At 38.2% G+C, this 72,089-nt stretch overlaps 1 protein-coding gene across 1 annotated transcript; it reads left to right on the top strand.

Annotated features, from left to right (window-relative positions):
- The first annotated feature begins 36,969 nt into the window (after positions 1-36,969).
- On the top strand, positions 36,970-62,649 carry SLC35B3 (solute carrier family 35 member B3). The gene is made up of 10 exons (XM_072330049.1): positions 36,970-37,125; positions 40,500-40,778; positions 42,318-42,439; positions 44,081-44,235; positions 45,397-45,504; positions 49,848-49,945; positions 53,401-53,493; positions 53,908-54,019; positions 58,635-58,704; positions 59,728-62,649. Exons 2-10 carry the CDS (start codon positions 40,578-40,580, stop codon positions 59,876-59,878), a joined length of 1,110 nt encoding a protein of 369 aa, XP_072186150.1. The 5' UTR covers positions 36,970-37,125; positions 40,500-40,577; the 3' UTR covers positions 59,879-62,649.
- Positions 62,650-72,089: the final 9,440 nt, after the last annotated feature.

The following is a 72,089-nucleotide window of genomic DNA, read 5'->3' as shown; positions in this document are numbered from 1 at the left end:
TACCCTTCTGAATATGCTGGAAAGCAAAGGGCCAGTCTATCAGCCTAAGTAAGTTAGTTCCAATAAAGGTGATGCACGCCTTTGAGGATATAACCGCTTAAAAAGAATTAAAACCATCCTTTGACTAAGGGAATAACATCATGTTAGTAAAATCTTTCCTTGCTTTGAAAGGACTGGAGTTATGACTAGCTCTCCTGCCAGATTTCTGCTTTGGGGTGGACTTTAGGCACACCACAAGGTCGTTTCAAGAGAACAGAAATAGAAAATCACTATACTCAAATTCTTTAGGAAGAAATTAGAAAGTTCTCAACAACTGAGAGGAGACACGCTATTTAACATATAATCAAACCTAAAGAATTTGCTATCTAGACAGCCTACAAGGTCCTACGTATGATATATTGTATTGATCAATTGAAAATATCTCAGATAATCATTTTAATTACTTTGAAATATGTTGATGGAAATTCTGGATAAGAATTGTCATATGGTCTTTAGTTAATTGAAGATTTACCTGATATGTGAAAGGAAGTATGCAAACAGTGCATTTATGTAATAGGAATGGTTAGCAATATAGCATTAGAGCACTCTAGGGCGTGTTTTATTGGTTCATTAAATCTTGCCTCAGGTGTGTTCTACCACTCGAGGCAAATATTAATGGACCAATAAAAAAGACCCTGGGGTGCCTTAATGCCATAATACTATGGCTGTCTACATTTAAATTAATTTTTAAAATAGCTTTTAAAAATAATTTTCCTTGGTATTTAATACATCCTTCTACCATTTAGAAGTCTGTAGTAGAAAGATAGGAAATGACTAGAAAACAAAAGACAGAAAAGCTCATTGTCTAATGAAAATAAGTAGTTTCTTAACAGTGAAAGCATTAACCTCTTCTACATCAAACATTTCCGTATTTTTTTCTTACTTTCTCTTGTATTCCAATTCACTCTCATATCCTGAAACCTCTGTGAAAGATAGTCATGGAGATCCATTTTGTCCTTATTTGAATGCATCAGAATCAAGTCGTCTTTCAAAGCAATTTGATTTGGCTTCAAGCTTGGCCTTACTTCCCTTGGCATCTTCTACGTGAATCAAGAATCTCCAGACTGACAAGCTGGTCATATGTTAAAAAAAAAAAAAAAAAGAATACAAAAATGCAAGACCAGTTCTAGCCAGCAGACACAGAACCAGAAAACACAGGTCACTGAGACGATCTATCTGGAGGAGAAAGGGAGAAAAGGAGGACAGGCTGCTGGGGATGTTCAGCCTGAAAAGAAGACTCCAAGGTGACCTCACATAGTGGCCTTCCAGTATCTAAAGGGAAGCTACAGGACAGAAGAGGACAGACTTTTTAACAGGGTCCCAAAATCTGCTTAACAGCAATTAAGATTTAATGTGCGTCCAGTTATAAGAAATGCTAGTTAAGGGTACTAAACCAGCGATCTCCACAGGGATACACAGCACCAAGGACATACTCTTCCACTTACTAAACAAGAATTTTCTCATCATTTTTGGACCAGATTGGGTCCTACAGGAGACCTTTATTTATTCCCTCAAATTAGGTATCAGTCTTCCCATGTAGGTGATTTGAATGGGTTAGCCAAGGAAAGAGCTAATAATGTGATATGTCCCTTCATTCTAATGACAATCAGTATGGTACATATTTAGCAACTTCCTCTCTTTTTCTAAAGTAGTCATGTTTTAACCATACACTGAATCACAAACGAGAGAATCCAATATATCCCAGAATTCTCCCATGTCAAACACAGTGCATGTGCTGTTTCCTAACAGTGAGAGAAAGCACTTCTTAACTAGGCATAAACAAGATGTACAGTCTGATGAGGACTGGCAGGTTGGCCAAAATCAATCCTGTGTCACTACTCTAGTTCATGAAAATTAACAGTTTCAGGACTGGCTGCACTTACAAGTTGATTTCTGTATCAAAAGCATAAATGTTTTCCAAATAATAACCAAGGAGCTTTCTGCAATTTATATGTAAATATATAGGCATTACAGATACATTGGAGTTACAACAGTAAGGCACTAGCATTGCTTGTTATACAGAAAGTCCTCCTGAATGAAACACAGAACTACAACTGCCTTTTTTTCTTCAGCTCTGCTGACAAAATCCATAAAGAGATCCCACCTATTTCAAGTATTTCGAGTGCAACCACTTGAATTCACATTAGATTTATCTCACCCTATAAAAGCACAATTCATTAAACAGACTGATAAAACTGGTCTGTTTAAACTAAGACAATTTTATCACAGTCATTTAAATTATTTAACACTGCTTTCTTAAATCAGTACTTAAAGCTTTCTTTTGACAAGTATTCTTTTAAACAAATGAGCTGTAATTTAAGCAATGAGAAAATAATGACCCAGAACAATATATACAATTAGGGTGATATTTTCCAAATATAAATGCTCACTATTTTTTTTATTTTCTTTTAAGTGATGCACAGTGTCTTAGGCAATGAACACTTAAACACTGAAGTGGCTTTCACAGCTGATAGTGGAATCTTTCAAAGAATATCTAACTAGAGAGTAACTCCTAATCCCAGATTCTGACAAAGTTTTATCACAGAGATTGCTAGGCAATTTAAGAAGGTCCAACTCAATCCATCCAATTGTGAGCATAGGACAAAACGTATGAGAACACTGCCATTAAGTTAATGTTACCTTTTAACAGGAAGTAAAATTGTTAAGAGCCTCTCTAACTTCTGTTGCTACTGTGATCTTCCACTAAATGTTTTCTAGTGTTTTATCCCTAATCAGAAAATATTTTTAAACAGATTATTTGCCCAAGGAATGCATCATTCCTTTTTGTTTTCAAGCACAAAACTTTACTTTTAAATCACTGAAAGAACAAAGCTGTGATCGGTTCATTTGTCTAATCAGTGAAGACCTCTACTCAGCTTTGAAATGACCTGATATCATTTGGTTGTACCACTTCAATATCACCTTTATTCCAACTTGTAACTCCACCTTATTGGAGTTTGAAACAGCTTCTAGATCTTCATAGCACAAAGCTCCATACCTAATTTGCCTAACAAATTCCACTTCATTGACAACAAAATGAAACATGTATTTTGGCTTTACGACTACTTGTAATAATGCCGGCCAGGCCAATTTTACTCACTCTTAACTGAAGCAGTTTCACATACTGAATTCACTATCAACGATATCCACTCTTAAATGTCAGACAAATTTTAACCATGAAGGAAAGACATTGCACCAACTCCATCCTAAATAAGTTCAGAGTTTTCAAAGAAATGTTTCAGATCAGGTACTTTCTTTAAGTTAACCCTGAATAGCTAAGCATTCAGCATGCTTTAACAAGTCAAATTTAAATATGGAATTTGATTTCATTGCTCAAAGGTAGAGAAACAGCCTTTATCCAGCCACAAGAACAGGAAATGGTTTTACAACACTGCCCCTCTGGACCAACTATTGAAGTTTTCCCATGTTGTCATCCTTATCAGAGGATAAGGATTCCTGTATTTGGGAAACTCTGCAAGCCATAATAAATAATGCATTATTACACTTCACATGTACACAGGAATCTCTTTTACTTTCCTCTGATTATACTCCATCACATATAACAATACTTGGCTTGAACTTGATCATCGTGCTTCAGCTTTGTCTAGAGTAACATTACACCCAATTCTGAAAGACAGTGAGCAATATTCAGCTACCGGAACACCACAGTAGATAAGACTCATACTTCATAATGTAAAACAAATCTTATCTGTAACAGCTCTGATTTTAAACCCAAATGTTTTAAAGCTTTCACGCAAGCAAGAGGGAAACTTCCTTGTGTCATATTGTTAAACAGTACAAACATTTTACCACCCCAGAATCTGAAATTAGGGGAGCTGCTCCTGCACTAACATACTGGTCAGCCTCAGTCAGACTGGCAGAATCTGATACTCACTGACACTCAGATCACTGTCACTATCACTGCTCAATATTAAAGAGGACTGCTCCTATCATCAGCTGTCTTTCTAAGCTTATAAGAAATAAAAACATTTAGTATAAATGAATTTCAGAACCTTCACACTTATGTGCGTTCAGAGCAACCAGAGATAAAATTCCTTCCCAAAACAGAAAGTTGGTGATGTTGACGAGAGATGTATCAGTAGTGCTGAGATTAAAGAGAAAGAATATTGTAGCTTACACATACCTTTCCTACTCCGTAAGTTGCTGACACATTTTTGAAAAATAATGAGATTTATTTAATTGCTACATGGACATCCTGTGCAGCATAAATACATATTCTAACTATAAAAACAGCACACAAAGAAAAATGTACATGCGCTAAGGATTAGTTATAGAGGAGCTAATGGAAAGACAATGCCTCCTGGCTTTACTGAGGAAATGTAATTTCTATAATGAATCTGCCTTTTTTCTCTTTTTTCTTTTTAATCCCTGATAGTTTAGATCCAGGCAATAGTGTAGATGTTCTAGTAAGAGAAAGTGGTACAGTGGCAATATTATGAAAGACAGAATGGAACCCAAACAAATGAGTATTGAATAGTCAGACATCAGAAGAAAGCAGAAAATTGTTGCTTTAGGAAGGGAAAAAAAGCCAGACCATTTTCAATAGTCATCAGTAGCCAAAAAAAACAACACAAAACCACCATTAGTGTTTGTTTATTGATGATAACAAGACATGCTTCTGTTAGTATTCCAAAGCCAGCCCCGCCATAGTAATGTTTATTATTACTATTTGTAGCTGTAGGCAGCTAGAGGCTCACTACGTCTATCCCTGTCTTATCATCTTAAAAGATTAATCTTCAAACAATGATCTGTTGATATCATTAATCTTAGTCTTGGACTTCTTTGTTGTTCTTGCCCAGTAATGAACAGTGCCACAAAATATGCCTTGCCTTCAGAAACAAAAAGGATCTGATTTGTTGGGACACTGCACTTTGAGTAATTTCTCACTACTGCACAATATAAATGTAAAAGCACAAACTATTCTCTACATCACTGCCCCATTTTCACACCAAGCCAGTTCTTTTTACATTCATACAATTATTGCTGCTCTAAGCATAGAAAACTAGTGGCAAAATTCTACGTGTGCTCCATGACACAAATAGTTGCATGAAGTGCAGGTCAATAGAATAGAACCATAGAAAATGCCAAGTCAGAAGGGATCCAAAAGGATAATTGAGTCCTATATCCACACAAGACCTGTCTGAAAATAGTACAGCAGTTGTCAGCTTTGTGTCACAGAAAAGAAAGGAGACAATCTTTCATTGACAAGGTGCACATTTCCCCCCCCCCCACAAACTAGAACTACACAAACAGCCAACTGCTCCCATATTTCACCCTCAGATAAAAACTCCAGAGCTCACCTTTCTCTGAGATTTCAGTCACTCCCACCCTTTCCCTTCTTGTGTGAAAATTATCTCTACTAGAAATAAGTATTCCTTGTTACACAAAAGTCATTTTTGTGTCTTCCAAAGGAAATACATATTTACATCAGAAATTCCAAACCTCTATAAACTGCTTTTGTTTTGTTTTGTTTTGTTTTCCCCTTTATTTAGCCCTTTTTAGGAAAAAATATTGAAATACAGGACACAATTTCCATGGAAATCAAAATTCACATTGAAATCTAGTTCTCCATATCTTAGTACTGTTCTAAACCGGTTATCTCAGTGGAGATAAAATAACTATACTGCTTCCCAAACTAAGCATTTTCCCTGAGCTTGTACAGTGCTGCTCTGAACTGATGGTTATACAGTATTAAGACATTTGAGCCAGTGTGTAGCAAGCCTATTAACTGTGTTTTTCCTCTACTCAGCATAGCTCAGCTCTGTAGAATTCCAGGTAATGGAGAACTGAATGTAATAATCCTGATGTCAGATAGGCACTAATTGTCCTCAGTATATTCAACACAACACAAACATAAGGGGTGAGGGAAGGGGAAAAGCTAAGTGACACTAAAGCAATGGAACTTTATCAGCAAAGAAGTTTCAAGACTTATGATTAGGAGAATGATTTCCATTTCTCCGTTCAATTTCATAACCTTTACAGATTTCTGATTAGACCCACTCTCACATTCAGAGTAATTTTCATACTGTGCCACTCACACAGACATTACACTCTTTCTCTAATGAGTGAGTACAACCCCAGTTATGTGCATGCAAATAGGCTATGACCTTTTCTCTCTCCTCACATGCAGCAACACACCCTCCACACGAAAGTGAAAAAAGCAACGTGCTCAGGTGAAAACAGAAGTGTCAGACTCTATTTTGCCTAAGTACTATATAGGAAAGGAAGTCTCCCACTTCACAGATTATTCAGACTGAATAAAATCCTGAAGCAAAATCTTCTCTTCATCATTTATTGCCTATTTAATCAATAAAACAAAGAGTTCACCAGAGTTATTAAAATCTCTACCAAACTTACCCCACAATCCCCATCCTGCAGAAAGCTACTTCTATACTGTATATTGAACTCTGAGACAAGCCAATGGATTACCATAAGCTCAGCTATGTGTACACTGAATAACACTACAAGAGTTTCTCATACTTTCTAAAATCATCTTATCCTGGAGGTAAGTATTGCTATGCTCAGCCTTTACCCAAAATTAAAATATTTTGATATTTGATCAAATTCCCTTATTTATGGGAAATTAAGATAAAACAAACACTCCAATGTGCTACAAGACAAAAATCTAACAATATATTTAGCCATAGCTAAAACAGTTGAGTTTGGAATGCTTAAACTTACTACAAAAAAAAAGTATAATTTACATATGCTTAGGTATTTCTACCTCAGTTACACCCATTTGCAAGCAACGAAAAGAACTCCAAGTCATAAGAAAGAGTGCAAATGAAAAACAAATAAAAATCAAGACTGCTCTAGTTAAATAATTGCATACAAATTCTGCATAGACAAAGAATAATAACTGGATCTTATTTTACTCCCATTAAATTCTACAGCAAAATTCCCAGTCACTTTAACAAGAGAGAGGAAGATGGGCATATGAAGAAAACACAGAACTCAGCCTCTCTAAATACAGACTCTGAAACAAGTTATCATTGCAATCTGTAAGTAGAAGACTCAGAACCCAATTCGGCCTGCAGGTGTACAATTCAGAGTTGAGGTTTGTAAGGAGTTCCCTCCCTTTCCATGTTCATACAAGGATCAGGAGGAAGAAGCTCAGTGGCAGAAGAAACAGAGACCCACACTCCCTGCAATCCCAGTGGACTCCCTGCAGTAACAGTGATTTCTCACATTCTTCCCAACTCCATTCATTTGAATATCTAACATAGCTGGATTTCCTGGTGCTCTTTCAACAACACAATGAGTTATCTGATCAAAATGAAGATAAACCCATGGGCAAAATAGGAATAGAACCACATAGCCTGTATCTTTCCTGTCATTATTTCCCATCTGTAAAGGAAAAGGATACTGAGTTACCTTGCAATTATCCTGCAATAGAGAAATTAAAATAATAATAATAATAATAAAATAATAATAATAATAATAATAAATCAAGCTTATCTGCAGATAAATGAAGTAATGGTCAAGTTCTGAAAACTTGACACAGAAAACATAATATGATGCAGAAGCAACAACTTTGCTGTTTCCTGCACATCCTATCCCTCTCTGTCTTCGTACTGCTCTGTAGAACAAGGTTATATTATCAGGTGATACCGTGTCACAGCACATCACATACAGGTCTTTGCTTCTTTTCTCCACCCACCCCAACTCTTTTAACATAATCATCTTTAATACCAGAATGCTTATGTTGTATATAATGAATATATAGCATATTGCATGAAAATCAAATCTCTTGAGATTTGTTTTTTAATCAAAATGTATCCAAATCTGAAAAATCTTGTATATGCATTTAAGTTCATATCATAAATTGTGATGAAGAGCGGTTTGGCCTCTTCTCCCAGGTAACAAACAGGACCCAAGGAAATGGCCACAAGTTGTACCAGGGGAGGTTTAGATTAGACATAAGGTAAAACTTTTTCTCTCAGAGAGTGGTCAGGCACTGGAATGGCTGCCCAGGGAGGTGATTCAGTCACTGTCTCTGGCAGTGTTCAAGAGGCTTCTGGATGAGGAGCTATGAGATATGGTTTAAAGGCTTGTGGTAGCAATGGTAATGGGAGGACTGTTGGACTAGATGATCTTGTAGGTCCTTTCCAATCTTGTGACTCTATGATCAGTGAAATTTCTTGCATGAATGTTGTCAGGCTTGCTGATGACTCTTCACAGCACACTGGCTGAGAAGAATTAAGATAAAAGACAAGAATAAACAAAAAGTTGGAGCATTTAAAAAGTGCAAATAAAGCAGAAAAACTCAGATGACAATGGAGGGGGAAAATAAAGTCAACCACTCCATTGCAGCAAAGGAGCTATCCAGCAAAATCCAGCCAAAAAAATCCTTGCTTTCAAATTTTGTTTATATTTTTAGTCCCTGTTAAAACATCCCTAAAATATGCAAGCAACGTCTTTGAAAAGCAGTAATTGTGATATTAAATTTTATTGAAATTTGCTGGGTACTGATTTGTGTACAGGCTCTTGTACTGAGTTCCCATGAAGCCATAAAACGTTTAAAATACTGTCTGTGCAAATGCAAAATTTATGAATTCACACATCTCTGCTTGATTTATGTGAAATAATAATGCACTATTTAATGCTTAAACATGGCTAGGAGCAATGCTAGGCTATCAAGATGTACAATGAAATAATAGATTTATAAGACGGATAACCTTCCTGCCTAGAGAAGCTTGTTTAAAGGTGTTGTACAGATATATTAAACTATATGTAATTTTATACTAACTTAATGCTGTAGGCCTATACTGCAAGCAGTAAAAGATTACTGCCACAGTATTTGCAATAATAAAATGATCTGGCTATTCAACATAAGGTATCAGAGGAGTGGAAAAAATACTTTATGATTTCAAACTTTTTACTCCTCTCTTTTGATTTAAGCGGTTAACAGCTCTCCTTGCTTTGTTACCACTCGCTGTCAACAACTGTCATCAAAATTGCTATTCTTCAGTTCTCTGGGGATGACATGTCTTTTTTGTTGTTTTTTTTTTTTTCCCTGACACTAAACAACAACAGATTTGATTACTTTCTGCACTGGAATAAAGGGGACTTTACCAGGTCCATGGCACTTCTTTCAAGATTAGACTTCTGCTGAAGCAGAAACTATCACTACAACCTTGTTATGAGTGGTAGTTTTCATCAGTTGCATATTCCTCACAAGATACATAAAAGTTGTACAATCTGGTCCTTAATTCAACAAGTAGCACATAACACTGCATAGGTATTCACATTACTGGCTGACATAAGCGGGACAATTTACAAAAGAATGTGAAAAACAGAAACTCAGCATCACATACTGGAGAACTTGTATCGTTAATTCAATTACAGGTAATCCTCTTACATACTAGAACATCCCCCACGTACTCCACATAAAATATTCCCCTATAGTAGAGTCTGTTCTTGTAACTGTTTCTGCAACCCTACAGGCCTGGGGAGGTGTGGCTGGAAAGCTGCCTGATGGAAAGGGACCTTGGTGTGCTAATGGACAGTTGGCTGAATATGAGCCAGCAGTGTGCCCAGGTGGCCAAGAAAGCCAATGGCATCCTGGCTTGTATCAGGAATGGTGTGGTGAGCAGGACTAGGGAAGTCATCCTGCCACTGTGTTCAGTTTTGGGCACCTCAGTACAAAAAGGAAATGGAGGTACTGGAGCAGGTCCAGAGAAGGGCAGCAAGGCTTCTGAAGGGCTTGGAAAATCAGCCCTATGAGGAGAGGCTGAGGGAGCTGGGGCTGTTTAGTCTGGGGAAAAGGAGGCTGAGGGGAGACCTTACTGCCCTCTTCCAGTACCTGAAAGGTGCTTACTGTGAGAGTGGAGCTAGTCTCTTCTCACTGGTGACAGGTGACAGGGCAAGGGGAAATGGCCTCAAGTTGTGCCAAGGTAAGTTTAGGTTGGATGTTAGGAAACACTTCATTACAGAAAGGGTAGTTAAACACTGGAATAGGCTCCCCAGGGAGGTGGTCTAGTCACCATTCCTGCATGTATTTAAGAGCCATTTGGATGTGGTGCTCAGGGATATGATTTAGCAGAGGGTTGTTAGAGTTAGGGTGCTATGGTTAGGCTGCGGTTGGACTTGATGATCTTTGAGGTCTTTTCCAACCTGAGTAATTCTATGATTCTATGATTCTTCCCTTGGAAAGAAATTCATTATAAAACTGAACAGCAAACAGTTAGCCCCATAGTTTCATCTTTTCCTTTTACCAGTTTTAGTCCTATTTATCAAATGTTTTGTCTAGACTTTTTTTTCCCCTTAATAAAAAATAATCTGTATATTATTAGAAGAAGTTGGACCCATTTTGTGAGAATTCTAGTGTGTAAAAAGTAAGGCCAGGTCATAGATACCTTACCTGCACTGCTGTATTCTTAGTTATTAAAATGAGCGGGTTTGTTCAAGTCAGTCCTTTTGAGGGTTGGAGGTGAAGGGTCAGGATTAAAAGAACTGCTAACATATTTGATGGGCAACTTCACATAGTACACAAAAGTTACTTCATTTTTCATCTTGTACATAGCATTTCCACAGACTGAATCCTGCTCCTTGATACACTCAGACCAGGAGATAGACTGGAACTCGCACAGAGTGTGTTCAAGTGATTCCAGGTTTTGGTATGCAATTACTAGCTAATAGACATGAATAGAAATCATATCAATTCAAATCCAGATTTAAGCCAGTCAGTACAAAACAAGTAGAGAATAAAGGCAGTGCAGTATAAAATTAAGTTGAAATACCCTCCCACTCAACTTAAAACTTTGTAAAGCCATTTGTTGTGAATTTAATTTTTCCAGACAGCTGTAGTTCTACTTCTGCACTCATACAGACCAGTCATATTCTCTACACAGTAATGTTCATGCTGTGCCTGGACCTACCTGAGATCCATGAAACAAGCACTTTTCCAGTTATAAACTTCAGGAGACTACCAGAAATTATGGAAAAGATTAATCTTCTCCAGTTGCAGATGTCTATAGTGTAAATATCTGCTCATGAGCTCATCAGTAGTAGTTCTATGTTTGATCTGTTTCATATTTAAGGTCAAGACGAATCATATCCTAGAGATACCTATTTCTATACGTTGACTAAGAGCACAAACTACCAAGCAAATTTTAGAGTTCTGCACTGCAGCAGTTTAAAGACACACAAATTCCAGTCTGAGCTTTTAAAAGCACTTACACCTTAGCCAATACTTTCCTTTTTTCAATCTAAACGTGAATTAATAAAGAATATACAAGCTACATTATGTTTGTTGTAGAGAATGACTGAAGCTAATGGTGTCCTCCCCCAGGAGGGGAGGGAAGGAAGGAAAGGAGCAAACCAGAACTTCCTGCATAGATTTCTGCTGACTCAGCAGGTGTATCACAAGTCAGCATTGAGGTACACTATTCACACTCCAACTCTCCCGAGCTTGTAAGACTCCTACATGGAAGAGTCTCTATTCTCTGGCACCAGCATGTAGGATACAAGAGACTTTGGCTTACTTTATATTGTTCTTTCATAGCTTTCTATATTTTCCAAGTATCCTAACAGACCTCTAACTAAATGTTGTAAACACCCTAATGAGACAGGAAAGTGCTGTTCAGCTACCATGTAAAAGGAGGAACTGAAAGACTGATACTACAGTCTATGCATTTAAACCATTCACAAAAGATTTTCTTTTTGTGTCTCCCAATGCATAACCTCAAAATGCAATCAGTACCAACTGCTTTGAGCTCAACAAGAGCTGAGATCATTCCCCTTTCCTGAAAATCATGTTGAAGGTATTTCAGTGTAGGCCTGCAAGAAGTAAAGCCCAGAAAATAGGGGTCTCTTTTGAACATGTTTTCCTGAATTACTGGCTTATAAAATAAAACATCTGCTAGCCACTCTAATAGTCAACTTAATTAACAGCACAGAAAGAAATGCTATGTTTGAGCACCTAAATCATATACCTGCATGTAGCATAACTACTTACGCATGTTCTTTGTTTCCGATTCCATTATTTATCACAGCTCCTTATTTTAAACATAAATGCAGAATTCACAATTGTAAATGCTCGGGTTTACTTGCTCTTTCTTTCTTTCATATTTATTTTATTCTCAGCAGTGGTTAGCACATAACAAACATTCTAAGAGGAAAGAACTTTGTTTTTTGCTAATGACGCTTTTAATAGCCACTTAAGCCCAGATGAAGTAGAGTGTAGACAGTTTTATATATACTTAGGTGTTGAGCCTTCTCTCAAACCAGTAAAAACTGCTCTTGCAAAATTTAGAAAGAAATGAAGTCCAAACTAAATAATATTTTACTTCCATGAATGTTAGCAACAGCTGAAGAATGTTTCCTGCATTTTCACAATCTGAACAAATATTATTTTAAGCTAGTGTGGTACTGAGCATTTATGGCTGGGTGTGTTGCAAAGCCACATAGAAGATGGTGAAGGGAAGTGAAGGTGACATAGGCTTCATCAATCCGGGTGGTGTCTCATCTGGTAAAAATTTATCCTACAGTTCCCCATTCGGAAAAGAAGCAACTTCCAAGAGAAAAGCAAAATAACCCCCAGTGTGAAATTAGCCATTCTCTTTAATCTGCACAAACCGAGACACTTCTAGGTTCTCTAATAAATAGTGACAACTTTGACTTTAAAGCCTCCATTACCCAAATTTGAAAAAAAAAAAAATAAAAAAAAATCTAGATAAAAGATTTCCAAGTTCCACAATCAGAAAGGAGAAATAAGAAATGAACTATATACTACCATATGTGTATTTAACAACTACAATTATAGGCATTTAGAAAAAAATTCTTTCTTCCATTAACTAGAGATTTGCCACCAAGATTTGATGCAAGATACGCAATGAAACTTGCCTTAGGTAACCACAGGAGAACCAAAAGAAATCCATGAGCTTCATCCAAGGTCATTTTTAACTAAGTTGTAGCAAAATTACAGTGAAAACTTCAAAAGTAGATAATAAAAATTATTCCATGTGGGCATACTCTCAGAGGGAGAGAAGAACTGTTATATATAATACTAAATAATAAACTCTGATATAATATACCACAAATAGAACAACTTCCCCATCCTATCATGCTCTCTAGCTTCATAATGCCCAGCCTCTGCAACAAAAGATTCGTTCACTTCCAAAAGTGCACAACTTCTGTGCAAGTCAACTCAGGATGCACTTCAGTGAAAAGCTTCAAAAACTGTAAAATACTATAAGTGTAATAGAAAAGCAAGAATGCTCATTACATACAGCATCAGAGGATCAGAAAACTGGAGACTGAAAGTAGCTCACAAAAATCCAAACATCAGATACAAACAGATACATCTCAGTGGGATGAGTTTTCTCGAAGTCCCTAATATAATTTTAATACAATTTTGTGAGAAGTAAATACAAGAAAGGAACGCTTGCAAAATAATTTCTATTCCTGAAGATTTACTTAACTACAATATCATATTAGCCATGGATTAACCCCAACTGTAATTTCAATGGGATATCCTGATATTTTTCACTTTCAGTTTATAAGGACAAAGACCACATCTTAACCCAAAGTCATTGTTCTGGGAATTCTACTAAACAAATGCTGGCATTGCAATAGTGCAACAAGGTACCTACCGCACACAAGGTAGGCTGATCTAGTCTGGACCTTTATTCAAGTAAAACGTACCAAGACGTTCTTCAAGAAAGTAGCAGTCAATGAGAGGTGCATGCCAATACTGCTAATGAATGAATATTGTAAATACTTAGTTATTCTAATAACTGAGTACATAGTGCAGCATACAGTTGAAGGTATACCATAATATTGTGAGAAGTCACTGCAGCTATGAACTGGATGTCAGAGCACATTACTCATTTTAGACAAATATATCTATTACTTCTTGCTTAAACTCCTTTTCACCAAAACTGTATTCCTACATCAGAACACATCACATATCAAACTGGAAAAAATATATATGTATATAAAATTCTGGCCTCCATCAATAGTTTCCTCTAATTCCAAAGTACTTCTTGTGAATTTGAGCCATTTCTACTTGTCTCTCAAAACTCTTTTAGTTCCCGTTGCGTAACTTCAGAAAAATTCAGCTGAACTTTCTAAGAAAACGCTCCATTAAACTATGACTAAGCATCTAAAGTTTCAGAGCCCAAGAGGGAATTTCCTGCAAAATTACATGCAATTGAACATTTCCACTACAATTAATCGTGTGCCCTAGGAAATGTACATCTCAGACAATTAAATTTTCTCCTACTTATTCTCAGTACAGCATTTTCAGTTGGTCATAACCTTTTCTTGACTCCATTTTCTTAAAGTGGATGGTCCTCCTAGGAGTGTCCTTATGTCATTTCATAATTTTATGTCTTCCAGTATGTTTAAGACTTGCACAATCAGGAGCTTAAAGCTATACTTCTACAGTCATTTGTAGAAACGTAAGGGTAGTTTCATTCCCCAGAATTTCGGACATTACAGCTCCAGTTGACTTTAGTAAGAGTATGAAGGTGTTTTAGTCTGTACAACTAAAAACTCAAAACTACTCTTTTTAAGCAAGTGGCTAATTTTGCTATAGTATCAATATTATCTCATGTTGAATGATAAAATAAGACCACTTATTTGTGGAACTAGGATTGTTCTGTTCCAATGAATGCAACAGCCAAGGTTCTGCTCTATCTGCCCTCAATGTAGAGCCACTGATTCAACAAAATAGAAGATCAGCAGAATTACACATTTCAGTGTTGATCACATAAAATTTTGAAATAAAATGTTTTCCATTTGATGAGGAAAACGATCAAACAGAAGCATGAAAATAAAATGAAAAACACCAATTGACATAACGCACTAATACATTCCGGTGTCATCTAAAACATAAAGCCTTTTTTTCCCAAGGGCATAATGCACAAGGGCTTCTGCTACTCATCTCACACCAAAGAGGCATCTTGACAAGTGAGTAATTTCAGGAACACAGTGAAACTCAACAAGTAAAGACCAGTTCAAAGCTGATTTTTTAAACAGAATACTTTGGTGTTTATGCACTAGCATTACATAAGATGTGGATTAAAGCTAGAAAGCTTGCAAAATAGCATGTTTCACTGCCTGGGCTTCAGAACAACACTGCAGAGCGTTCTCAGATACTGGGAAAAAGAATACAGGAAGAATATTGTATCCTTCTATCTGCATGCCAAATCATCCCTCAACATGGGAAAAACTAACCCCATGAATTAATTCTCCCTCTTCCCATCTACTTGCACTGAATGGACTACATTAGTCTCAGGTAGCTGATGGAAGCCATAGAAATTTACCTGGTGTTGGTCTGACTACCAATCTTGTTACAACTTTAGGAATGAGACAGAGGTTCCCTGCGCTGAAACACAGGAAAACTAGATGGGATTCCAATATCCTTTTAAAATAATATTTACAAGCAGATGTAAACAATAACCCTTGTCCCTTTCCAAGTAAGGAAATCCAACTGTTGCAGTTGTCTACAAGGCAAGTTTTGTGCAGTGAGGAACCATTATTTTTTTCTGGCAGCAGGATTCCCATGCTTAAAGCCCCATAACTAAACAGGTCATTCCTGATTGAGTACTTTCCATTCTCCACAGTCTGGAAATCCTCTGGATGTATGAATTAATTGTGTAACAAAGACCACATTAATACACATCCTGGATGATTCAACTTACTACATTCACTTTTTTTTTCCATTCACTGTACTTTTTACAGACACTGCTGCTGAAAATAACATTATTCTGAGGGTGCATAAGAAAAAAAAATGCAGAAGCAACCTCTTACTATACAAAGTAGGGAAGTTAACAAGCCTATATTAAGCAACAGGAATATTTTTTTCCTGGTAGTAAATACAGAACACAATAAGTCCAATGAGATTTACAAGGTGTTAATATACCCTAAGGTAAATAAATGTATTTATGATCCTCAAGGAACACTGAGATGGCTAGGCAGTCTTAGATTCATGGATGCGTGCAACTCAGGTATAAAAACAAAAGCAAAAGAAGTTTTAAAGCACGGACTCGCTAAAGTGGCTGATACAGTGAGATGGTTCCCTCTTCTGGCCAAAGCTGGAAGAGACTAAGCTCTCATTTTACTTTTTAACCGCACTTGGATTCTCCATAGAATTATATTTTTATTTTTAATACTAATTTCACTTCACACAAAAAATTAACTAAGCACTGTTTAAACGTACTGTCTTAAATTAGGGCAGAGATGAGGTAATATTAAGAAAACTCCTTAGTGAAGGTCACATAACTGGCCTGCAGCACTTTGGATATAGACAACCTTGCATATTTTAGCATAAAGTTTTCTAAAAGGGTGTACAAATTAGTGGTCACTTCATGAATATGCATTTCTTCAAAAGAAAGAATCTGTAAGAAAAAGCCAAGGCAACAAACATCAGCTAACAGCATTTTTTGAAGAAAAGTCTTTCTGCTCATAACTAACTATTAATTTCTATCAACACTCCAATGCTGGCATCAGGTGAAAGACAAAGCAGCCTTTGCAGGTAGACACAAGAAACAATGAGCAGTTCTGTGCAGACAGTTTAAACAAATGTACTTTTTTATCAGTCTTCAATTACGTTGACAGATATACTTTAAAAGTCCATGACAATGTACAGGAAATAATAATAAAGTTCAAAAAATAACATAAAAATCCTCGTTTCCACACATTCCACTTGAGAGCCTAACTGCTCTGTTAACAGTACTAGTACTCATTCAATAGCACAGTATCTTTTCCCCACAAGACAAATAAGAATGTTTTAATATATTAATTTGTAATAGGATGTCAGCAAATTGCAAGTTGAACTGAAAGAGCAACTCCTAGGGCAATCAGTAAAAAAGTATTCAAATAATATAATTTTAGAGTTGAATATGTAACTGACTGCTTTTCTGCAGTCAGAAGCTATTTTGGACCTCACCAAAGGAAATATGATCAGTAAAATAAACAGCGAAGAAAACAAAGCTGCAAGAACTAAGGACACCTGCAACAAAGAAAGAAACTCATCAAGAATTGTGGCAATAATTTAGAATGGTATTGAAGCCGAAGAGTTCATTTAGAACTACTGGTAACAGTTAACCACAGGAACTAAATCCACAAGCAAACCTGCACACATATAGCAAAATAATGGCCAATAGCAAAGACCCAGCTGAAAGTCTGCAATAAGACACCTTTTACACAACTCCAGTCAACTGAAGGGAAGATGGAAGACACAGGACTTCCACAGGACCCTAAGTTTTATCCTGATTTTAAAGCTCTGACAAAGAATTTAGGGATGACATTGACAGCCATGTTCTCCTATTGAAATGCACACAGAATTAAGGATAGGTGTGAAGTGGACGTATTTGATGCTTCACTTTACTTTCTTATAAGCCGACTAAGTTCAGCCATTTGCCTACTCTGAACACCATCTACTTGTCTCTGCACACCATTTCTCCCACCTTCATCCCTCTTTCTATATCTATTTCCTTTCCAGCCTCTCCCCTCCCACCCCCCACCCTCTGTTCTAGCTCCCATGTAGCTCCCAACATTCACTTTTGAAGATGAAACAATGAGTTTTCCAATTGATGCTCTTCTGGGACTCTTCTATTCCCTCTCCTAGATTTCCAGCTCCTCAAATGCTAAAAATCCTATCAGCTCTAACTGCTACAATAAAAAACAACAGAAACCTCACTGTGCAGCACACGTTATTGAAGCCTAAGAGTTACCTGGTTAAGGATGACATACTGGGGAAGAACTTGTTAAAACATTTATTCCGGTCTTTTCTGCTTTAGGACTTATACTGTTCGATTTCAAAATGAACTCAAAGCACCAAAAGTTCTTTGTGAAAGGGTCCTCCTCTCCTCCACCAACTTGATGCAGCCAAGTAAATCTGAATACCTTGCTTTTCTTCCACTTGCCTGACTCATTATACTGATACTGAATCTGCAGCCTCTGGTTCAAATCCTGCTTTTTTCATTTAGCATGAATCAGAACAGGCCAATTACATCTTAGTAGTAAAGCAGAAACAACAGTTAAAAGCAAACAGAATATATAACTTTGGCTCTACAGCAGCCCACAAAGAAATTGAAATTAAGAATATGGAATAACGAGAGGAAGATGTTGAACCAGGTGTTAGTCTGGGTGTGGCGGCCCAGAGCCACATACAGCCTGGCCTTGAATGCCTGCAGGGATGGGGCATCCACAACCTCCTTCAGCAACCTGTACCAGTGTCCTCTGAGTTAAAAACTTCCTCCTAACATCCAACCTGAGTTTTCATAGTCTTCTAGAAAATACTACTAATAATATAAAAATAAAATAGAATTAGACAATATCCACAGGGAAGAAAGAAAAAAATCCACAGATTTTAAGAGGTTTGCTTCTCACTCTTAAATGACAGCAGTTCACCTTTCTGTCAAGTTCTTGGACTGTTATGGGCTGTTATAATTCAGTTTCTCATTTCTAACATCAACAAAAACGAGAGGAATCAAATTACAATTTAATAGCTTTGGACACATGGGTAAATTAAATATTATGCATATTATCATATTACCTTTCAGTTTTGCTTTTTAAATTTAATGTAAAAGGGAACAAAATATGCTTAATTAGTAGCAACCATAGAGAAGCATTAAAAAGAAAAGCAGACCCCAGAGTTGAGTAAGGTAAGAACAACTACCACGCAACTTATCTAATCTGTTTCTTTTTTATTATTAATTGTTTTTATTGTTGTTTTTGTTTGATTGATTTTTCTACCAGCAAGGTCTAATGCTGCTTCACTTATCACCAACTTAGAAGGACTATTCAAGTGCATACACCAAAGTTTATAAAAGTTAAGAGGTAAACATAAGCAAAGTGAAAATCTGTTGATAAATAATCTACAGGCTCACAGATGGTTGAGTACAATTTGCTCAGCTTTAATTCCATGTCTTCTGATTGTGGCTTACTGAAGTCAACAGTAAATGACAAATTCACCTTGGATGTCATTCAGTTTTGCACTCGATTGGTATTTGTGCCAAATGCACTCCTACATAAGGAAGATGTAATGTTTAAGCTGCGATGGCACTGCATGGTGTTCCCTTACACAGTACTCAGTCATGACTGACATGTATTTCTATGGACAGCTTCTCAGACAGGTCTGCATTTACAAGGGATGATGCCAAGCACTTCTCTTTTGTATTTCTGATGGTCTTCATGCTGAGAGGTGACTCTTGACATTTTGGCATATTGATGTGAAGAACATGGATACATTTTCCTGAAGTTTTGCATAAGACATATGGGAACCAGAATGTACCTGTCACAAGTTGCCAGCCATAATATATAGCTTGTAAGAAAACATAACCTCTGGGAATATCCAAATGATATTAATATAGTATGGCTAAACAGACAGAGGCCGTGGTCAGGCCTGGCGCATAAGGGTACAGCTGCCATTGACTTTGGATACTGTAACACTTTCTTACACCACAGTTGTACCTGGTCCCAAATGACTACCTGTATAAAATAAACTCCATGCTTGAGCTAATCACAGCACTACAGTAAAGACAAAAAAAGTTAAACTGCCACATAACCTTCACTTCTTTCAGGGTTATTATGAAAGCCTTTGAAGTAGAAGGAAACAGAAATCACCTTCAAGCCACTGAAGGCTCTCTCCTGAATATCCTCACTCAGAATACACATACTATTTCAATGCCTGCGTTACGGATCAAATAACCTACAATAGTAATTCCCATGTTGTAATTTTCTCTAAATGTAAATAAAAACAAAAATATTGTATCCAGAAACACAACTGGAAATAGAAATAGTGCATTTGTAGCAAAACAGACAAACAAAAACAAGAAAAAACAGTTCTTCAATCAGAACCTGAATGGTGGCAACTGCTAACGATACAGAAAGATATACAGACTTCCCAAGCTAAAACAAATATTTTTAATCAGAGTAGAAATGACAGCAAAGAAAAAAAAAATCTCACGTTAAAACTGTCTTTATTTCAACCCACAAGTTATCCTTGCTGATTGTCTTCCATCCCACTAGGAGAGAGCAAGCAATCAGCTGTGTGGTGCTTAGCTCCCTACCAGGGTTAAATCACAACACTAACCCAATAGCAAATCAAACTGAAAAAGAGAGGCTAGAAGTAAAAGTAATCTTCATCTACGTTAGTCCTCAAATCACCATATCTAACACCTGTATAAAGGCTTGGGCAATCTAAATTATCAGCATGCTAATGAAGCTTCAAGTTTCTCACACCTCACATTCCTAACAGCCGAGTCACATAACCTCTTCAGAAGGAAATATTTCACCATACTTTGTTTCCATTCATATCATTCACCATTTGCGCTGAAACAACAGGCAGGCACTGTGTTTTAGTTTCTGCACAAAATCACATTAAAAACAAGTTTTACAACCTCAGCAAGCTTACAAAACTCAGCCTCACAATATTCAACATCCTTACAAATCTGTAATATTAGGCCTTATGTTGCAATGAACCACAATCCCCACGTTACTGAGTAGAGCCAGCATCGCTTCATAATGCCTCAAGTCTATCATACACAATCAAGTACAGTTAAGTGACAGAAGAAGCACAATTACTGAGTGATGTGCACCTTGAAACACTGCACACTGCGCTCATTTTTATAGCAAATCTGTGTAATCACTAAACAGCTGTGGAGAAAGCTACTGACTAAATGAGCGACTGATAACCTAGTACTCAGAATGAGAGGTCTCATTGGATATCCTAGGACCACGCTGACATCTGTCACGTTCCTGAGAACAGAAGTGAAATTAAAAAATACAAAAACTAAAAAGAAATTACTTGTAACCATTAAATTCAACTCCCACCTTCAGATGACTCAACAACTAAAAATCATATGAAGTAGGTCATACCTCATACCTTCATACATACCATTTGAGGCTCATACCTCAAGAAGCCTACAGTGAATTACGGAAGAGCACAAAACAGAACATGTAGTTCTTAAAATCAGTATTGAATTCAAAATAGCTTAAATTTCTTTAAAGAAAAAAGTGCAGCCAGCATGTTCAGACCGCTTTGAGATACAGTGCTGTACAGAAGAAATATAAAGAAGAACGCTGGTTTTAGTTTACCTTTCAAGGGATGGCTTTGTGTGGGGTTTGAGTCTTTCTCAATTGATATACAAAGAATACAAACAGAAATTTCATCCTCCCCCATTTTTGTCATTTTTTATTACGATCTATGGTACTGCCTGGGTGATTATACTTCACCATCTGGTTAACCTTATCAGCAAGACACTAGAAACAAATCCTGTGCAGTACAATTTTATCTATACTTCAGTTATTCTGATCATAGGCAGTTACCCAAAACTATGAAGAATTGTTATGGAGTCTTGAAATGTGCTGCCTAAACCGCTTGTGACTGAATTCAACTATCAGCTCCTACACTTTTCAAGGAAAAAAATATCCACCAAAGCTCAACTCATCATCTTGGTTCCAGCGAATGAAAATATGTTGTTAGAACTTAAACAAATTGTTAATACCGCTTGGTACCAAGGTACTGGGAAAGCAGAACTCCAAGAACACCAATGCAGGGCAAAGACAGTCAGAAGCAAAAGAAGTTCCAAATATTCCAGTCTTGGTTACTTATCTGAGGTCTGGGAGAAACAACCAGTCTAGGAAAAACAACCAGCAATGAAATGCTGTACTTAAATGTTCAGGGCAAAACGCGCGTTACCTAACCTACATAGTACAAGTTCTTTTAAAGTCTCAGACAATGGTTGCCCATGTACATATGAGACATAATAATGTTATATTTACAGCGTAAGAAAAAAGCAAAAGCAAGACTCTCATCCACTACACAGCAATCTTGCCAATAAATATTAGTGCTTTTTTAATAAGAAAGCTACTTTTTTAGAGCAACATATTTCTGATTCTTCTAATACTTCTGTGAAAATGATCTACTTCTCATAAAAAGGAAATCCTCCTATGTAATCATTGCCCCAATGTCTGCAAAGACAAAAGCTTTTACAAAGTAAGGGCAAACTTTAGCTGGAGTTAGTAATGGAATACCTCTCCAAGAGTGATCTAGAAAAACTGTTCAGTCTTCCAGCTTTCTCTGGCAGAAGTATTAAAGTCCTACTGTCTATTATAGGGCTGCTTTCTATCTCTTACCATCAGAAATAAACGAAGAAACTGAGAAGGAAGAAGATAAAGAATTAGGTTACAAATACCATAAAACTGTCTTTCAATATTCAGCAGGTAATATTCCAAGTTGGCAGACCATCTTAACTTTTTGATGCAGCACTTAAAAAAAAAAAGTAAATTAAATTAAATTAAAATTGATCATAGGTTTAGTTCCGTTCATTACCATGTACCACGGCGGTACTATGTCATATACATCAAAGAGGTTTGATGTGTAAACAAATGCAAGCTTTTCTACTTCCAGATGACATTTCTACATGTTATGCAGACTTGATTTGGGTTTCTTCCACAGCCTTTATGCACCACTAACGTGATAAGTAAGACAGATGAGTAAGCCACAAGGAGGTAGGGAGAAATTCCCACAGGAAGGCAGTGTAGAGATAACAAAAGCTGCCTCATACTCTACCCAGACCCTAGTACAAAGCATGGTTAAATGTGTGGGAACCTTACTTCTCAGTCCTACAGAAAATATATACTTTACTGCATCCTACTGGTTAAGAAAGGCTGCTATGAATTATAGCAGTGTCCAGAAACTATACCAAAATATGGAGAACAGCACCAAGTAATCTGTCCTACTGGATCACCTTTTGCAGCAGGACTTCAAAGTAGTTGGCAGCCCACGCTATTTCTAGAAGCAGTGAAGCTCCTATCTTGAAAGGAATTGTTTTTAAAACAGTCAAATGCCTCTGTATTTACTGTTACCCATATGAGAGGCCAATAACAGAATGCATGTTTACTCTTCATATAAAGATTTTAGAGATCAACTATAATCCTGCTACAGTTTATACCTTGGCAACCTCAAAAATGACCTTAATGATCACCACATTCTGGTAACACTAAACTTGGTCTGCATGCTGAAGGGGTTCCATCGCCCTTAACCACTGTGCTTCTCTTCCTCATTCCTACAGAATGCCAAGAGCTTTGAAATACATTACTATGCAAATATCTTGGGTGCCTTTACTACACATTTATATTGCAGGGTAATCAATAAATTATTATTTCAATATTTATTGGAAACCCAGAATAAGAAAGAAGACAGATTACACAGATCCATCTTAGTTGATTAATGGGCACTCCAGCAAAAGGCATACACTGATGGAGTGGGTCAGTATGCAGACTATATTACTGAATATTTCAGCTCGGTTGTAAATATAGTATCTGTTTCTCTTAGGGACTGTCACACTGAGTGCAGTATAAAAGGCAATAAATTTCAACAGATTAATTAACTCTTTGGTTACTGGGGCTGTGTGTCACCTATCCTGGCACCTAATAAAAAATCCTTTAATGCCAAGACATAAAGAAGGGCCTCTTTGGAAATGAGTTATTAACAGCATTTTGTGAATAGATGGAGAAATTGTAGCCCAGCCATTTAAGTGTCATAAAGTGCAGCAAAGGCTGCTGGAGGCCTCTGAGGGACGCCAGGCAATACCATAACAATCAAATCTGAGATGGAAGAGGGATTGAGCTGTCCACTCAGAATTTTTATATTGTCAAAGAGCAGCGAGGAAATAATGTGATCAAGAAGTGAATTAACCTTGTGTGTGAAAGAAAGGGGATGATCTGATGGAAAAGGCAGTAAAGTAAAAATCACTCCATAATGCCTACACTGCAGACTGGTCATGAGGGGCCCCTAATGTTTGCAGGCTGTCAGGGAACAGATCCAGCCTTCTAACTACCATAAACCCATTACCTGCATTAGTCTATAATTGGAATACATTTATTCACACTTTTTAAGTTCTCAGGGTCTTGGCGCTGGATAACCACAAAACATAATTTCTACAGACGTTCTCTTTTTCTATTCTTGTGATAGAACACGGACAGTCTTCTGGGGCAATTACTCAAAAAGGAATGGAAGGCTTAAGCACCACGTTACATTTATACACATGTCTATACGCAACCATACTGTTTAGTCTGGTTTCTTGGCATCAACTCCTTCTGAAGCCAACCTGGCATTTCTAGCTGTAGATGCTGGTACTGTTCCAAATGGAAATGATGTAATAATCCGTACCAAGCCTAACACAGTTATTTTGATCTACACGTCTTTAACATACTAGCCAACCTAAAGTTAGTGAAAGTCACGCAGCATGTCAGCTAGGAGTATGTTTTTTTTTTCTTTTTTTCTGTTCGTAAGATAAATATTTTTCTAGGACAACTTTTTATGTCACTGATGGGCAGAGTTTACAAGTGAATTACATCCAGCGGACAGAAGCTTCTTACATATAAATCACTCTCAATCAGATGTTATATCAGCGAGGCCCGGTATAAAGTAAAATCATGCATACTCAAGACACACACAGTGACCCACAAAGATGCAGAGAAATTATACACAGGCTGTGCTCACAACTGATGTATTTTCTATTATTAAATAAGGCTGCTTTCCTCCTAAAAATATATTCACGATTACGATCAGAGCATAACATACAACACTGCAGTGAGACCTAAGGACCACCTAAACAATTGGTTGTAGCATCACTAAAGGAACTGAAAGCAAATTAAGCATCCTTTAAAGGGAGTTTTCATTTTATAAGTTATGCCGATGGCCAGAGATAACCAGAATTATAAAATGAATAAATAAGTTCAGTAAAGATTGAAATGTTTACTATGACTGTCCAAATATTCTTACTTCAGTGAGGAGAGTTATCACCTATGTCATCACACCTTAGTCCATTAGGCAATAACAATCAGATGGAGAAATGCAAACACACAAGGCCTCCATATCATTGCCAACAGAAAAAAAACATGCTTCCTAGCCAGCCATTTCTCTCAGAAGAGCACAGGACTTGTGGTATAGTCATACTTCTTAACAGATGTGTTCAGCCACCATCATGGGCATACCACTTGTTCTTTGCTCACAAACCTCTCCAGGTCAGTCTCTAGCACTTCTGACTCTTGGAAACAGAATGGTTTTCATTTAACTAGGAAGGTTTACTAAGAACTACTCTTGTATCTTATTTTTCTGAGCCTAAAGTACATACTATTGCAGATCTCATAGTGCGGCCTTTCCTCCAATGAAGTGACACTAAGAAAAAAGCACAACGGACATTTCAGTCAATAACACTTATTAGACATGCTTTTGTGAAACAGCATGTTTATACTTGTGCAGGGGGAATTACTAAGAGTAATAGAATGGATTTGAAATTAAACAATTACGTGAAGAGAATGTGAATCTATTCTAGTCACACTCTATTCAGCAGACCAACCATACAAGCAGCCGAATGAATTTGGAAGCCACTGGATATGCATACAACGAAGAGATTACATTACAAATATAACTGTTGAGTAACCCTTCACTGCTCCTTCTGGACTGTCTGCACGCTCCACATTAACAATAAAAGTAAAGCAAAATACCTTGAGTCACTCTGTATTAAATCCACTTTCAGTTACTGCCATGAAATACACAAAAGCTACCACTAGGATTATCTTTTCAGGGCACGGAAAAATGCAATTTAACCTTTTTGTCCTTTTTGTTCAACCAGCTAATCATCCAAAGCAACTAAACAAGCAAGCAATACCAGAGATGACATTCAAAGCTATAGTTAGCTCAGTCATTTCCCAAGTCACAAGAGCAAATAAATTGCCCAAGAAAACACAGAATCCAACCACACAGCACCCTGTAGATGTAAAAAGCACTTTCACCTTAGAAAGAAAAAGTATTTACAACAAAACAGCTTAATATGAACAAGTCCTTCTGCATGTCCGAAGAGCCATCAGTGAGTGCCAAGCAAGGATCAAGTACACCAAAATTCAGTCTTGCAGAATTCCAGGCACAGATTGCCAAGCATTGTATGCAGCAGGGATAGAGAAATCATTTGCCCTCCTTCCAGCATTCCAGTTCAGCATCAGGTGAGAACATCTCGTCATCTTAGTAACCTCACAGTGATAATCCAATTGCTTGAAAAGAAAAATAGTTTTGCCAAAGAATATTAAATTCAGTCAGAATTTGCTGAGTCTAATGACATTTGAGCACATGGCGACAAAAAGAGTTAAGACCAAATATCAGTTTTTCAGTCTCCTTTTGGTTTGGTGAAAAACAGACACTTTGCTCCTCAACATTGCAAAAATTGGTATCTAGATGAAAAGCTTGTTCAGTAACTTCGTTGCATTTCTTTTCCCATAAACGTATTACTGAATCCAAAGGCTTCTATTTACAAAACAGGCACTTCAATCCATAATCTATTACCAGGAAAAATTAGTTACCTCCCAGTATTTTTGTTGTTCACATTCATGACCCTAGCAGCTTTTCTAATACTGTTTAACTCTTGAATTTCATCCAACTAAAACCAAGTTATCTAAACGATTCCATTAACCTAAAGATTTCTAAAAGAGTTTGAAGAACAGAAACATAAATAAGTAGAAATTGGTAAATGTACAGATACAGCAAATTTTTGAGGGGAAAAAAAAAAAGACAAAACGTGTGTCTTCAACAGCAACAACAATAAAAAAAAGGGCATTGGCCTGCTAGTTAAGTTACGCAACTTCACATCAAACTCCCCACAAACCTGAAACATTGTGGGACAGCAGTCATTGGCTGTGAAAGGAATTAATGAGCCCTAACAGTACAAGTAATGCTGCCCACTGTGTTATAAATATTTTGGTCACATTTTCAGTTTTCTCACCTACAAACAGGAGTTAGAATAAAAACAGCATGGGGTTGTAAGATAACCTGCAAAGATTGACACCATTATCAGAAATTATTAAACACTGTAGTTTAAAATAGAATAGGTAAATGGCTGGACTAAAAGACAACATTTCTATGAGATGATTTCAAGGAAACAAGCAAATAGAAGAGTTTTCATTCTTTAGGAATGGATAATGTTATAAATGGGTGGTTGGAGTCATAGAACATCACTATTCCTTGCTCACTAAGGTCATGCCTACCATCACGCTCCATCAATTTATTTCTACTCAGTTCAGTTTTGTAGTCACGGAACTTCAAAATCTACATTGGGCACCTCAGCATGTAAAGCACTGATCAGCAAGAGACTGAAGAAATCTATGGAAAAATACTAAGAAGATATTTGCTTCAATTTGAAATGAAATATCTGTTGGTTGGTTTTGGAACAGCCACAAATAGATCACCAGATATATCAGTCAAAAGCATTGATACTGGTTGATGAGGCCTGAAAAAAACTGTTCTGTTGAATGACTACCAGAGTTCCTGATACAGAGGCCCAAAACTTGCAAAACAGGGTAATACCAGTCTTACCAGTCAAGACTTTTGCCACAGCCAATACCACAAAAAGAAGAGTTATTCATCTTAAGTAATCTACATTTTTTTTTTTCCCTCTTCATTTTAATTTTCTCTCCTGTAGTAAATTAGAAGAAAAAGATTATTTTCACAGTCAAACCCAATAGGTATGTGGGAACCAAAGGCTGCTACTTTCTAACCGAACAAAACTGTTCATGTTACCTTTAATTCTTTACAGTGAATCTTGCTGGTTCTTTCTTGGGAAAGGATTTTCTGCCACTAGCTTTTGTGCCCCAAGTAATTCTTGTGTTTCTCGCACACCATTAATATTGCTAGTGCTCCAGGTATCACTAAACAATATAATTAATGGAGTCCAACCCAGCCATGTTGAGATGTGATTTGGGTCTGTAAAGAACATGCTGAATGCCTTAGCAGAATTGGTCAAATTACCCAAAATAATAATGCTACATAGGTTCATAAAAAGAATTAAAAAAAAAAAAAGAAAAATCCAAAAGAAAACCCTTTCAATATAAACAAGCCATTGGAAAACAACTGTAATAAACTGAAGAATAACGAGCATGTTATAATGCTACTTATTTGTAAATAGGTTTAAACTGCCTGGCAAAGGAAAAAAACCTTGCAAGATGGACCACGGGGTGGGGGGGGATGGGAAAGACTTCAGATTATTGGCCTAAGTTCAGCAGCAGAGTTAGCAATTTATGGACTTGATTATACCTTCAAAATGAACAATAACCCAGTAACTACTGCAGTAGAAAGGTACTAAATTTTTATGATATGGGGTAATCAGGTTGGCTACCAAAGACATAGTAGACATGCTGCAAAGAAGAAACAATTCACATTAAAATAGCCGAGTGACAAATTCCCTTCTTGAAAAGGGTATTTTTCTTTAGATGATGTCTTTAGCAGACTGTAGGCTGTTTCTTTAAATGAATGCATGACACACTTAATTTTCAGGCACACTTGGTTACAGAAACAGGCACTACACTGTACATCATGTTTAGTAACAAATAGAGCTGTCATAACTGGATTCGTATTGACATTTACATCAGACTCTTAAGCTGTATAGATTTGACGTACAGGAAAAAGTCAGACATCTCACATATAAATGACGCTTAGATATTCATAATCAAAATGTTCTTGATTGCTTACCTGGTAAATCAAAACTAGTGTATTTTTTTACATCTTTACTATGGTAGTAAATAGTCTGACATTTCAGCACATTTGGAAACAGTATCCTACTTTATTGAAAATTAAGAGGCAAAAATTGTGGTGATTTTTCAAAAAAATAATGTATTCATTTTTGTTGAAGATTGAAAAGAATTGTATTCTTTGCTTCATGGTGCAATGGGTACTCACAGACTGTGGAATTAGCAATTTGATGCAAAATCAGTAAACTTTTCCTTTCTATTTAGTGCATGAGTTGCTAATAAAAATGAAGTCAAACATGAAGTAACTACGGTGTCTCAATAAGCTCAAACAAATGCAGTAGTACTTCTTTTTTAATTGCTTAACGAAGGTAGGAGTTCTCTATCAACTGCTTAAAAAGATGATGGATGCAAATACAATCATTAGTTGAGCCGAAGGTTGGGCACAATCTCCGTGTACTTTGATGTTGAATGCATCCATACGGATTTTCAATAAAGACAATGAAGCCACATAAGACAACTCTTGGGACACTGAAACTTAACTTTCTAGATACAAATTTATCTTTGCCAGCTGCATTAATTACGCTGCAAAATATTTTTCTGTTCAAGCATTTTAGACAGATTGATGACACATCATAGCTTACCCTATTTCAGTCAACACATTATGCTTAAGAGAAAGCTTAATTACTCCTACTAAAACAAAATCAACATAACGCCATTACCGCTGGTGAAGATCAACCTTCAAAGAGACAACAATGCTCTTTTTCCGCAGGGTAAATGTACACACTTTATCCTTCCAGTTATTTAACAAAACATATGGAAAGGTTGATTTCTGTTTGATTTGTTTTTAAATCACATATACCCAAATTAAGTGTTATAATGTCTGTTGACACATTGAAGAATCTAACCACACTCGTTATCTGGATAGTACTTAAAGCAATAAAAGTCCCAGCATAATCCACAGCCCAGGGGCTCAGATATATGCAAGTCAAAACTAGATTTGGAGCAGCGCTCTGTGGGATCTGTGTTCAGGTTTACTGAGTTGAAGTGAGAAAACACAAACTAAAGTGAAACTGCTGAAATGGCAACGCTAATTCAAGAGCTTAACTGAGAAATATCAACAGAAAAACATGCAAACTTCAGACAGAAAACAAACAAGCAAATAAATAAATATTGAAGAATCAGATGAGACGCTCAAGAGATAAAGAATCATCCTGGTTTTGGGAGTACAATGAAGGCCAACACTTCCACATCTTCTGTAAAGTCTCATCAGATGTCTGCATGCAAAAGTTGTCCGATTAGTGCTTCACCTCAGGGCACTCAAGCCCTGTCTGCTTGAACAATCTAGATTCTTCAGTAATTAGCAAATTTACACATGATTAGAAGACTTTTTTACTGATGGGAAAACAAAGAGACATGCAACTATTCACAATTTCCACACTTGTTTCTCTGGCACACTAAAAGTCAAATGTTTCGCTACAAAAGGACAACACTGTGAAAATAAGATGCTTAAGAGGCCTTTCTGAAATATACCCTTCTTCATATTTTGAAACATCTATCCAATAAATAGTTTTTCTTTTTTATCAGTGTTACATTTAAGTTTGCAAAATGTGTGTTTTGATTTTGTTTCTTTATTGATTGTTTAAATATCAAAACTTCTCTTTCCGGTCATTTACAGATTTCTTAAGGCAGCAATTCCCAGAAATACTGCTGGTGACTTTTTGCAATGCATGTGGCTTTACCTACACAGAAAACGAAGGCAGCTAAAGAGAAAGAGATGGCTTTTCAGGAGTTCATATTAATCAGTAGCTGCACTGTTCATGTGCATGTCTGAATGCATGCAGCACTCTGTTGCCTACAAGAGTATCACCAATTGGCTTGACCAGACCATTAGGACAAGAAATCAGAGGTTCTGCTTACTGTAATGGAAAGCTGGCCATGGCAATAAATGTGAACTTACAATACAACACTGAAATTCATCAACTCACTTTGCCTGCTCTCTCTATACACATTAACACTGGCATCACTAAATAAATTAATTAATTAACAAACAAATAGATAACAGTGCTGATGCAGCATTTTGGAGATTCAGTGTAACATTCCCAAAGGAAATTAACATACTTTCCTTAAAAAAATAAAAATTATATATATATATATTATATATATATATATTGTAATTGCTGAGCTGCTGCCCCTTCTCCCATATTCCTCTTTTGTACAGCTCTGAAACTTCACTCGTACTTCTAAAGGTGCTTTTGACATTTGCATTGTATTCATGTCATATATGAATACTGAGGTCTCAAGGACAAGAGCTTGTAAGCAAAGCAACACCTGTGCAGACCCAGCACCACAGGTCCAGACATTTGTTTAATAGTAAACAGGCTTCCCAAATTTTTCCTCTGACCAGTAGATAAACAGAAAATGATAGTGAGGTTGTTTAGAAAAAAAGGACATGCTTAGCGTATCACTCAGAAGTTCCAACGTCCACAGCATGGGAAACCAGAGAGGAGTCCTCACCTACAAGGGAAAACACTACTTGATGACACCAAGCTGTAAGAAAAAAAATGGGGAATTCAACTTTAAAGAAAAGAGATGCTAAAGGAACAAGCTGGTAGTTACAGAAGTCTGTGGTTTACATCTTGGATCACTGGTCTCATGCAAGAATTGAACTACTTTTCTCAGCAGCGTGACAAGAACAAGCTGAACTTGGCAGGTAAGATTGAAAGTGACTTCATCCACTGAAAGTTAAAGAGTGTCTTCGATGGTGATTTCTCTGGCAACTCTCGTAAATTCTCTGAACTTTCCAAAGCACGTTTTAATGTATGGAAGGTAAAGCTTTATACTGATTTAGGGTAGAGAAAGATAAGCTTAACTGAAAACATTTTCACTGGAGAGTCTTTACCCTAGTTCCATATGGGTCCGTTCAGGTAAGTGATGGGTAGAGATTAGAATTAGAATAGCTTGACCTCAACATAAAACTTTTTGTAAGAAGATTTTGGCACACAGATCCCAAGTTTTTAACCCCTGCAAATCAAGAGGAAGAGATGAAACAAGGAGAACTGCATTTCCTTCTTATGCAAACCACTGAAGTCCATATAAACCAGGCAATACTACTGTATCATGTAGCACAACAGTTCCAATGCCTATAAAGTGGTAACAAAACTTCCTTTTTCTCTGAAGTGTTGTTGTTTTATCAATTAATTCATGCTTGCAAGATATGCATAAGCTACAATAATATATCACAAAAATACCCATGAGTAAAAACAAAAACAAGTGGTGTGAGAATTCATTTAAAAACCTTCCCATGTATAACATGGTTGTTTATTCAGACTCCCTTATGAAACTGAGCTTTTCACGATCCTTTTTTGCCTTCAGAAAATTTGGTAATACATATAAACCTAATTATTTATCACAGCAAGTCTTCACTAATAAGGATAGTATATTTGTTACATCAGTAAGAGTTCTTTGAACCAGATTATTAACAAATATTATTAACTAATCTAGTAGAAGAAACCACTGAAATGTAAAAAATTACTTCAATCCTCTCTTAAGACAAATTAAAATGTAGTGATGAATGAACTTCAGAAACGTTTTACTCATCTATTTTGACATAAAATACTCTGACACTTAAAAGTGTCATTCTCCAGCCAAGCCTGTCCAAACCTATTATCTCCCTAAAGCCAGCAGCCAAAACATAAACTAGACCTTCCATTTTCCTTTCTTTTTTCTGGGAGACACCAATCACTGAATTATGCTTTCACTTACTCATTCCATGACATTCCATCCCAGATATACAAGTTAAGAATCTGTTTAAGTTCCCTACAGCAGCTTCTTACCTGGACATTATAGTCCTCTAAATATAAACGACTTCAAAGCTAGACAGGCAAAATGAGAAAGGCAATATCAACCAGAGGATATCAAACAACCTAGCCACAAGCTCCAGTAAGCTACTACAACAAGCTAGGGAGCAAGATAAGGATGAAGACTTCCTAATGCATCCCCAGTTCCCATGCCCCTCCCTAGGCTCCATCAGAATGAATGGCTGAATGGACCTTGAAATCAATGGAGTATTTTTTGTTAGGTTGGCTCTCAAACCCCGACAGACATCTCTCAATTTTTCATCACAGCACACATCACAAATCTTTAGAATGCATAAAAATACATATCTTTACAGAGCGAATTTCCAAAACATTACACTTCCAGAAGAATATTCATCACCATTCTCAGAAGAAGGACCTGAAATCAAACTTTGAACAAACACATCCTACTATTCACAGCAGGTGTGTTACTCACACTCTGCATGAGGCCTGGCCAAGCCTGTCCTGCAGCTGCCCCCTGCCCCATGCCATTATGGTGGTGGTTCTGCTTTTGTCATTGCTTTTTGGCAGCACATACATGTGTGAACAACTGTTTTCAAGGATGAAGTACAAGAATAGTAAAATTTCATCAAAAATCTCTGACAAACACCTTGAGAGCTCACTAAGAATGGCGACCACTGACACCAAACCAGACTGATACACTTGTTTCACAAAAACACGGTAAAACATCCCACTATTTTTATTGCTTTGTTGCTCTCCTTTCTTAATTAAAGATATGAAAAAGTAAAACGTTTTGTTGGTTATGTTCATTAATTATATTACATAACTCATGGGGCCTGGTCAAAAAATAATGCCTTCTATTTTATGATGTTGGCCCATGACATCAGAGACAGATCTTGGTGGTATGGCAGTAGAGGTTGGACCTTCCCGTCAACATTCTGTTACGTGTTGTTGCTGTGGGGCAGATGGCAGCACAGGGGCAGTCTGACAAAATGGTGTCTTAACATGAAAATGTGTGTCAAACAAGGTGTGTCAATGAATTACCCAGGTGGAAAAATGGCACCCACATTCATTGATGCTTGCTGAACACTGAGAGAGCCAACGTGGATGTCAGCACAGTCAGGATAGGTGGTGCATTGCAGCAGTAGAGACAGCAACAGTGGTCACCTCTGCTGGTGCAAGCTTTTACAAGCATGGCATGCAAGCTCTTGTTTATCGTTGGCAAAAATACCTAACAGTGGATTATGTTGAAAAATAGTGTAGTTAAAGGTTTGCTCTAATAAACCCAAGACTCTCTGCTCGCATTCCCAAGCACCAGAGATAAGATAGGAATATGGAGTTGTATCTAGAGAGTTAGCAACACTTGATAGATGGTCTGTCTGCTCGTATGTTACAAGTTTTAAGTGCAATTTAAAGATGTAAAAATCAATATTGCGGTCCTTTGTTATGTCAGAGGAAAAACCTTAACTTTATAATTCTAAATACAAGAGCTTCCCCTTGAATATGAAGTGATGTATCACGCACTTCAAACAGGGTGTTCTATAATCATAAAGCTTTTTGTTACCGTTAAAACTGCAGTTCGGTTTTTCGGAGGCAGTAAAATGCAGCACTACATGACATAGGTTAGAAAAGCTTTTAAAAATCAGGCTAGGAAAAAATCATTCCAGCTGGCATTAAAGTACAGCAAGCGATAGGAGAAGATTCAAAAAGCACATGTTGCAGAAACCTAAATAACAGTATTACATAAGAGAAAACATCTTTGCTTAATCAAATTAATATTGCGACACCTAACTCACTGTTCCCAGCTTCAGCAGGCACTTATTCCCAATTTTAAACCTATTCCTAGCAAATATTCCTATCAAGTCTTTCTTCTGCATGTGCCTTTATTTACTTTGTTTTTGTTCCACAGCAGCTTGCTCCAAGAATAACAGCAGTAAAAAAGCAGTACAAAACTGGCAGGAAAATCTTAGAGTGAAATGTACAGTAATTATCAGCTAAAGCATTACATGAACAGGAGAAGAAAGCTACTGCTTTTCTCCCTTTCCTGGCGCCACAGAGAGAAGCATTCTCACTTCTGTTTTGTGAACTGAGTTTCTAGGCTCACCCAACTCCCTTGGATTCAGTGGATGACATGTTGTGATGGGCAAAATGCCCTACTATCTAACCAATACTTGCTTCTGCATAATACTTAGTTGTCTTACGTGCAGCCTTAAAGCACAATCTGTATAAAAATAGGATGCCTTGCAAGTAATTTCTGGTGAAGACAATAAAATGGTAAATTATACTGGCTTTAGCTACCTAACTCATCACATACTGCATACTCATTTGCGTATATCATGTTTTAGTCAACACAGTAGGCTCTAAAAATACAAAGCAAAAAACACACAGTTCTGAGAGGATGGGCACATGGGTTCTACGTTACAGTCAAGAAATTAGGAACACTCATGTTCAAGGATTCATAAAACAATCCATGCCATAAAGACACTATCATAAAGTTGGCGTTTCTAAGTTGGATTGTAGTGAACAAAACTTTCTGTCAACAGAACTACAAACATCAGCATTATTGCTTGTGCATCTTCACTAATGCATTCCAGGTGAGAGACAAAGGATTAAGTTTCTGCACAAAGTAAACTTCCTCTTGAATTGGTGAAGAATGAGAAGTTCAAATAGGCAGCGTGACAACTCTGAGATCTTTAATATTTGCACTGCCTCCGCTTGTGATGTACAATATCTATTTCCTGGATAAACAGAGAAGTTAAGTCCCCAGAGTCTGAACTGAGTTCCTTTCATAAGCCCTAACTTCATTTTTAAAAGTGATAAAAGAAAATGTAATTTGCTTTCCAGTTTTACCAGTAATCCATACATGTTCATACTGCAGACTGCAGAAACATCTGTGAGATCAATAATAAGTATCCTACTCTTGCTTCATTTTTCTGCTTTATTTAAAGAGAACATTCTCCAGCATTCACTCTACTCCACACTTTCTACAGTTTGAATAATGGAATATAGACAGTGGAAATAGAAAAATGGATTGCAAGTGAAAAAAATGCATGTTCTTTACACACAGACAGGAGCCCCTCTGAGACAAAATCAAGCAGACTAATGTACGTATTTCTGAATAAAATAGTTACGGTAAGACAGCAACAAGACTTCAAATTCTCAAATGTGACGGAACATCAGAACTACATTTGTCAGTGTGCCTCTCCTCAGCACTCTTCCTTGTCAATGGCCCCAAGCCCTTCATTGACATTACAGGCTACTTAACCAGCCTTAATTAGCAGCATGATTAGAACTTTCCTCCTACCTGATGGCTTCCACTGAGACATCCATTCTACTCGCTTCTTCAGCACTGGGTTCAAATCTTGCCTCCTACGTATTTTAACTTGCCACCAAACATCACAAGGTGTGAGAGAGCTTTGCTGCTATTGCTTTGTTCCTTTTGATACCTACTTCCCACCTGAAAAAAAAAAACAAACAACAAAAACATCATAGAGAAGTAATCACTCTGTTAACATCTACAATAATAAAGTTTATTACAGACGACGAGTCTAGAGAATTTACTTGAAGCTAAAAAATTGCCAGTGACCATGTGCAACCTTGTATTTATTCACTTATTAGTAGCTGTTTCTTTCATGGAGACAACAAAAGCGTCATCATTTGGCAAGTGGGAAATAATTCAGTGTAAAAAACCCAAACCAAGGAACACTGAAACCTCCCAGGAAGATGCCTTACGCTATTTTCATCAAAATTTGCTAATTCCTTTTCTTCAGAAAGAGCTATTTTGCTGAGAGGTTTCATGTTTTACTTTTCAAGTCAATGTGAAGCGCTTTCTTATCAATGCCTGCCACTTAATAAATACCCTAAACAAGCTGTAATGCTGATGCATTTTCAGACTCCTATCCATAATACACACATATGAACCTTCCCACCTACATTCCATTATACGTTGTTGCCATGTGACAGATGGCAGCAGAGGGGCAGCCTGACAAAATGGCGTCTGACACAAAGTGTGTATGAAGCAAAGGTGTGTCAATGAATTCCTTCATGTGGAAAAAACGGCACCCACTGACATTCACTGATGGTTGATGAACGTTGATGGAGACCAAACAGTGGAGATAAGCACAGAGAGCTGGTGGGTGGTGCATTTTGCTAGTGGAGATAGCGACCGTGGGTCACCTCCACTGGTGTAGGGTATTACCAGCAAGACATGCAGGCTCTTGTTCACATTGGGTGAAAATGCAGTGCTGGTGGTGGTTGACTACGTTTAAAAGTAGTGTTTTGTAGCTGAGAATCTGCTTTATCAAATGACATTATTGTGTCCTTTGTATCTGTTGGAGTTTTTATAGATAAATAGGAGGCACTACTATCGGAACAGCCTCCATGTTGGAAGTAACATCTAATTCCGGTATAGCCTTTAGCTATCTTCCCTTTCTAAGCTTTTTACCTGATGCTTACGCTGTTATATTCCCTACGTGCTTTGCTCTCACTGCTCTCATTGATGTCAGGTCAGAGCAGAAACTCCTTTCCCGGCTGCAAAGCGCTTTGGTTTCCAAGCTCTGCTTTCACAGACCCGCCGCCTCAGGACGAGCAGCGGAGCGCCGAGCGCGCGCGGCTCCATGCGATCGGTGCTCGCGCCGTGCCTTGGCGGCACCTCCACTTCCGGTGTGCGGGGAGGGTGCGGGGCTGCAGCGGTGCTTCCTGTCCAGCCGTCCTCCTCCCTTTCCCCGCAGGTACGCGGTGGGAGCGAGCGGGGAGGAGGCTGAACGTGACGGTGAGTAGCGGGGGAAGACGGGGCGGTGTTGGTCCTGTGATGATGAGAACCTCCGCCCGCAGCTCCCTGGTGTGAGGGGCGGCCTGTTGCTGCTCGGGAGCTCCGGTCGTGGCCTCGCCCGGGACCGGTGCTCGGATCGGGCCGCGGCGTGGGGCCGGTCCCGGCGGCTGAGGGCGCGGCTGTGAGGTTCGTGCTACTCCCTGTCTGCAAGAGCCGCGTCCGCCGAGCAAAGGCTCCCAGTGTTGGAAGTGGAACCCCTCCCAGTGGGTCGGTCGTGTGGAAAACGCATCTTGGTGTGGGCCGGCGTCGCGTTTGGTTTGGGCAGCTCCGAGGAGTTTGACTTGTTGGAAGAATACTGAGATGGCACTTTCTGCCGAACTCGTGTTTCGTCCGTGATTGTTACCATTCAGGAGCTTTTTTTTGGAGGCCAAAGAAACGTTGCTTTTCCAGTTGTGCATTCATTTCCTCTTTTTCGTGCTGTAATCACTCGACGTTACTCGTGTGAGGTGTTGAAATCCTACACTGCATGTGGTGTTTTTTCCCAGAAGATTAGGGATAGTGAGCGTCCTTGCTCTAAAGCATGTATCGTTTACTTTCCCACACTGAGGAAGAAAGTTACAATAGACTTCGGAAGAGTTCCAGTACTGTTGCTAATGAGATTGCTCCATGGAGAGTGTTTCAAACAAATGCATGCACTCACTCTTTCTCCTGTCACTAAATAATGTGCCTTGAGGGAGCTGGGCTTGTTCAGCCTGGAGAAAAGAAAGCTTCGGGGTGACCTCATTGCAGCCTTTCAGTACCTAAAGGGAGCCTATAAACGTGGGGAGTCAACTCTTTACAAGGGTAGATAACAGCAGAACAAGGGGAAATGGCTTTAAGTTGAAGGAAGGAAGATTTAGGTTGGATGTCAGTGGGAAGTTCTTTACCAAGAGAGTGGTGAGGTGCTGGAACAGGCTGCCCAGAGAGGCTGTGGATGCCCCATCCCTAGTGATGTTCAAAGCCAGGTTGGATGGGGCCTTGGGCAGCCTGGTCTAGTATTAAATGGAAAGGTTGGTGGCCCTGCCTGCCCCTAATTCATGATCCTTAAGGTCCCTTCTGACCCGGGCCATTCTGTGATTATGTTTAAATTATTGTGTATCATCTTAAATATGCCTTTAGTCATGACTGGAGCTAACAGTGTTACTACTGTTTTACTGCTAGAATCTGCAATAAATTAAATTGTCAATTCATAAAAGCTAGTGTTGTTGCTAAGGAAATACTTTGTATATACATAGCTAGGAAGTCTGAATTATGTTAAGAAGTACACTTGTTACTGCCTTCTCTTACCCCTCACTTTTTCTGATCTGACTGTGATGTTCTATTTCTCTTGCAGATCTTCCACAAATAATGTCTAAATTAGTAGCCAAAGTGGAGAATTTAGGTACAAAACTTCATTGTATGCTTTTCCCCATTGCTGAATTCCTGAAGTACACTTGACATATGTATGTCAAGTATGTGGTTCTTCATTGTGTTGAGCGTACATCAGTCTCTGTTTTCCCATTCAGATTTAAAATGAGGCTCACGTTATTTCTGCAGCTTTTGATATTGCTGAGAAAAATGTGGCATTAAAAAGCACTTTTCCTGATACTGGTCAGGAAAGATCTGAACAGGCCATAACATAAATAGAAGTTCTGCTATGATGTCTTCCCTTGCTAGGGAATTTGGTCCTTAGGCTTGACGTTTAGAGTCCTGACCTAGCTCAGTTCTTTCAGAAAGAGTATTAACTTGTATCCTGATCTAGTGATTTCTCTCGGTGATCAAGGAAGGATCACCAAGCGTCTCTTCAGTCTGCTTTACTCTGCTTTCAGTAGAAAAGTAATGCTGTAAACACAGACCTGCTCAGTAATTAAATCCCAACTTAACATCTCCACATAATCACTTTCATAAACTTCCCATTTTTTAAGCAGTTCAGCTGTTTCTTCTTACTCTGTTCTATGTTCTATGATCTTTTCAGCAGGACTCTGCTAGGTTAGGGAACCCTGATTCTGTTGACAAGGTGGGTTCTCTTTTCTTCTATTATGACAGTCTTTTCTGCGGTCATTCTTTTGACTTATCTCTGAGAGGGATCAGAATCATGTACAACGTTGTATCAAAAAGTTCGCTACTGCCTTCTAGGATGCCATAGGTATGTTTGTATCTACTGAACAAGCGTAATTTAACCTTTTTCCATTTTTATGACTGTCCCACTTTGTGATTAACTAACAATCCACAAGGGAAAAATTCCTACCTTCTACTTCTGGTTTTCATCTGAAGAGCTTTTAATTTAAGCATAGTTTCTATGGTCCCTAAACTACTGTTACAGTCCTCAAATCTATTCTTTCAGAACTTTAATAGAAATCTTGGTAGTATCCAGGTTTAAAAGAAAAAAAGAAAGAGAACATAGACACAATGTCAGTTTTATGCATTTCCTTCCTTTTTGAGCTAAACCTGTTGTTTCTTGTATTGTATAATTATTGAAGTCAATGCAGGTTGTGTTTATTACACTTACTGCGTGATCTAGCCTCCATATGCTAGTACATTTTCCATTTGGAAGTGGTGGGAAGAGTATTTTTCATGTACAGTAAGTATTTTTAAGGGGAGGATCGCAACCAATTAAATAGCTGAGACCAACTTAATGTGATTATTTACTGCTGGCTGAATTATACTCTCAACTATGCTTAAAAATTTGGAGACTACTGATGGGCCAGTGTGCTTGTTTTTGAGGCTGAGAACAAGAAGAAAAGTCTCAAAAGTCATAATCTGCCCTGAACGTGGAATTAAAAATTATTTGCATGTCAGTCTAATAAGTTGCGAACGTCATTTTCCAGACTTCCCTTATCTAATTTTGTTTTCTATTACACGTAGAAATGGCTGCACACATTTGATATTCAGTGGACTGCCAATAGTGTATACTTAGTCAGAGAATCAGGTTCACTTTTGAGACTGACTTCTTTCTCTTCTTGTTTTAATCTTCAAATTCTTTCCCTCAGAAGTGTGTGAGGAATGGTGTGTAAACATGACAGTTAAGGAATAATTTCTTTGACTTAACATTTAGCCAATCTCGGATCTGTAGCTTTTAGCAAATTCTCACAGGTAATGGACTAGTCTGCTCTATTTCCTTGTGAAAATGAAGTAAACTAGGCAGAGCCTAGTGCCTTCGTACCACTGTTTGCAGCCACTGGTATAGAAAGGCTGGTTTGGGATACTCTGTGACTGATACTAGTTTTGTGTGCTGCAAATAAAACAATCCAGCAAAACTTAAACCTTTCTGTGCTCCGAGTAAATTTTACGTTTGTTTACTGTTATTGTTGGAAAGCTATATATCATGTCTTATCTGACTCTAATGTTTCTTTCAGTTTTCAGTCAGAGAACACAAGGAAAAAGGAGGACAGAAAGAAGATAACAGCAGCACCGAATGCAGCGAACGAGGAGTCATGGATCTGAAATTCACTTCAGCAAGAAAATACGTTTCCATCAGTGTACCTTCCAAATCTCAGACTATGTCACCCCATATCAAATCAGTAGATGATGTTATAGTTCTTGGCATTAATCTTAGCAAATTTAACAAGCCTGCTCAATTTTTCATCTGTGTTTCTGGAGTTTTTATGTTTTATCTAATCTATGGATATTTACAGGTAAATGCTATGAATTTGTGTCTTTCGGTACTTCTCCCTTTTTAAAAGAAATTCTTTTAGAGTAGTAATATGCTACTATTTTAACATGTATAGGTGTATAAAATAGATACTCGCTGCAGAATCAAGCTCTTAGAATTTAAGAGCAGTAAGCAATTCTAATCTAACATTCTACAAAAATTCACATGGGGTTGAGGTTTGGCTCAGTTCATTTTTATAATTTGTTTTTTTGTTTCTGTGCTCAAGACATATTGCACGATACAAAATTGTTTTTAATGTGTGTTTTGATATGTGATTTTATCGTCTTCTCAAAACAAATTCTAGAACCATTCAGACTGATTGAACCATAGAATGGCTTGGATTGGAAGGGGCCTCAAGGATCATCAGGTTCCAAGCCCTGTGCCACAGGCAGGGTTGCCAGCTGCTGGATCAAGTACTAGATCAGGCTGCTCAGAGCCTCATCCAACCTGGCCTTGAATGCCTCCAGGGACGAGGGAGGCATCCACAGCCTGTCTGGCAGCACTTACCACTCTTTCAGTGGAAAGCTTCTCTGACATCAATTTTACATTGGCACCTCTGTATCCACTTGAGTTCAGTGACTGCAGTACAGTAATAACTCTGTTCTCTCTGCTCATCCTTCAGGACAAGGCTGAAGTGTATGTTACTGTTGTTCGTTAAACAGAAGCATAGTGTTTCAGGGAAATGCTAGGTATTTTATTCTTTTCCTTAAGAATTCCTTCTCCTGACACCTTTTTTTTGCTTCTATCTAGGCCAGTTATGTTTCTGTTCCTATTTTGTTGTTCTTCTTGAAGTTCAAATGAGTCTTCTCAATAAAGCAGTGACTGAAAAGGATTAAATCATGTTTTCAGTGTGGTTTTCCAAAACACCTAAGAAGATTGTTTATCTGAAAAATTGACTTCCAGATAGTTAGGCAGTTATCAGTGAGTAAAAGCAGAATCTCAAAAGGGCAATACTAAGCAGATTTTGTTGTTGTTGTTCTTGCTGCACCTACAACTAACACACGTGCAGTGCTTGTGTTTTTTCCATTGCAAATCATTCCAGTTTAAAATGTCCCTGTAGCCCACAAATTTATAAGCTCACAAGTTCTGTTAATTTAGGCACTCAAAATTTGAGTTCCACGCTTCAAAGTGATGAGAATTACTAGCAAATGTGTCTCTTAGTGGAAATATGTATTTAATTTATTTTGAGCTATTTACAAGTTCTCGCTAAAAAGAATCTGCTCAAGTCAATGAACTGGGAAGCAGAAAGGAAACCAACTATAATTTGAGATAAATATTAATGGATCAAGTGTATTTCCCTGGTGAATCGACCCATTAATTTCAGTGGATTTAAACCAGCAGTACATTTTCTTATTGCATTTTGGAGAAACTAAATTGTCTTCTTCAGTACTGTGCAAGTTGTATGTGACAGGTGAATTCTAGTTAATTCTAGCAAGGGCTAGATTTGCGTAAAATAAAATACTATTTTGAACGTAACGTTTTGCTGGATGTATGTGACATTGGTGGGGTTTTGTTTTTATAGGAATTGATATTTTCAGTGGAAGGTTTTAAACCTTTTGGTTGGTACCTCACTTTAGTGCAATTTGGATTTTATTCCGTTTTTGGACTAATAGAATTGCAGTTGATTCAGGACAAAAGGAGAAGGTATGTGTTTTTTTCCAAACGTTTCGCATGCTATCGGTCAAAAAAGAAATATTTTGATGCTTATGGTAAACTTATCTTCTGTTGCGTCATTGTGAATGTGTTGAGGCTTTGTTAGCAGATTCATGATTAAAAATAATCTGAACTTACAGGGTAGCGTTAAGAAATATTTTGTAAGCATCCACTTGGAACTCAGGCCTGTTAGTGGTCTTGTTGACTTGTGCTCTTGCTTTGTCCTATTTATGGAGAGTGTTCAATCTCAAAGTGAATTGATACAGACTGACTGTGCTGCTTGGTATTGGCATGTCTAGAATACCCCAAGTGCACTTGACTGCATTAAACCCACAAGATTCTTGCAATCTTAAATCCAAGGCATATGGGTTAGATTGATATGAGTCAGTGTGGCTGTTCTGTGGCTCCCTGCCCAAGTTCAGCCTTTGCAAATTGCACAATGAAGCACTCTGGAAGCTTGGATAGAGGCTGTCATGTGCACAGATGTTAAAACCACATTAAAACATTATTTCCTAGTTGAGTATAACCATTATTGCTTACAAGTAGTCATCATCGGTTGACTTATTGTATACTGATTTTAGGTAATAGAATTATTTTACAACCAATGTAACTGAGAATAATTTATGGCAGCTAACTTTCTGATGTGCATCAGATAACACAGTGTCTACCAGGGAACTGCACGTTAACTAGTATTTATGTTTCCATTACCAAAATGTTTGCTTATAGTACTTGCCCTGGTATGTAAGTTACGTTGCAAATGTAGCTCCTCAATATATTTTTACCTTTTGTTTTATGTAATCCAGGCAACTTCTTGCAGATATTAAGAATCTGTTTCCTAATTTTTAGTCTGTATCCGCTCTTAAATTTTATTAAACAAATTGTTTGTTAATGCCTCAGAGTATGCCTCATGTAATGAGTTATGGATAAGACAGCGTTACCACAAGTCATCTTATGTTGCTAGCTGTGGCTTTGAGTATGCATGAGAAATAGGAGAACGTACACACAACAGTTAGCTCTGAAAAATCACCAAGTGAACACAGTGATTGGTAGGTAAAAGTTAGTTCTGGATCATATGTTATCAGATGATAATTTCATCAAATTGAAAAGAACAAACCTGAGAATATTCAAGGAGGATCTCCCCTTACAGCATCTGAATTGCCTCTTTATTTCTGTTGAGTTTTTCAATGGTACTTTTTCAACGTTCTTCATTCCTAGGCTGTCAGTGTTAGTATGAAAACTTAAACAAATTGACACGTTGACAATGAAAAGATTATGATTCAGGTTATGTAGGTGTACCGACCTTTTGTGTTTCCTTTGACAAGTAAACTAGAGCCTTTGTCTTGTTTCTTGTGTGATATACTTTCTCAGAAGGAGGTTAAAACATTCTTGTTTGGACACTTTGAGCCATGAAGTTTGTGTCTTCCATATGAACAAAATTTATTGGCAGCAACTGAAAGAAAAAGTTTTAAACCAGTCTTTTATGTGCATTATAAAATTCCTGTTATGGAACAAAAACGAGTGAGAAAAATGATCAAGTTCTATTCTGGACATATTCCTTTGTATAAGTTTTTTAAGCTTAGTCTCTTCTAGATGTGTCTGTAATACCAACTTTAATATGTTTATATTTTGTAGAATTCCTGGCAAAACCTACATGATAATAGCCTTCTTGACAGTGGGAACTATGGGTTTGTCAAATACCTCGTTAGGATATCTTAATTACCCTACTCAAGTCATCTTCAAGTGCTGTAAACTGATTCCGGTTATGGTAGGCGGGGTTTTTATACAAGGTAAGTATCGGTCTTGCTGTTTTATGATTTATTTGTCTTTGAGGGTGCAGTTGTGTTTGGAATCCTGTACTTTGCTAAATACCACTGACTAGGGAGGAACAGCTACCATTGCTCCTATAGGAGGTAGAATGTACATTTCTAAAGCATCCTCTCAGAGAAGGTGGTTAAAAAAAAAAGTTGTATGGGTTACTTGCAAAATTCCAGTTTTACGTAGACTATTAAAGTTAGTATTACTTTTTCTTAACAGAAGTGCTTCATAAATGTGTTTTCAGTGCTGAAATGAAAAAAAAATCAATCAGGATTTAATAATTAGTGAAGAAATCTACTCTTTTTGTTTGAAAATCTTAATTCATAACTTCTATTTATTGTGCAAAGTAAAAGGATTCAATTGGGTGTATATCTGACTTCAATCATCCTTGGCTAATCCAAAATCATTGTTTGTATCTGAAGAACAGAAATAGGAATCTGGAGTACAGTGGATAAAGGCTATAGTTATGTGAATACACTTCAGTGTTTCTGGAGTTAGTATGTTTAAGTAGGTTAATGTTTCTTTGATATACAAGGATTCATTAAGTCAGTTAAGTTCTGCATATGAAAATGTTATGGAACACTGTCAATAGTTACATGTTTCTGTTACTTTGTGAGGTTATAGTTGCAATAGAGTGAGCTTGTATAGTGCTCCATGCCAGCAAATATTGTTGAATAATTTTTATCCAAGCAACGATACGTATATTTTTAGTTCCCTGCTCTCTTTCTCCATTTGCACTTTACATCCTGTCTCAAACTAAAAGGCAGTAGGGTTTTAAAAGTTCCCAAATCATCTGTTGAAGTTTGGGGATGATTAAGAGAAAAATTAAGAAAATATCCAGATTCTCCTGAATACTCTCAGATGGTGATTTCTTAGGGAGGATGTGTGTAAGGAGTAAAATTATTAGCTGATTCTTGTGATCAATTGTAATCTGTTAAGACCCTTCTCTGCTTTAGGAACTGCTGCTGTAGAAGCAACTCATTTCAGTCATGAAAGGTTGGAGCATTAAGACTTCTGCTGGAGTGAATGACATCTAAACAGTTTTTCCGTTGCCTTCTAGTCTGCTGACAGGAGAAATACAAAATGCTGAGAGTATGAGAGTCTCATTCGTGTTGTTTTTATTGCTTTTGCAGGAAAACGTTACAACATTGCAGACGTGTCTGCTGCCCTATGTATGAGTCTTGGATTAATATGGTTTACTTTAGCTGACAGCACAGTTGCACCAAACTTCAACTTGACAGGTAAAGATACGTTTTTCTAGCATAATAAAATGCAGGCTTTTTCTTCTGTAGGCGTTCCATAAAAGTTTTAAGAGCTCTTGGTGTAGTGCCTCGTGTATCCTGAAAATACAGGTTATTTTCTGTATTTGTACTGGCAGAAACGTATCTGTGGAGGTAGAAATGTTTACTCCAAGCCTTAGTTTTCAGGGCCTTAAAGCTTAGGGAAATAACCACCCTTTATGTTGAAATATTATATACTTGTTCTCAAGAAATATTGACTCCCCTGTGGATGCGTTACAATAAATAGGATAAAAATTCAGTCTGAGGGTTTTAAAATTGCACAAGACTGTCTTCTCCAGTTCAAACTTTCAGTCTTGTTACATTTCAGAACCCTTGTACGTACTGATGATTTAACTCTTACTTAGAGCGTAGGCGCTGTCAATTTGTCCATATAACATGAAATAACTAAAACATTTTAACATTCTTATGTTTAAAAACTGAACAGAAAATGTATTGCAAATGAGAGGGGAGAATTGGTTATTCCTAAGATGTGTTTTATGTATCTGATCAGTGGTTTCCTACTGAACTATACTGAACTAAAGTATATTTGAATAATCAATTTTTAGTGTATTTTTCCTTCAAAAATCTGAGCTTAGTTGCAGTAACCCTTATTAGAAATGTTCATTATGAAACTTTTATCAATCAATATTTTCACTATTGAGAAATAAGTTTTCCTCATAAAAATATTAATAAATGTATCATTTTAAATAAAGGCTTTCTATTGTAAGAGAAAGTTATTTCATCTAATGTTGTAAACGCTGAAATGGAAAGGTGTTTTTTGAAGTCTTTTTGCCTTTCTTATATGTTAGTTTATATGACGATTAATTTTAGCACTGCTGGTAGTGGAAGATCTTTTTAAAATCACTCAATTATATAATTTACTGTGCATTAATGCATTTATGGTGCAATTGGGTGTCCACTTACACTTAAAATATGTATATTTTGCCTAAGACAAAGCTGAATTGCATGTGATTATAGCCCTAGTGTTCTCTGAAGTACAGATACATTCTACTTTTACAGCGCTTTTAGGCAACTGCTTCTAAATGTATTCGTATGTCGATACATTCATTTTGTAAGATATGAATTGCTTTAAATATATGGTAGCAATCTGAGAAGATTTGAAGTTTTCTTCAACTGCATAAAATAAAGTGCAGCAAATGCAGCAAAATCCTGACAGCCACAAAGGTCTGCAAAGTGCAACATAAAGCTGTCTTTAGAGAACAAACAGGGTTGTCTATCAAATTAATTTGTACGTATCGAATGATTCTGTATATATTGAAGGTTAAAGCACTAAGATTTGAAGGACATCACTTCTGTGGGAATAAAATGTAGGCTTGAATTCAAAACTCTGGGTCTTCCTGTAGCAAGCTAATTGAAAGTTCTACTGCTCACCTTCTGCATTTTTGCTATTCCTTCTTGTCTGTTTTGTTTTATTCACACTTAATAGAATGCATAGTCTTTATCCAATGCAAATACTAAAACAGAGCATGAGCAAACATAAGTTTTGCCGTGTCATACCTTCAAGAATGTTACAAGTTGTTTGTTTTTCTGCTATTGACTTCCAGCCTCGGTATTGCTGGGTCATAAAAGGAATCTACACAGGTTATGTTTACACATGAAAGAGTTCCGCAAAGGAAACAAAAACTGTCTTCTGCCAGAACAGGTACATATTTGTAACTAAGGAAGAAATACATTTTTCAACATAGAGATGGTAATAAAAGCTCAGAAAATCTCCTAGCATTACTAAATTAGAGAGCTGGTGGCAGGTAACCTACATAGTTACAAATAATAGAGAATTTCCAGAAGAGAAAGTGGAGGGGAAAAATGTGCTTAAAGAGACAATCTCGAAACGTTGATGCTACTGAAACTTCCACTGTTCTGTCATTATAAGTATAAATGGAAATTACCAGTTATTTGTAGCACCTCTCTTACGAGGGAAGGTTGAGGGAACTGGGCTTGTTTAGCTTGGAGAAAAGAAGGCTCTGGGGAGACCTCATTGTGGTCTTCTGGTACTTGAAGGGAGCATATGAACAGGAGGAGGGGGAACAGCTGTTTCAAGGGTGGATACTGATAGGACAAAGGGGAATGGTTTTAAACTGAGTCAGGGGAGGTTTAGGTTAGATATTAGGAGGAAGTTTTTCACACAGAGGTTGGTGATGCACTGGAACAGGTTGCCCAAGGAGGCTGTGGATGCCCCATCCCTGGAGGCATTCAAGGCCAGGCTGGATGTGGCTCTGGGCAGCCTGGTCTGGTGGTTGGTGACCCTGCACATGGCAGGGGGGTTGAAACAGAATGATCATTGCGGTCCTTTTGAACCCAGGCCATTCTATGATTCTATGATCTTATCTCTTTCAGAGCTAGCATAGAACCAGTTCTTCCAATCCTTTTTATTTTTGCTTTCTATAGTATACAGTGTTACTGCCCTCATTCATGATTTTCCTGCTGCTACTTGGCATGTTCAGGGCTGTTGCAATGAGCATAACAATTCCTGTTTTCGTGCTCCCCAGCATCTGCCTATAAAATTTGAACGCATCTTGTCTCTACATCTCTTCATTCAGCACACGCTTTCACTACAGATTCTGTATTACTTTTCTCATATCAATCCAATACTGAACCCATGTATTTGTCCTGTGATGTGCCCATGTCACTAAGTACTGCTTGGAGGCGGCATGCTAGCACAGATGGAGACATGCTTGGTCAAACATGCTTGGTCAAAACTGTCACTCAGCTGGAGCTGATGCACCTTCCCACCAGAAAGTTATTATCTGTATATACTGTGGTCTGTAGCATAGCCAATACAGTTCTGGTTCTCATGCCTTTTTCAGTGCAGAGCAACTTTGAATCATGAAGAGTTGCCCGCACAGTCTTTTTTTGTGTTGCTCTAGTTGCGTGTGTCTAGCATGGGAAAGGAAATGGATCCCAATCTAAAAAATAAAAGACAGAACTGGTTAGAAGTTCACATAAATCCTGAGGTTTACTAGAGAGGCGCTACCATAAACTTCACAGATATATAAAATTGTTACATTTCTTAATTTTGAAACTCCTGAGAGTTGGGGTTTTATTTGATTTGTCAGAAGCTTAAAGTACATTTGGTCCCTCAGAACTCTTTCTGCGAGACCTCCAATCTTAAAAACATAAGCTTAAGAAAATTCAGCACTACTTCTTTTGAGTCTTCCACTCCTCGTTCTTCTCTGATAATCATGTTCTCTTAAGGGACCAAGACTAGAACAGGCAATAAACATGGTTTTGGTGACAAAATTTTTCGGTTCAACAAGTTTATATAATGTTTATCTTCTAGAACAGTGGTGTTTTAATCTATACATATCATTAGTTTCTAACTCTTGCGATATTAAATGTAACACTTGCTACAGTCAGGAGAGAATGAGAATTTAGAGACTGAGAAATGAATTGTGACTGACATGAATAGAGAGTTATTATTTTTAGTTACTGGAAAGCTGATGACAGTATTGATTCTGTAATGACTTTGTTGTTGCCAGGTATGTAACATAAAACCAAAGCATCTATACCTGAACATTATTTCAGCAACGAAGGATTTTCACAGTGAATCCTCTTGCATTTTTCTTATCACTGCATCTGACTTTCTATTTTCTTTTTTTTCAGGGGAAATAATATAGGGCTAAGTTCTAAAAGGAATAAGTTCTCTGGTTATTTATTAACAAAATACCTAGATGAATGCAGTTGACATACTTTCACTCTTTTTACTACAAGAAAATTAGAGCTTTCTTTTTTTATGGCAATAACCGGATACTCCTGTCAAGACTAGAGACGGATGGAGCTTGGAGCTTGGCTGTTGGGAGCACTGGGAGTTGACACTGCTTTACAAATTTGTTAAAACTTATGTTAGTGTAATGAAATAGATTTGCTGACATTTGGAGGTAATACAGAATCATAGAAGCACAGAAGGGCTTGGGCTGGAAGGGACCCCAAGGATCATCAAGTTTCAACCCCTTGCCTCAGGCAGGGCCACCATTCTCCAGATCTGGTCCTAGACCAGGTTGCTCTGGGCCCCATCCAACTTGGCCTTGAACACCTCCAGGGATGGAACATCCACAGCCTGTTCCAGCACCTCACCGTTCTCTGTAAAGAACTTCCCCCTGATATCCAATCTAAACCTTCCCTCCTCGTGCTTATCAGATATGGATTTGGTATGGCGATATTTTTTTGTTACTCTATTACCTGTTTGCTGTTTCTGAGCTTTTTCAGGATATGTACGGAGTGATTTTTATCACTATTCTGCTTTGATGTTAAATATTCCTAACAGGTTTTTGTTTTTCCTTTATTAGGTGTGGTCCTAATATCCCTTGCACTCTGTGCAGATGCAGTTATAGGAAATGTACAGGAAAAAGCTATGAAGTTGCACAATGGTTCTAATTCAGAAATGGTAAATATTAGTTTCTCATTTAGTGTTCTGTCTCACGAACTACAAGAGCATTTAAATAATCCAACTAATATTGTTATCTGGGCAGGATAAAGGCTGAATTAATACAGAATCAACATCCTTTGCAGTTCTGAAGTATGTTCTGTCATAGACAATGTATACAATGGCAAAATAAGGAATAATATCTGCTTTTCTCTTTGATGTGTAAACAGTTACTTTTTGAGTACACCTCCTTTTTTGGTTTTTGGGTGTGTTTTTTTTTTTTTGTTTTGTTTTGTTTTTGTTTTTTTTGGAGGGTTGTTTGCTTTGGGTTTTTTTGTTTGTTTGTTTGTTTGTTTGTTTCTTGTATGGCTTTTTATTCAAGGGTTCTGTTTTCTGTATCCGATTTCGAATGTATATTGGAGCTACCAAAACCAGAGTCACAGAATCATAAAATGGTTTGGGTTGGAAGGGACCTTTAAGATCATCTAATTACAACCCCTTACTTTAGACAGAGCCACCTCCCTCTAGACAAGGATTCTCAAAGACCCATCTAGCCTGGCCTCAAACACTTGAAGAGAGGGGACATCCACAGCCTCATGGGCAACGTGTTCAGTGTCTTACCACCCTCACTGTAAAGAATATATGGCTAATATCTAGTCTAAGTCTACCCTCTTCCAGTTTAAAGCCATTTTCCTTTATCCTGTCTCTATATGCCCTTATAAAAAGTCTCTCCTCAGCTTTCCTGTAGGACCCCTTCAGGTACTGGAAGGCCACTATAACAATCCCTCTGTGGACTTCTTCAGGCTGAAGAGCTCCAGATCTCTCTGCCTGTCTTCGTAGTGGAGGTTCTCCAGCCCCTCTGATCATCTTTGTGCCCCTCCTTTGTACCTGCTCCAACACTGAGATGTCCTTCCTGTGTTGGGGGCTCCAGAACTGAATGCAGTACACCAGCTGGGGTCTCACAAGAGCAGAGTAGAGGGGCAGAATTACCTCCCTCAACCTGCTGATCATGCTTCTCTTGATGCAGCCCAGGGCCTTCTGGGCTTCAGTGCACATTGCTGGCTGATGTTGAGTCTTTCATCAGCCAACACCCCCAAATCCTTCTCCTTAGGGCTGCTCTCAAGCCATTCTTTGCCCAGTCTGTATTTGTGCTTGGGATTACCCCAACCCAGTTGCAGGACCTTATGCTTTGGCCTTGTTGAATTTCACGAGGTTGGATGGGCCCACCTCTCAAGCTTGTCCACATCCCTCTGGATGGCATACCTTCAATGCTATATAAATGATTTATTTCGAGATACAATTTATTTTATATATACATGGAAGAATCTGCCTGCAGGCCTAAAGTCAGTGGAGAGTTTTCTGTATGATCATTGTCATGGGTGCCGGTAGATTTTAGGGTAACCTAAAAAATTACATACTGTTCTTCTAGCACAGATAGTGTCTGTTGCATAGAATGCATTGCTTTATTCTCCTTAATGGGTTTCTGATTCTAGTGTGTTAGTATTTAAAAGGCAGTCTTTTATGGGACTTGTTCTGTTGTGCTGAAGTCAGTAAAAGTTTGGCTTTTGGAACAAGTGGATGTATGCGCTCCTGATTCTGTGAAATACATGATTTTATTATTATCTTTAAAATCTTATTCAAGTATTTTGTATGCTTCTTGGGAACGTGGATCATACATTCTCAGCCTGTGACATTTTCCTTTTGGTAAACTTCTGTTTGAAGTTGATATCTTTTTCTCTAAAGTTGAGTGAGGATTTTATTATGACAAACACTATTTGAATATGCCACAAATAAAAACAGAGACGTGGAATGAAATTTCACTATACATCATCTGATGTGACTAATCCATCTGGTTCTTTGTTTATGAGTACAGCTTAAGAAATGGAGAGGTAAATAGAAGGAAGCTTCATTTATGCATGCGACAAAAGAAGTTCAACCTGCAGTTTCTGGAAAATGCAATATACTGAGAAGATATCACTGTACTCTTGTATTCAAGTCTGTGCTTCTCCTTAGTATCTACTGTTCGCTGCTGCCAGAGGCAGAGATCTTAGCAGGGAAGACCTTATGTGACTCAGCACAGCCTTTCATAGCTATGAGCTCTGAGATAGAAAACTGTACACAGCTGCTTTCTCGCCCAATTTGTGTCTCATAATCAGTCATCTGACATTTGTTGCCTGTCTTTCTCCAAAACTTTGCTTTTCATTCTCTATTAGATGAACAGATGTGGGTCTTGGTATTTTCTTCCACTTGTAGAAAATCAGTGTAGTGATTAAGGATGTTAAATTCTTTCTTTGAGGCCTAGATTCTGCTTTCTTGGCTTCTGTTCAGAGAATTCAGTGCAGAAGTATGAGCAATTTCAGAAATCATCTTTCTAGACTTGAGATCATGGGTGATGATTAAGAGGTCCTCTCAGTCAGAGAGCATGTTTAATGAGCAATGATCTGGAAATACAGCTGGGTAGTGAAGGAATGTGTCATCCATGGGATCCCTTGGAAAAGTTGGAGCTGGATTAAGCAGGTATGAAAAGAGAAAAGATGTCTTGTAGATAAAATCATTTTCTAGAAGAGTGGTTACAGTGTCTGATTTTGCCTTATGTTTGACTCTAAGGAGGACTTACTTTACCCTTCCTTATGAGGAGCTAGCTACGTTTTGTTGAGCCCTTGTTCTGTAGTTCTGTCACTGGAACATATACTGATCCTTATTTACTGTAATAAACTGCAAGCGTTTCATCATCTCATGGCACTGTTATCAATTGTTAGCGTGTTTATTTTTGCAAATAACTGAGATACTACAAGGAAACAACTGATAAAGCCCTTGGCAGAAGAAGCAAGTTTGTAATTGACACTGCTTTTTGAAAGTGTACTAAGTCAATGTTTTCTGTTTAGTAGCATGTAAAGTAGTTTTGTCTGCTGCCTCCCTTTCTTGAGGAAAAGGGCCACTAAGAGCAGTTGCTGCCCTCCACACCAGCTTCTGAACTATGGCAGAGCTACACATAGGTCAAGATTTGGTATCCTATAGCTATAATGCAAGTGTGTAGTATAGGTGAACTGAAGTGACACAGGTGACACTTTGTGACACATACTGTGGCAGCTCATGGTAATTAAGTGCACTTTTAATGTAAAAAGCTTCTTAATGTGTAGTATAAATAGCAGAAATCTGTCTTTGGCATATTATTCAAGCTAATTATATAGTTTTCAGAAGCTTTATTTGGACTGTGAAATCCTGAACTTGGAGGATTTAACAGTCAGCACTGACTTCAGGATACCATCTAGCTTAGAAAACTTTCAAGTAATGTGGGTAGGAAGAATGGTTAATGCTTATTATTCATTTTTCTTTGTGTATATAAGCCGTTACAGGAACACTACAAATTCATCTCAGAAACAGAAAATATTAATCGGGCCATATGTTTGAAAGCATTTAATTTTCTACTTTCCTATGATATCACCTGGTAATTATTTTCTCGTAAACTCTTCTAGGTTTTGTACTCCTATTCAATAGGTTTTCTGTATATTTTGTTTGGATTAACTTGCACTAGCGGATTAAGCCCTGCTGTAGCATTTTGCTCACAGGTAGGTGTAAAAATTTCCTTTTTATTTCCTGCAAACAACCTCAATAGTGAAGGTTGCTCTGCTTAGTTTAGAAAACCTTACCACTTCTCTAATGCTGCTCTCATTGTGTAGCCTGGTTGACTCGTGTATTTCATACATTAAATATCTTGTTACGGTCTTTATCATATAAGATAATGTGATAGTGTTTAAAAAACAAAGACAATGAAATTATAAAACCAAACGTACAAGCTTCTAATTTCATAATTATTTTTCCATTATTTAACTAAAATTAAATAAGGATATTTGCATGAATGCATTGTCGAACAGCTTATTATTTCTCAAGCGGTTGATTAAAGTCTGAAGTTTTGTCATTTTTTTAATACCTCGGGGTTTGTTTTGCATTTTCCTAACAGGCTTTTGTTGTTGTTGTTGCAGCATCCAATTCAGACTTATGGTTATGCATTCCTTTTCTCCCTGACTGGATATTTTGGCATATCCTTTGTTCTAGCTTTGATTAAAATCTTCGGTGCCCTTTTGGCTGTAACAGGTAGGAACAAATGATGTCTTCGCTGCTTTGGGGATAAAAACTTGAAGTATTTTATTATTTAGGACGGCTTCTGAGAATTATTGTTTCTCTGGCCTTCTTTTTCTCTTGTTCATGCTGATGTTGGTTTGATTAGTACACATTTTTTCTTGTGTGTATTTGGGAACTTCCTCCTTCTTTTCCTGCTACAGTTTGAACGTAGCAGAGCACATTAAGTAGCATTGTGCAGGTGGTCCATGCTGTGTTATAACACAGAAACAGCACTATTCTAAACTGAGGAATGCAGCCAAGATATAAGGAAAAGATGAGTATTACTTGAAGCATGGAAGAAAAACATATTCAAGTAAGGTATGGCAGACACCTTAAGCATAGAATTTCTGGGGATTTCCACCAAATAACGACGTTAGGAAAGGTACAAAGGATTTCTCTGAAGATTTTGTGCATATCCACGCACTTTTAGTTAAGCGAACACTAAAAGTCAGTTCAAAATAAACGCAAGTGGAACACATTCTGACTCTTGCGACAGTTTATTCAGGTTTTTTTATTAAATGGAATGGATTAATGAGTATTTGTTTTGGAAGTCAGGATATAAACTAAACAGACTTCTGGACTGTAATGTTAATGGCAGAAGCAGACTGTCTAGCCTTTTGGTTTTTCTTTCAGGCTGACAGAGCAATTGGCCCAAAGAAGCGGTCGTGTTTTCTGTTGAATCTTAATGCAGCATGTAACTATATCAACTATGTCAAGAAAAAAAAGATGTAAAGTACAGATGCAGGGTATCAGTAATATATTATAAACATTTTTCCCAGTCACCAGTGTGACTGGCTGCGCATATATGTATGACAAAATGAATCTCTCAAGTGTGTTAAAGGCTCCTGTAATCCTCTCCAAGTTAAGAAACTCGCTAAATGCCGTTGTACCTGTTCTTGCGACAGTTCACACGCAATTAAAAAGTCTGTGATATGATGTTCTGACTTTAATATTTTTCTGTGAGTAAAAGCAAGTCAGACCTAACCGTGCTGACAATCTCCAGGTTACATATCCTAATATCCAGATACGTACTCCAATAGCTGAGGAAAACGTGGACTTGAAACAAGAGGCAGTCACAACTGTTACAGATTTTCAGTCTCCATAGATAGTCAAAATTAACTCTTACCCCATCTATAAGTGGGCAAAACCTTCATATTGAGTAATCAGTCATCTCGAAAAGTCATGTAGAGAGACTGAAATCTTATAGCTAGAGTTGTCAGGCTCTGTATGAGTGAGTAGACAGCTAGTACCAGTCTCAGCACTGCACTGGCAAGTAACGTCATCTAGTTATACATTATCTTTATTAATATGTTAGCTGATACGTGTGCCTTAGAAACAATGAGAAGTATTAAACATATTCAGTTTTGAAGGCCAACTGTATTGCTTCATAGAAGGAAGCGAGCTTATTGATAACTTTGTCAATCTAAGATCCTTACAGGAGGAACAGTATGTAGTTAAATCAAAGAAACTGCTGATAAGACAAATAATAGGAATTGTTTGCATTAGTCTGTTGTGTGTTGCATCTGTGTGCGTGAAACTTTGACAAAGTTTAGCATGAGATGATTGCTACCAGAGTGTGCCAAAGCTACAGCAAAATGAGGTGGTCGGCGCAAGTGAAGGAGTGATTTTAACTTGAATCACAGTGAGTTTGTAAAGTCAGCTGAAGTGTTTACCTATTGGAATATCCTCAACCATCAGGGTAAACAAAAATGACCCCGCTGTTAATTTTAGCAGTAGTTAATTGTAATGTTGACATTCACACTGAAGGAAAAGTCTTAATGTCTGCTTTCAGACTACCCCTAAAATTCTTACTCTTTCCTATGTGCAGCTGCTGGAATAGTGAATGGTTTGTCTGAATAGAACTTCCAAATTTAAAGTCACCTGTGTGAGTTTTCCAAAGAACAGGCCATTGCCTATCTAGCTTCTCTTGTTGCATGTGTAGTTGTTACAGCATTCTGTCAAGAATGGTTACATCAGGATCATTCCTTCCTCAGGTTACCTTTTCTTAAAACTTCAAACATCAGTCACAAGGGACTGGGGTGGGGAGGTGTAGCAAGATGCCATGGAACTACTTTGCTCTCCTCCCTCTCCCCACAAAAGCTGGTTTCTGTCAGGTAATGCTCTACTTCATTTGCATTAGCGAAGAGGAAGATACGAACAGTTATTTTCCGGCCTGAAAATTGCATGCTTTGATATTCTATTAATTCTTCTCTGTAGCACTACCTTTTCATATTTGTTTTTATTGAAGTTTAGAGCACCTAGTGGCTGGAAACTGGCCTAGATAAGAGGCTTGGTTCATGTGTTAAAGCAGCTGCATTTTTAGAATTATCTACCTATGGTAAAAATTGTTTAAGAGTGCTGTGGAATGGTTAAACCTTCCCGGATTTCCCAGTGCCTAACCTTGACAATCCTAATACTCAAGCCCTTTCTGTGTTGGCCGTAGCAATATGAGAAGGTTTACCGTGCCTTGGAAGAACAACCGCAATCATTACTATCCCCCTGTCAACCCTCCTCCTTAGTGGAGAGAGTGGGGTGATGGAGTTTAATGAAAATTGCGTTTCTATTAGCAGAATGAGAAATTATCAGACTTAATCGGGGGAAAAAGAAGAAAAGGCACTTAATTTAGAGGGAAATGGCTACATAAATATTTTAATTAATAACTGATTTGAAAGAACAGAAATAATAATGATTAGAAAAACTGAATTTAACCATTTTTTTTAAATTATTCATCTGTGAACTGTTTTCTAATTAAAACTCAATTTTTTTTTTCATTCACGTTTCATTTTTCATGTTACGCAAAATCGTTCTATTTGATGTACATAAATTTCTTCAAATGTATAGAAATTCTTAGCAAGCGGTCAAGGCTGGGGCAGATGAAGCAATGATGAAGGCTGTTTCTTCCAGTGCTAAACTTGCTTTTAAGAGGAAAAAAGTTGAGTGGGAGAAGCTTGTGGGGGGTGAAACTTGCTTTACTGGAGAAAAAAATAAGCATGAAGGTACATAGAATCACCAAGGCTGGAAAAGACCTAAAAGATCATCCAGTCTAACGGTTCACCTATTACCAATAGCTCCCACTAAACCATGTCCCTCAACACAACATCCAGTCGTTCCTTGAACACCCCCATGGTCGGTGACTCCACCACCTCCCTGGGCAGTCCATTCCAGTGCCTGACCACCCTTTCTGAGAAGTAATACCTCCTAATGTCCAGCCTGAATCTCCCCTGCCGCAGCTCGAAACCATTCCCTCTAGTCCTAATAACATGCGTAGCTATTGGTTCCTTTTGTCATGATGTTAAGTTAATGCTTACATGACTGTAGTTATGAGAAAACATTCAAAATATTTTCTGCTGCTAAAAAACTTGGTTTTCTACTGCAGTTGTACAAGATTATTTAATAAATGGAAGACTATGCTGTCATGTAACATCTTATCTGGCCCTTCATAGCTGAATTTGTACACCTGGCTGCATTGTTAACGTTTTTCAAGGTTTTCATAATACCTTTACTCGTTTACTGTTTGCATGTTTCAGTGATAAATGATATATGTTTCCAAGTATGCAGTTTACTAGCAACATTTCATTGTTAATCATAGCATAATAGCTTTGACGTTGCAAATAACTGTCGAAAGTTAGAGGGTAAGCCAAAGAGTTTACATCTGTTTTGCTTGCAGAATTGTGTTCCGAGCTTTTCTTATAGCCTTGTTTTTGCTAGTGATCACATGTGGAAGAAGGCCTTTTAAGAACTTAAGGAAAGCTTATTAATGCATAGCCACTGAAGTCAGGCATCTTATGGTCTTCTAGATTCCTAGTCAAAGTTACATTTCTCTGCACTGCTATATAACTGAAATTTCATTAACTTCTAAAGAACTGCAATATGGCTGCTCTCATTCCACTTAAAAATAAAGTCCAAAGCAACTGTCGAGACCACTGGACTGTGATAAAGTCACATGAGAATGGAGAGAGATTTGGAGTGTCCGAGTCCCATTGGGTCTGAATCCACTTATTTCAGCTTTATCAGACAAATGGTTTTAGTTCACATTATCAGTTACTTGCAGGGAGTGTTCATTGCATTTAGATATTACAAATTGATTAGAGTGAAGCTGTTAAACATCAAGTCTTGTTCTGGGAGATTTTGTGTGGCAGGTTCTGGGACTAGAGATGATACTACTTGGATGGTGACCCTTTAAAGGTCATCTAGTCCAACTCCCCTTAAATGAACAGGGGCATCCATAGCTAGATCAGGTTGCTTAGAGCCTGATCCAGCCTGGCATTTGTGGATGGAGCATCCACCCCATCTCTGGGCAAGCCTACTCCAGTGCCTCACCACTCATTATAGAGGCTTTTTCCTTACATCCTACCTAAATTTACCCTTGCTAAGTTTGAAACCATTTCCCCTTGTCCTGATTCATGATTTTAACGTTACTTTACACTGGAGAGGTGCATCTGCTCTTCACCTTTGCACCAGGTATGACAATGGGTGTAGCCAGATCCTTAACTATGTACCAAGGGTGTCTACTAATATCAAAGGCTGTCTTGTTTTCTTATGCTTTTATGGATTCTTAAATAAATAATGTTCTGTTTTTTCTCTGCAGTAACAACAGGAAGGAAAGCAATGACAATTGTGCTTTCTTTTTTGTTCTTTGCGAAGCCATTCACATTCCAGTAAGTATTTATAGTTTTAAGTGTATTTTTATATTTTTTATATTTTTTATTTAAGAAAAAAGTTGATCGTGAATTTATAACAACAGTAGTTAACAGTATTCAGTCTTCAATGTTTTTTGTTCTATATCTTCTACAACCTTGACAGTCTGTTGCAGGTATTGCCTTGATGCTAATCAAGCTAGAGAATATAGTTTCTGTTTTTCTGAAGGTCTGGAAGTTAAACTGTTCTGTGTATTGGCATTTTTGGTAGCTGCTTTTTAATACGTAATATCTGGGATTTATGAAACTGATACTTAATGAATTGTTTGGGTACTTCCTACAGGAAGGTTTAGCTAAAGGCAGGCCTTTCTTCAGTATTACATGCTTTGGCAGGGGGGTTGGACTCGATGATCTCCAGAGGTCCCTTCCAACCCCTATAATTCTGTGATTCTGTGATTCTGTGATCTTCGCTGAGCACATGCTTGAATTCTTAGCTAGCTTTTCTCTACAAGTGGAAGCCTCTCCTATCTGGGGAGAAATTTAAAATTAAAGTGAAGATAGAGCTCAGTGCCCAAATGGTGATTATTCCAGGTAAAAATGTTGAACCTTAAAATAACAGGGCTTAAACAAGAAGTGTGCATTGGGAAGTATACACATAAGACACCGAGTGAGTGTTTTTTAGACCAGTAGTAGAGAGAATAGCTCTCCTAAATGTAGACAAGGAAAACATACTAAAACCTCTCTGGACTTTAACAGATCTTTCTTATATGAATAATGTTGTTTGTTTTTTTAACTATAAAACCACCTTAAAAAACTGTCCATTCAGTAAAAGAAAAGAAAGGATTGCAGCACGGTAGTAATGGATATTCAAGGAAGTTCTTTCTCCAAGTCCACTAACTTGTTTGTTGCTGTGTTTTGTAGTGTTTTCTTTCTAACTTCTTCTCTGATTAATTTAGGATATTTATTTTAATCTCTAAATCGTAAATGTCGTTCGGTATAAAGTGTTAATGGTAACCTCTTTTCCTTCCTTTTTCTCCCTTTCAGATACGTGTGGTCAGGCTTACTGGTTGTCCTTGGGATATTTCTTAATGTTTACAGTAAGAATATGGATAAAATCAAGCTGCCTTCACTGCATGGCATTTGGAAAAAAAATGTGGAAGAAAGAAAAACAAGGACGTTGTCACAAACTGTATAGAGAGTGGTTGATGCCATGTCTAGACTCTGACTTCCTGTTTTATTGGAACGGTCTTCAACTGATTCGCTTTCCAAAGGGAACATTATTAAAACCAAAGGAGCTGAAGGCATAGTCTCTGCTTGCAGATGGCTGGAAACGCACGTTTTTGTGAGCCCTTTCTCCAGAGCACTTGAATTCATCGTGAAAGGCATTATAGGCCTTTATCAGGTGGCATTATCAGGCAATGAAGGACAGCAGCTCCTGGCAAACTGCTGAGAAGCTGCACTCTGAATGTGACACAGTAGAAGACTTACTTGGGAATTTTAATGATATTGGCCATGTGTCTGATTCCAGATTAGTGTTTCTTAGTCTTCGTTAATTGTCTGGCTGAGGTAATTTAAATGTTAATTCACTGTATTCACATTTAATGGAACCTAATTATCAACTGGTTGACCAAATGGCAGTTTTAAAGGTGCAAGATTTAGAAAATGGTATGTCGTCACTCTTTGTCACGTTAAATAAAAATGCCGTGTTTTTAATAAGTTACTGATCAGGTCATCACAAAACTTATTTATTGTCATAACTCCCATTTTACTGGAAATCTTAAGGTGTCATTCTGCTTGGTGGTGATTGCTTGCAAGTAATGAAAATAAGACTGAGCATTCAACACTTGTGCTTTTACAACAGTGGAAGTGGAATTTGGACATCAACCAGCTGAGAACAGAGAATGAAAACGTCACGACTGAAACAGCAGTGTAAGAAGTTGTAGTTTGCTTATTCTGTAGTGAAGCAGCAAACATTTTGTGGTCTATGGCCTTCTTTGTCAAAGTGGTGTGATGAGATATGAAAGAAGGTTCTCTGAACTAGTATCATCAAATCAAAATTCTCTATTTTCAGTATTGGCTTAAAAAGTAACAGCATCTGATACTGGATTTTAGATATGGATCGTGTCGGTCTCTGTATGGTAATGAATTTAAGAAGGTTAGTGTTCAGACCACAATTTCCTTTGTTTTGTGATAGGAGGAGACGATGTACTTCCAGTCTTTTCATTGTGAATTTGGGAAGATTGAGTCCATTTTTCTTTCCAGCTTTCCTTTTTGACTCATTTTGAATCATTTGCCTTCTTTTTCATTGTATGTATTTAACAATGGCACTTTAAAAATACAGATCACTTTACAGTTCATTGTTCTCACACAGTCATGGTAGTACTTGTTGTCACATCCCATACATGCATCTTGTTTTCTGCTGTTTCATTAATGACTTATTCAACTTAGACAACTGTAACTCTGATAATAAGAACTGTGCAGTCAGAAAGAACGTACAAAGAACTGAAAAGCTACAAAGGATGTCTTGCCTTCCGCCAAAAACGTTTGCGAAAGTAAACAGAATGTGCATGCAAAGTGTCTGCCAGGCATTTGAGAAGAATTGCTGTTCCACGGAGCTCGTAATCAAAGCACAGACTTAGAAACATGCCTTAAATTTTGCTTGCTGACTTAGTGGCCGGCATATGTCATATAACGCACATAGGTGTGTTATAAAATAGAACATGGACTAACACAGCCATGTTGGGAAGAATAAGTGCAGTGCAGAGCAGCGCTAACAAATAAGTACTGTTTCAAATGCTCAGGCTACTGTATGTCAGCAAAGCCCTTCGACCCACACACACTGTCAGCGAGGCATGAGATTTCATTGTGAGTGCTACAGTGGTGTTTGTTTGTTTGTTTTTTAATTCCTAGTTGCTACATTATTTATTGTGTGCCGGATTAGGTGGAGAGGTATAAATTTGACACATATGCACCTTGAAACAAAGAGAGGAAGGACCTGCCATGGTTATCATCAGTGTCCATACTGCAGTCAAAGTTGTACATAAGAGATGAAAAAGGGTTATAATTTCAGGTTTGGTGCAAGAGTGGATTTTGGACCAAGTCTTTCCCCTGGAACTCCTTTATTCCCGTGCATTCTTTTCCCTAAATTAGGTTGCTCTTCGCAGTGGGGTTATCTATCAGGCTTAAAAAAGAGGTGGCTTTTGAACCAGTGAAAAGGAATCAATTACAGAACATTGGCATCTCAGTTCATCCTGATGGAACTTGGCGATGAGCATTCAAGCTGCAGTTTGGACAGTGTTTCAGTCTCAGCTGTGCCATCTGTAACCTGTGTCTTACTAAACACCACTGAACTTCCAGGAACCAAATGATGTGAAAGCTACCATACATAAATAAGGTCAAAAGAAGCATGATTAATTTGCTATCTGTTTTCCATAAATGTTTGAGGAAATCCCTCCCAAAGTTTCTCAGAGGAATTAAGGTACAGTGTATGGGTTGCAGAACTTCTATCAACCTGACCTACTGAGTTCCATCACTAAGCCGAGTCCCATCATTCCACTCCACACATCTGATAACGCAGTTTTGTCTTCATTTTATCTGGAGTACATCAAGTTCACAATGTTGGCCTTCTAGCATTGGCCTTGTAATTTACTCTGTTGTGTATGAGACTTATTTACTGGAGCACAAATCAGGAAGATTGGATATTATTTTTTTTAACTATAGAAAAGGGGTTTTTAATTCTTCTACAGGTGCTTGGTGCTTTAAAATCTGGTTGTGTAGACAAATACTAGATTTAGTGTTCACAGCATATATTACACTGGGGTATTGTTAACTTTTCTTCTTGTTGCTGTGCAGGTTAATTGAAATAACTGTTGCAATTTCAGATTCATTTGCTCCTGGATTCTTTACAGTAAGCATTACAAAACTACAGAAGAGAGATTGATTCTGTCACCATAAAGTCTGCTGCCTAAACAGAATGTAAAGTGGTTGTTTGCTGTTCTTACACTGCACATCTTTCTCCTCTTTGCACAAAAACTGTGTTACAAGATACAGCCATGAGACTGAAAGTCACACTAAGACTTAGGGCAGCCCAAGGTGCTTCTGCTGTCCGCTATCTACTGCTGTGATACCATCCAACTCTGCCTCCTTCCTAGGTCTAAGGGAGCTCTAATTTCCTAAATTAGTATGCATTTGCAGTATCTTTCACATTTCATTTTTGCATTTATTTGGTACACTTCAATAGAAAAGCAATTGACTGTGCCGTGGATTTCTTCAGTATTTCACTAAATCAGTACCATTAAACTGCTAATTACTTTAATATTAATATATATAAATGGTGTAGAACTTATGCTCAGAACCCCTTCCTAAACCTACGGTGTTTCCTGGTACTGAATTTGGCTTTGGGGGAGGTTGGGGTTGTTTGATTTTTAACCTCACGTGCTATGAGTTTACCAAGTACTTTTAAGGTTTAGACATAGAGCATTCCTGTTTGTTGTCCTTGCTTTCCTAGTTGCCTGTCTGTCTTCTAGATGCTCTTTACCTTTTTGCATGCTGTTTTGATGTATTGTGGGTTGTTTCAGCTTTCTGTTCCCACTTTAAGAACTCCCATCACACTAATACAAATCAGACATGTTTCATATCTCTTACAACAGCCCGATCAATTCTTTCAAATCCTTTTTTCTCCCTGAACACCTTCACCTCTTATAGATTCCATTCTTTTGGAAAGGTCTTGCCAATTGCATTTATGGGTTAACTTCTTGACCTCATTCCATCTTTCAGGAAGATCTCTCTTCTCATTAGCTTGCCTTTGAGGACAGAGGAGATAAATCAAGTCTTTTTTCTTTTCTTGGGAATAAGTGCATTCCTTTCTAACTTGGTTTGTCTTTACTGTTTCTTCCTACCTCTCAGTGTATGGGAGTGACCAGTGATGAAGTGGTACCATTAGTTTTCGATCACACCAGTGTGACTGGTTTGAATGTTGTCTGTTTTGCTACTGGTCAAATTCTGCTCCTATCTGAAAGCTAAAAAAGAAGGCAAGTAGAATAAAAAAGCAGACTTATTTGCAGATAAGTTACTTACACCCAGCTTAGCCTTAATTTGCATTACCAAGTCCAGCAGAATAGTTGACCCTCACGAGTGAAACAGCGATAGCAACAGGAGTTGAACATATCCCTTCTGTAACTCAAAACATAGCTTAAAAGTTACAAGTACTCTTTTGGGAAAGAGTTGAGGGGGAGGCACGGCTCTCATCCACTGTGACTGAGAAAAGCCACATTATCCAGTGGAGAACAGTGTTGTTGTGAGATAAATGGCTTCTCTGCTGCTCTCTGTGTCTTTAAATGTAGCCTGCCGTATCAGTACTCTAATGCCTAATCCCATCAATCTGCTTATTCTTGCATGCAGGTAAAGGTACACCCATTTATGTTGAACTTGATGGGTGTTTCAGTTTGAAATAAACAAGATTTGGACAATCGTGGACATTTCTACAAGGGGGATTTGGGGCCCCTGAAAGGCTTTAATGCATAAAGCAAAGTTCACCTAGGCTTCAGGCAGAACTACGCAGTATTTAAGCTCTTTAAGATTTAACATGCCTTTAATCTTTTGTAGAACTAGCCTAAAGTTAGGATTATTTACTTTGCCTACTATCCCAATTTTAGTACTGGAAAATCACTTTAGTGAGAAATAGGCTAAAACCTGCCCTTAGTATGCAATTCAAGTTAGCAGCTGGTGGTGTCCTATGCCTGCTTTACGCTACCCAGTGCAGTGCATCTGATGCTAAAACCTGACATAGTGCTCAAACTTCTTCATCTGAAGATCATATTCTTGCTGTTAGGCAATATCAGCATCTATGAATCACACCTAATTTCCATAAACTCCTTTATTCTTAGTAAGGTTTGCAGACCCCATCTCTCCTGGGATTAAAGCAGCACAAGATTAAGCGGTCCCAGGAGCCTGTGCCAGGGCCCAACCACCTTCTGGTGAAGACCCTTTTCCTGATATCCAACCTGAACCTCCCCTGACACAGCCCATGCCATTCCCTTCAATTCTATTGCTGTCATCAGAGGGCAGAGATCAGTGCTGCCCTCTCATTTTCCTTGTGAGGAGCTGTAAGCTGCAGTAAGGATTCCCATTATTATTCTCTGGGCTGAGCAAACCAAGGAATTTCACTGGTTCCTGGCATGTTTTCCCCTTCACCATCTTCATAGCCCTCTTTTGGACGTTCTGTGATAGTTTCATGACCTTTTTGTGCTGTGGTGCCCAAACCCGCACACAGAACTCATGGTGAAGCTGCATAGCATGGTTTGAAGAGAGACAATTGCTTCAATTGACCAGCTAGCAAAGTCATACTTGATGCACCTCAGGATGCAGTTGGCTTTCCTGCCTGCCTGTTCACACTGTTCATTCATTTTCAACTTGTTGTCAACCAAGACCCCCCAAACTTTTTCCAGCAGAGCTGCTCTTCAGTTTCTTATCCTCCAGTCTGTATGCATAGGTTGCCCTTTCCCAGGTGCAGAATATGGCCCTTGCTCCTTAAACTTCATGCAGCTGATGATTGCTCAGCCCTCTATTTCTCTTAGATCTCTGCAAGGCCTGTCCACCCTCAATGGAGCCAGCAGCTCCCCCAAGTTCATATCATCATCAAACTTGCTCAAAGCACCTTCTAGTCCTACATTCAAGTCACTTATTACATTACACAGAACTTACAACATTACACAGAACTGCCCCTAAAATGGAGCCCTGCAGAATGACGGTGGTCACCAGCCTGATGACAGCCCACTTACTATAACCTACCGGACCTCATCTTTCAGCCAGTTGTTCACCCATCCCATTATGTTTTTGTCTACCTGTGTGCTGGACGTTTTGTCAAGAAAAATACTGTGAGGAACAGCACCGAGAGTCTGACTGAAGTTCAAGAAGATGTAAACTGGCTTCCCTTGGTCAACTAGATGGATGATCTTGTCATAAAAGGAAATGAGTTAAGCAAGATCTTCTCATCAACCTACGATGGCTGTGACCAATAACTACATTGTCCTTCAGGTGTTTTTCAGTAACCCTGCACAGGTGTGCAATTGAACAATTATACAATCAATAGGTAAACAGAGGTTAAACAGATGTTCCATACAAAAGATTATTGTGATAGAAAGAGAACCTATGATAAATGGAAAATGCTCACCAATGTTGAAGGTTTGCAGTAAACTCCACAAAAGAGTGATCTCCAAAGAAAGAGATCCTGCCTTAGTGGCAGTCAGCCCTTAAATGAGATCTAGGAGCACAGCTTCTGGTAGCGCAGCTGAATTACCTTCACCTGTGCTCCCACAGCTGACTCATTTCTTGCCTCAGGTGGTCAATCAGAGGTTCAGGCTGTGATCAACAGTTTCCTATACAAACCCCCAACCTAATTTTCTTCATAACTTTACCGGATAGTGACGTTAGATGGACCAGCCTGTAATTACCAGGTTCTTCTTGACTTTCTTGGAAACTGGAACAATATTTTCCAGCTTCCAGTCAACTCAGGCCTCTCCAAGTTCCCAGGACCATTTATAAATGATAGAAACAGGTCTCCCAGTGACATCAGCTGGCTCTCTGAGTACCCTGGGATGAACCCCATTGCATCCCATGAACTTGCATGTATCTAGGTGGAGCAGCACATCCAGCAGAAGTTCCAGGCTGGCTGGCAGTTGGTTGCTATCATAGAGTGCTCCAGCTTGGAGCACATGAGGTGACAGAGCCCAGAATCAGCACTGAAGACAGAGGTGAAAAAGGCATTAAAAGTCTCTGCTTAGTCTATGTCCCTGTTTGTAAGATTACCATTCTTGTACCAAGTATTAAACCAATGTTCTCTTTGGACCTCCTTTCATTGCTGATGTATTTGAAAACAACAACAACAACAAGAAACTTTTTTCTTGTCCCCCATAGTATCAGCCACCTGCTAATACTATGGCTGCATGAATTTTCTCCCTACAAAGGCAAGTAGTCTTCCCATGTCACCTGAACTTGCTCTCTGTGTCCACTCGCTTTTTTTTTTTTTCACACCAGATCATAGAATCATAGAATTACCCAGGTTGGAAAAGACCTTGAAGATCATCGAGTCCAACCAAGATGTGCAGGACAGCAATAGCAACACTTCTTGGCTACCCTGATTTTCCACAACATAATGTTGAACGCAGTACAATACAACACAGGTTTCAGTAACGGCATTAAGAGTGACGACAGGGGTTTTTCAAAGCAATTTAAGATGATCTAAGTCTTGTTGAACCCTAATCACTTTCCTGTTCTGAAAACGTCAAACACCACAGAAGAGAGTGCTTTGTGCTGTACCTGCATGTGCAAAGCTTGCTTCCCTTATGGACATACAGACAGATTCATTTCAAATGCCCACCTTGATCAGAAACATTCATTTTCACCACCCTGAGACCTCACCTTTGGAAACAGAGTGGTTCCTATTAATTAGCATCTCTGCAGATCCTTCAGAGTACACATTAGTTGCGCCCTGCTGAAAATGAGTGAATCACGTTTGGCAGATACGCAGCTGGCTGAACAAGCAAGCTGCATGTGGTTCAATACAAGGTTTCTCTGGGCTGCTAGATTTCTTCTACCACAGCTATGAATGACTGTCGGATCAGTTTAACTGTTCTCTCTCTAGTAATTACTTAAATTGCTACATTTTATCGCATTTTATTGTATTTAGAAGACATGGGTGTTTGTTTGCACAGTTAACAGAGCTTCAGGTTGGTATTTTCTTTGCATTTCTTTTCCAAATTACCATTCTGTCAGGCAGAGAATTCTTCATAAGTAACTTTCAGTGCTGACCCTCTCTGTTTAGCACATTACAAGACTCACGGGAAGAGCTATCTGCAGCTCTTCTTCCATGTCTTCATTTCTATTATCACAACAGTTCTTGAATAGAATTGGTAACCTGTGTTATTTGCTCAGCCTCATGGAGTAAATAATGGTACGTGCCAGAAGCTCATCAAAACAGCAAATAGGATGGCATATAACACATCATCCTTTCAAAATTGCCACGGCAGGGAGGGATGGCAGTGCATCCATTACCTGTTATTTCTCACAATGAAAGCTTATTTTTTCTGCTTGCGGATGCCAAGGCAGCTACAGAAAAAGCTGAGAGCTACCAAGAAGTGCTCCTTCTGAAGAATATTGTTTCTTTTTGCCCAAAGAGTAACCTGTACCACGTTTTTCACAGTGTTATCGCTGTATTTGTGCCTCTGTTCACACCTTTTTGTTTCTTTCCCCTTTAATCTAACTGGAGATCACCACTTTAAAGCCTGCTATCATGGTTGCTACTCTATAAGAAATTTCTCTATAATTAAGCACCACAACAACTTAGGCACTTTTTTTTTCTCATAGGCTTATCATTACATTATCCTTTTGAGATAAGGTATATGACTGTTTATGCAAAGACAGTCTTGAATTACTGGATCCCCTAAAGTACTTTGCTCCTTCACGTGGATGTCAGACACATAAGTTTGCAACCATGATTTTCTATGACACGAAGGCTCAGAAAGGTGCCACACGGTAAATTCAATTGAAATCACTTGTGTACACACACTTACTTGCTGAAAAAGTTGAGTGGTTGAGTACGTATCAGCACATAGGTTGTTCCTGAGGATAAATCTGACCCTACATGATCACATTCTTCCCTGTCCTACAATCACTTTCTCATCTGCAAATTTCCCTCACAGATTTATTTTTGTAAGAGGCTAAATGTGGGAGTGAGCAAAAGAGATACAGCTGTACTTGGTTGAATACTCAGAACTCTTTGCAACAAAAGACAGAAAGTGCTTTTGTTTGTAGAGTTAATGCCCAGCTATCAAAGCATTGGTGGCAGTCGCTGGTGAGCTGCACTCTGCTGAGATGAATAACATTGTCCTCTCTCTCCTAAACAAGCTCATACTAAGCATGGATTTATACCCGTTTTATTCTTCTTGTGATAAATAAAAACAACACCTTTTTCTAACAGGTGTAATTTCATCTCGGTTAATGTGTGAGCTACATCTTCAATGAGTGTGTGTAGGCAAGTGTTGATTTATTTTGGCCACGTGGAATAACTGACACTTATGACTCTAACCTAATTTAGTCTCTTTGCCTCTGGAGTGCTGGTATCCGAAAGCAAACCAAGTGATTTTTTAGAGCTGACAGTACTGCAGGTTTTTGTTATGTTACTTTGCAATATGTGTGATAACTACAACTTTGTCCAAATTCTGTTGGATGTAATGCATTGCAAAACATGCCATAAAGCCTGTTGACTATTGTGAGCTACATGAACTGCAGATCTATTGCTGTTTCACTGCAAGAAGACTGTCAAGTGCAGCTTACTTTTGAGAGGAGAACAGAAATCTCAGAATACCAGAATCTTATCAGTTTCAGTTTTCGTGTTGAAATAGATAAGTCAGTGCTTCTGTTGTGCCAATAAAACATATTAAAAAATAGAAGATGAGAGAAGGCATCATTCCCAAAGAAAACGTATGTACGAGAAGAGACATTTCTCTTCTAAACCAAGGACAGAGGGCTGCTATCATGCCTAAAATGCACAGGGTTTGGTTCTGAGGCTGAATAACTAATAATCATTTTTAAAGAAAATGTGAAGAGAAGTGTGTGGAAATTAATGAAAAGTAAGGATGTGCGGAGTGCTGGAAAAGATCACATTTTTCCTCCTTGCGACTGAGTTTCAGCAAATGTGCTCAAATTCTATGAGCTGGTGGTGGGAATGGACAAGATTTCTACAGGTAAACAAAACCTGAAGAATATGCCCAGTTTGTGCCTAACAGAAACTGGGAGAAAAGAAAAAGAAACACCTTTGATCTAAGACGAGATGCTATATTTATAGTTAATGACAGTAAAAATAAAATAGGTTTTTAAAAAGCTAGATTTATAGAAATGCTGGAGCAGGCATCTTAAATCCAGTGGTCTAATTACCAGCTGTCAAAAAAACACAGTTGTTTGTAAATGTTCTGATTTAATGTTAATCTTTGCATTGTGGCTGAAGCATCAGTACCAGAGAATCTGCTCCTAGGACATTTCTCCTCTAGAATAATGCTGGGATAAGGTGTTTAGCAGGAGGTCAAAACTGCATTTTCAATGCAGGGAAATGGTGGGCTCATTTGAAACTAATGAGATTCAACAAGGCCAAGTGCAAGGTGTTGCAATGGGTAGGGGCAATCCCATATATGCATACAGACTGGGAGAAATCCTTGAGAGCAGCTATGCAGAGAAATTGAGGTTCTGGTGGATGAAAAGCTGGACATGAGCTAGCAGTGTGCTTGTAGCCAAGAAGGCCAACAGTATCACTGGGCTGCACCAAAAGAGGGGTTGCCAGCAGGGAGAGGGAGGGGATTGTCCCCCTCTGCTCTGACTTCATGAGGCCCCATCTGGAGTACTGCATCCAGGCCCAGGCCCTCAGCACAAGAAGGACATGGAGCTCTTGGAGAGGATCCAAAGGAGGGCCACTAAGATGATCAAAGGGCTAGAGCACCTCTCCAAAGAAGACACACTGATAAAGTTGGTCTTGTTCAGCCTGGAGAAGAAAAAGCTCCAGGAAGACCTCACTGTGTCCTTCCAGTATTAAAAGGAGATTTATAAACAGTGGGGAAAACAACTTTGTACACAGATAGTGATAGGACAAGGGGAACGGTTTTAAACTAAATGAGGGGAGATTTAGGTTAGGTGTTAGGAGGAAATTCTTTATTCAGAGGATGGTGAGGCAGTGGCACAGCTACACAGAGATGCTGTGGGTGCCCCATCCCTGGAGGCGTTGAAGGCCAGGTTGGATGGGACTCTGGGAAGCTGAGCCAGTGCTTGATATAGTAGTTTGCAACCCTGTCAATGGCAGTGGAGTTGGAACCTGGTGATCTTTGAGGTCCGTCCCAGCCTCTAAATCCAAATATAATTCTAAACACTGACTCATGTTTAGCTAACACTTGCAAGTGCTGCCTACTCTAAAAATCCTCCAGAATAGTATGTCAAATGCAAGTAAAGAGGAAAAACTGTCAAAATACTAAATGGTTTTTGTGGGTTTTTTTTCTCTAACTCTACATGCTTTTGGAATTGGGGCTGACGTGAGCGTGTTGTCCTTTTATTTTTTTAATGCTGCCTTTGTGCAAAATACCATATCACCATATACTAGAACTTCATTTGAATTTCTTAATTGGCATTCATGCAACTAATCTGTGATTGCTTACACTAAGGAAATTCTTGAGTTAAATTGAAATTGAGTTAAGGTTTTGATAACGTCATGCACAGAATCGAAATATTACAGGGAAGCTTTAACTATCATCAGCCAGAACAGTATTTTTTGCCACTTCACCCTCTCTCAGAAAGTCCCTTCCAGGCAGTTTTTCAACTTTGCATCTTTGCATGCAAAGGATAAAACATTGGAGAAAGGTGTGTGGCATTGTCTAAAACCCCTGCAGTAACAAGCTGGACTTCAGCTGCTTCAGAGTCAATCCTTCGGCTTCAAACAGAATCAACAGGAGTCATCTTCCCCTGTAAAGTGAAGAAACATTTCTCCCCCAATTTACAGGTAGAGAAAAGCTGACACAAGAATGCCACGTGGGGTGACTCCTGCTAAAACCCAATCTGGTGCCTTTATACTGGGGCTACTTATAATACACTGTATTTCCCTTCCTTTGTCTTAGGGCTGCGCGTTCAGGCGGTGGCCTTATGCTGCCATTACAGGAAGTGGCAGTGCATTAGCTCTATTCCCACCAGCTGACAGAGGTGTAAGAATTTCATTAGCATGATAACTGCTCTCATTCTGGCTGATATCCCATGAAAATGTAGTTTGAAAATACCTTCCAGGGCTGCTGTGGTGGCCCAGATACAGCCGTGTCAAAGACCCCAATTCATTTCAAAGCCTTTCAGTCCTCTAGGTGCCACGTTTGCTAAGTAGGCTCCCACAGGTTTCTCTGCAACAGGCAGAAGGGCAGCTGGGCAAAGCGCTTAGTCAGTCCTTCAGCAAGTTGGACGTTTGCTGGAGATTCATCAAGGAATGCTTCCAATGTAGTACTTCCTAAGGGTACTTTAATTAGCACAAGGGCTTGCAACCTTTTCTGTGCCAGGAAGTTATCTCACAGCAGCAAAGTAGATCTTTCTTTTTCCTCGCTTGAGCTGCGAGTCTCTTATGCAACATGACTGCAAAAACAAAGAACTGCCTCGTGTGAGTTATGTCTTAAAATGTGCAGGCACTCAACTTTATTCAGAGGAAATAAGTTCAATTCTATAAAGCCTGAGAATTCACAAAATAAAATCCATCTGAACATCCCATTTCCCAAACAGAGAGTACAGTCATACCCTGTGACTTCTGCATCCTCTCGGAATGCCCTGACTAGCTTCCATGGAGCACTCAGCTCCTCCTGGATAAACAACAGGCTACAAATTCATCAAAAAAATTG

This window comes from Excalfactoria chinensis, chromosome 2, assembly GCF_039878825.1.
Source record: "Excalfactoria chinensis isolate bCotChi1 chromosome 2, bCotChi1.hap2, whole genome shotgun sequence".
NCBI lineage: Eukaryota > Metazoa > Chordata > Aves > Galliformes > Phasianidae > Excalfactoria > Excalfactoria chinensis.
Note: the sequence above shows the minus strand (reverse complement) of the source record. Positions and strands in the feature narration are given on the sequence as shown.

Coding starts and splice junctions, on each gene's coding strand:
- SLC35B3 (XM_072330049.1), top strand. CDS start 40,578: ATGGATCTGAAATTCACTTCAGCAAGAAAATACGTTTCCATCAGTGTA. Junction 42,440..44,080: donor ATTCAGGACAAAAGGAGAAG/GTATGTGTTTTT, acceptor TATATTTTGTAG/AATTCCTGGCAAAACCTACA. Junction 54,020..58,634: donor TGCCCTTTTGGCTGTAACAG/GTAGGAACAAAT, acceptor TTTTCTCTGCAG/TAACAACAGGAAGGAAAGCA.